The sequence below is a fragment of the Diadema antillarum genome, unplaced genomic scaffold (assembly GCF_040938485.1).
Source record: "Diadema antillarum isolate AM-2024a unplaced genomic scaffold, OU_Dant_1.0 seq00000637_RagTag, whole genome shotgun sequence".
In the NCBI taxonomy this organism is placed as follows: domain Eukaryota; kingdom Metazoa; phylum Echinodermata; class Echinoidea; order Diadematoida; family Diadematidae; genus Diadema; species Diadema antillarum.
In genome coordinates this window covers 1,397,618-1,462,556 of record NW_027271554.1, presented here as the reverse complement: position 1 = coordinate 1,462,556, position 64,939 = coordinate 1,397,618, and the positions used below count along the sequence as shown (strand labels likewise).

The 64,939-nt window shown below is 39.2% G+C and overlaps 1 protein-coding gene across 1 annotated transcript; it reads right to left on the bottom strand.

The window, feature by feature from the left end:
* Positions 1–7,405: 7,405 nt before the first annotated feature.
* LOC139736357 (uncharacterized) lies at positions 7,406–26,271 on the bottom strand. The gene is made up of 2 exons (XM_071647113.1): positions 26,115–26,271; positions 7,406–10,254 (listed from the first exon to the last, which is right to left on the bottom strand). The coding sequence occupies exon 2, from the start codon at positions 10,239–10,241 to the stop codon at positions 7,545–7,547; it is 2,697 nt and encodes an 898-aa protein (XP_071503214.1). The 5' UTR covers positions 10,242–10,254; positions 26,115–26,271; the 3' UTR covers positions 7,406–7,544.
* Positions 26,272–64,939: the final 38,668 nt, after the last annotated feature.

The window sequence follows — 64,939 nt, the reverse complement described above, 5'->3', positions numbered from 1 at the left end:
TCTGGGAAGAATTCAGCGGACTGTGATTAATAATCAGACACATGCATACGCAGCGAGTGGCACTTAACTTCACATGCAGGACGTTTATAATGATCATGACAAAATATAATAATCTTTTGCATGATTAGCATGTCCTCGGGGAAACCAGATTAAAAAAGGGTCACGAAACGTCACCACTAGGTACAGTTCACCAAGGACGCAAACTGCCACTATGCATGTGCAATTGTAAATGACCACACAGTGTATATGCAATTTGCACTGGACAATCCCCTTTCAACTGACTACTGTAGTATGCTACAATTGTACCCATAATGCAGTGCACGTGATACCAATATACACTAACACATAATATATATATTCACATGTCATTGTTATATGAAAAGGCTGCTGAACTCTTATTACATAATGTGCATCTTTGAACACTTTATAATCTGATATTGCTTTACATTACTTTACCAAAGAGGATACCTCGGTGCACTCCACACAGTGACAAAAAGAGACTAACAAAAGTCTTATACTTGAACAGTAATGCAGAGTTCCAGATGTTCAAAATATATAATATTCGCTTACAGCATTACAACAATAGGACAAAATCTGAATATCAATCCAAGATATCTTCTGTCATATAGAAGAACCATGCATTAGAACAACACCTCCACAGCATTAAACTTTTAAGTCTTCATTTTTTTTTTCAAAAAAGGCAATACTTCAAAACTGGCAATTTAACATTAATTAGTAATATTGATTAAATGATCTCAAATGCAAAACTTCAATGAAAGTCCAATCATAATACAAGAACGAGCTAGCGAAGCTATTCACACGACTTCAACCAGCCTTAAGGTTACACCAGACTGTAATGTTAATATCATACGACAAAGTCAGATACCATTCAGTGCTTGGATAAACATGACAGGTGGAACATCCTATTACATGGGGGCAGAACCGTTTGTTTTGTTCCCCCCTGTATAAACATTTTCACGTCAAACGAATGACATAAAAAGGAGTGTCCCCTCTAGGTACTGGGACCAACACATATACAGCAATGCGAAAATGTGATAATATTTGTACTTAGGAATATATAGAACATCTTATTTTAATCTAAGGGCTTTGACTTGCTTATCTAGGGAGAAATTCTTGTGTTCCCTGTTTCAAGGAATTGGTATATGACCTCATTCAATAGCACCAACAACCCTTTGAAGGAAAAATTCTGTATGTTCTCTCCATACTCAAGTTATGTGTGCTACATTTCTTTGTGAAACAAACTTTAAAGCTGGCACTATGCTAATTTCTCTTTTCTTAGGGACACAAAATAATTTCTTGGTTACGACGCATCAACACAATCACAATCATTTTCTTTCTAAAATCATTTACAAGTCTTCAAAATGTACACCAGTCATCCAATACGACTGTTTGCACAATTTCGAGGGGGAGTAACATGTGTGATAATGTGGTATAGCATACGTCAGGTACAATGCAATGTTGCTCCGTCAATAAAGAGCATCATGCGGTGAAAAACGAACAGCTGGCGATTATTTGACATCGATGATATTTGCTTCTCTGTCTCCTAGAGTTGATGACGTTTTCAAATTCACGCTTACTCTCAATGAAATGACCGACATCACTCATGATTATGTACAACGAATGAGGAGAAGAATGCAGCTTTTTGCATGATAACCATTCAATGTTAATCACTGCTTCCATACTGTGTGTGTTTTTACTTGGTGAGTTCACACCTCAAGTTGCAAAAGAACACATGAAGGGCAACAGGATGCAATGAAATGGCATTTCATAATAGTCTGAATGAGCTTCCATTCTCCAAACATTCACAGGTTACAGGCAAACCTTCACACAGTAAATATCTTCTTTGCAATGGCTGTACTGTACCTAACCTATTTCAAACAGAATTGTAATATTTCATGATTGCACTGAAGTAAACAAGAAATGACAACTATTTCTTTTTCCAAAAAGAAAAGAATATATATATATATATATATGTATAAACAAGACATTATTTGAATGTCTGACCAACCCCGATCACAGAAAAAGTTCAAAAGTTGCATACACGCCATAAGCATGAAATTCCACATAATTTGGGTTATGTCAAATATGTGCGCTTGTGTCAGCCAGCATACAAACAAAATACATACATGCACACACTTATAAAAAGAACAAAAAAATGTTCATACATATTAAACGTGATACGAAAGCTGCCATTATGGTTGCATTCCTCCCTCTTGGTGTGCACTAAAAATGATCGAACCGAGTGCACTTGAAACTGAAATGAGATCTGGCTTTTGGCACGAAGACCACTGTTGGCGGTTGGACAACATACGTGGCAGCAGCAACACTTTGAACACAGAAGTAAAGAGATTATCCAATCATTCCCCCCCCCCCCCCCCCCATTGAGCAGCGGCGACATCTCACAAAATAACGAAGATTGTCAAAGTTAAGTCATACATAACTGCAACACCAGGAGCACAAGACAAAAAAAAAATAATAGTAATTCATACACCATTTTTTTTTTCTTTACTGTCAGCTCCTTACTTCACAATGCATACAATAAGAAAAGATGGCAGGTTGTTTGTGGTGGTGGTGGTGTGTGTGTGTGTGTGTGTGTGTGTGTAGTACACACTGCCATTCTGCATCTATGCAGTTCTCAATACCATCCCACTGTGATCACTGGCATGCACATGCATACATGAGTGATAAGTCAAAATGAAACCGAAACTGGAACAAGCTCGTAAGATTGTTATCATTTCTTCTTCTTTTCTTCATTCTTCACAGCACTTACATCATGTTCTTTGTCTTTAATATGATTATACACTCATTTATGCATATCACACACTCTTTGCCCTGATTATATTGTGTAGTGGAAAAGTCTCTAGTGTGGTGACAATATCGATAAGACAGAGTACATCCGAATTGATGTACCTGATAAACCAAGAAGAGTCAGCCTAAAACTTTTCTAGTAACAGCAAAATATGTCTCCCCCCCCCCCCCCCCCCCAAGATAAGGCATCCACTAGCAAAAAAAAAAAGCCCAGCCCGATTAGGGTTAAACCTTTAGTCTACTGTGGGAGATAATTCCCGGTAATCACAGCATTTCTATCGCAACTGAGTTGCAAAGCAGTGATTACCGACGACCCTTGTGGAAAGCGAGCGTTTTCCGTTGTCTCCATCACAACAATGACGAGCCATCAGGCTTCCACCTGTGGTTGCCATGGCAACTGCAAAGCATTGGGCTTCTTCCCAGCCTGTGAGAGAGCATGTCTATTCATCATTGATATCTCTCACTTCTTCCCCCTCACACAATTTGATATCACATAGGACACTACTATGGAGGAGAAAAGGAAGCAAATGCATCATTTGCACACCCCTGTGAAAATCCTACTGGATTTCGATGCAGAATTCTCCCTATCGCATATAGCTCTCCAAATCTGAACGTGTGTGGCGCTCTAATTTTTTTACCTTTATTTCTTGGTATATGAACTTCCGATTATGAACGTGCGATGTGTAAGTGTACGCTTTTATGCACATTGAATGCCGAAGTACTAGCTAGTATTCATAGATTGTATCAAATTCTATTTTATAATCTCACGAATAATAGAGTTATTTTCTAATCTGTAACTTTGCATATTATATGAAAAATGGGATTCTTCTGCAAAGCAGTCCAATGCTGGGTCAATGATGCCAAATGACAAAATTATGGAAAATATCCATAGATGAAGGATGTGACGTGGGTGAAGTTCCCAACAGACAAAGTTTAGCGGGGAGCGTGAAAAAATCTGTTTTGCAGAAAAGACCACTTTGACCTGAAGTCAAACTCATGTATTTGTTCAAGACATTTCCAGAAAGGAATGCACGATCAAAGATCCTACACTACGTAGGATATTTGGCACGATTTTCCAGAACCGCAAAACCGGAAGTATACGTCCCAAAAGCGATCGATCAGATATCGGTATCGAGAGGTGATATCGCTTGATATCGGTTATATGCGATAGGGAGAATTGTGATATTTTATATGCAAGGAGAACACCATGTCCAACTACACATTCCATTTTGGTCTAAATACAACTACATCAATATCTGAGGTGAAGGGGCATTGGAACAACAAAAACTTTAAAAAGCTTAGGTGTAATCTGGACCAATACTTGTACACCTACACTCTTACAATCTTCCCTTTGTATACTATATAATCATATTGAAAATATCTCTGACTGTAATCACTGTTAACGATGGTACAAAAATAAATATTTACAGTCCAAAGGTTAATGATACACTGAAAAAAATTCTCACTACAACTTGAAATTAAACTATTGGAATCACCCTAAAAATGATAGCCCATCCTGAAAATAATGTCATCTTGTTCTGCACATTGCATTTTACAGTAATATGTCGAGTTACATAAAGCTTTGATGACAAGTATTATGCTCCTACATGACAGCATGGATGCCTGTAGCTAAATAAATATCTTTACGGTTAAGGAACAATGCTACATCTCAAAAAAAAAGAAAGAAACAGAAATTCTTGTTACTATGACTGCAAATTATTTCAGCAGAGGAAAAAATATGGAATCTAATGTTCATTGTGACCCATCTGAATTGAGCTGGAAGGGATATTTTCATAGATTATTGTAATTGACAAATCATTGTCAAGCTTCAAGCTACAAAGAAAAAAAAAGACCTTAAATGTAGATTTGATTATTTAAATTGTGCCTTCCAGGCAAAAATTCAACATACACACAAAAAAAAAATTAGCAGAAAATAAAGTTGAAGCATAAATATATAGGAATTTTAATCTTAAAAAAAAATTCTGTACAAGTTAAATATGGCAAGAAATTGAACACAATATTATATTTATGGGGCTGGAGTGGGGGTAAGAGTGAACATTTACTGGCATTTTAGTCCCCAAGGCAATCCACAGAGCTGCGTACTGCATGCAAATCAATACTGAAGGAGGAATGGGGATTGATTGTCAGTTAATGAAGCCGACTTTACAGAAGATATGCTGGCATCTATATACAAATGATATACTTGGGACTCATCCTCAATGGGTTAACATCTCCGCAGGAGTTACATTTGCCCAAAGAGGTTATATTTTCCCCTAAAGCACACAGCACTGAGGGAAAATATTCTCTTGTGGGGGAATATAACCCTCACGGGACTGTCTAGTGTTGTATTACAATGACAGATAAGGCAATTGTGTTATGTACTGTATGATCTACATAAATACTGGTGCACATCATTTCAGTCTAGCCCCATCAGGAACAGGTCAAATTCTGGAGTTATCATATTTACTGACACATAATCACTGCAGGCAATATTACGATTTTGATTCTCACTGCATTAGTCAGGTGATTGTGCTATGACCAATTACTATTAACGGTATTTATGTAGACCGCTTTAGATAAATCTTTGCAGATGGCAGATGGAGTTCCTCAGGTTTTTTTTTTTTTAACCATCTACTCATCAAATACAAGTAACTGCCACCTGCCTGACGCTACAAACTAGAATCTGCATGCAAATGACTGGGCCGTAATTGAAATGGTGCACTTCCCACTTTCATTTTCTCAATTGCACTTGACATTGTGAAGTGTCACGACTTGGGATTCTGTCTTTTTTTTTTCCTTGGCTGTTTTCAATCAACCCACCAAATTAGCCTCTTTAGGTGTGAGCACGATTCTCTCGTATACATACAGCTCTGTCCTAACCCCGGAAATATGGCAACAGGTCAGGCCTGGTGCGCCATGCGACCAAAAGTGTGTGCACGTCGTACCGCACTAGTCCAGATTCTGGACTCTTTTTATGATAGCTTTATTGGAACTGCTAAACTTGTACATGTTAAGTCCAGTGATAGCACGATCCCGAAAACCGGAGAAAAAAGAAAAGAATTCAGACTAATGGCTCTCCACTCTATCACTTTCCTTTCAGAATTTTGAGGGAGTGTACGCTTGAATTAGAAGTGTGTGAACTTTTGACCTCTACTGTCAGCTGACAGCAATAACTGAATATGCCGAATATTTTGTGAAGTTTTTATTTTCGCAAATTTCGTGAGTCAGGTGCTATTCCTGAAATTAATAACATGCGAAAATAATGACTCTGATCCCGATATGAATGTGATGCACACATATACATTTCTCCGCTCAGTACAGTACTCCACGATCGCAAATTTAACCACTCATGAAATCATCAGGAAGTTCCGATTTGCTAAATACAGTAATGGCGTATACAGTAGTCTGGACTCTTTTTTTTGTGTGTGTGTGGTTCTCGGGACCATGTCATTACTCAACTTGACGTGAACAGGTTTAGCAACCCCAATACAGATATCATTGAAGGAGTCCAAACTTTCGACTAGTACAGGTTTAGCAACCCCAATACAGATATCATTGGAGGAGTCCAAACTTTAGACTAGTACAGGGATCAGACCAGAACACACCCCAACATACATATACACACCACTGGTATTCATAATCTTTCTAGCATGCAAAAAGCAACAATGCTGTGATTAGTTGGCTCAGTGCCAAGACAGTTATTAAGGACTTAAAGGGATCGTATAGTTTTGGTTGAGAGCTAATTTCAGGTTTCTAACATTTTTTGGTGAGATAATGCAAAACCTCTTGGAATATGAAAGAGCATGTAATTTTTTGAGGAACTCACTGTTTATTTGGTGAAATTTGGTATTGAAATGGCTGAGATGTCCAAAAAAAGAGCGATTCCAATAAATAAGTGTTTTCTTGGTATCTCGCAAAAAGTTAAAAGCCCAATTCTCATCTCCACCAATACTGTACCATCCCTTTAACTATACACATTTCTGTTTGTTTGTCTGTTCTGTGCTTACTCTGAGGAGGTTGAGGCTCGCACCCTACTGCTTAAGGATTGGTGTCAAATTAATAATTTTGGTGAAAGCTGAAGTATGAGTGCAAAAAAAAAAGACCAACTGCAGTAATGTGCATGTGCGCTCGTCATCTGAAACCAATCACCCCTGACCATGCACACAATGTATGTAAAGATGAATGGGTCTACATAGGTCTACCGTACACGCAGTATATTTCTTTTCCTGCTGCGGCTCACAACACTGTGTCATCTCAGAAAAGTTATTGCATCAAACCAAGAAACCATCATTGCTCTTCATTTCTCTCAGCATTCAAAGAGCACATACAGTTACTTGCAAAATTTACAAAACAAAACCACAAATCAAGTTTTCATACAACATCAACTTTGAATCACAATGATGGAATCATGCATACTAAACATCACTTAAACTTGGAGTGATAAATACAAACTACTATACATGATTACGAGAAGTAAACCAAACTATCTCAAAATAATGCAACATCATTTTACCAAATTACACAAGAAAATTATCAGGTATTCCACATATATGTGATTGACCTTTTGCTGGTAGACTCGACTGCTATAAGGGTCTCTGGGCTCTTTTTTCCATGACATGTAAGTTTAAAATATCACAGCATTACAGACTTATCTTCTGTCAAATTGTTCGGCAGGAAGTCACTGCCTTAACACAAAACAGGCAGAAACTCCCCCTCTACTTCTTGGTTTTCATGCTCCCTATAAGGCTACCCATTTTACTGGGGTTGGACACCTCCTGCGGATGCTTAATCATCAAGTGCTGCTTGAACCAGGTGTAGTTTCGGGACAGGTAGCCGCAGTACATGCACTTGAAGGTGCTGTAGCCCAGGTGGCGCGCTACATGCCGCTTGAGGGAACTCACGCTCTCGAAGCGCTTCTTGCACTTGAGACACTTGAGGAGGCTGGTGTTGATGAGCGCCTCGATGGCCTGCTGCTTCGCAGAGGCGTCGGCCACATCCTTCGATGGCGATGGCCGCATGTCAGTCTCGCCACGGAGCAGGTGGACGCGAACATGGCGCTGCAGAGAGCTTAGGTACTGGTATCTCTTGTTGCAGTTCAGGCAGCGGACAAGCCTCTTGTCCATCATCAACTCCAACACGTTCTTATCCTCCTCGTCGATCTCCGTCTTGATGGAGCGAGGCTTTTCTGTTGAGGTCTTGCCCAGGTCCCGTCGCACCTGCTGTGTTTTGTCGAGCTGCGGCCGCTCGCCCTGCACCTTCTCCGGCTGGCTGCGAGGAGACACACTCTGGTGGTTGAGGCGTGCCTGGCGAACTGGCATATCGCGGCTGGGCGTCGGCTCAGGGCTCTTCCTGGCACCGTTGCTGCTGGGCGGAGTCAGGAGAATATCCTTGGTGGAGTTAGTGTTCTGATGCTGCTTCGTGGGCGTTTTGGGCACGACTTTGTTTTCCTTGTTTGATTGAGACCGAGCAACCTTGATCTCAATCTTGCTCTGATCCTTCTTGTTTTCTGCTGCTGCTCCGGCTTCTGCAGCATCTCCTTCTTCTTCTTCTTCTTCCTCCTCCTCCTCTTCTTCTTCCTCTTCCCCCTCCTCTTCAGCATCATTATCTCCTTCACTCTCCTCTTCTTCCTTTGCTTTATGCTCTTCTTCATCCATCAAGATATCATCCTCATGATCCCCACTGTCTCCATTGACATCTGGTGTACTCCCATTCTCCCTCATCTTTGGTGCTACAGCTGCATCATGTTTGGTTTTGAGGCTGATGAATTTGGTTTCGCTATTCTCCTTTGGTTTTCCCACACTGGAGTTTGCATTCTCGTCGGCACTTGCGCCGTTGTTGTTCTGCACAAGATTGACCCAGATACCGACCTTCATGTTGCGGATGGCTTCAGAAATTTGGTGGATTGTGCGGAACTGCCTGCCATGTTTGCCCATCATGTGCCTCCTCATCTGCGTGTAGTCATTGTTCTCATACGGACACAATTTGCATCGATAGCGGTTGAAGCCAAAGTGGTTGCAGCAGTGTTGCTGAAGACGTCGCATGGTTGACAGCTGCTTCTGACAGCGCCGACACTTGAGGTTTTTCTCGTCCATGATTTGCATTACTTTGTTCTGGGCAATCTCCTCTCGGGACGGCGTCACTGTCCCTCCTCGGTTGAGGTCAGAGGTAAGGCGCTCGCGCCGGTGGATCTCCTTGTGTCGCAGGACATTGCGACGATTGGCAAAAGTTTTGAAGCAAATGTCGCAAGTGGGAACTGAGCTACTCTCCCCTTCCTTGGCACCCTCCTTCTCCCGTCCCCCGTGGGAGACCTTCTGCTGCTCCACCTTCCTGCTGAGCAGCTCGTCAACCCTCCTAGTTGGCAGGTGGTGCATCGTCTGCATATGTCGCCTCAGATTGTACACCGACGCCGAGCTGTATCGACACAGGGAACACTTGAATATTGGCCTCTTGTGAATGCGCATGTGCCAGGCCAGTGCTGTCCAGTTCTTGCACTTCTTCTTGCAGATCTGGCACTCAGTTGGCTGGCATGCTGCCGTCCCCTGTGCATTCATCTCTTTTGGTTCTTGCTGAGGACTAGTCTTGCGTGCCATTACAGCATCCACTTTGTTCGGACTTGTTGCCTTTCCTCCTACCTCTGCTCCTCTACCTGGGGGACTTGATGGTCCCTCAGGGCTGGCTGCATTGCTCGACAGTTCACTGCTGTCCATAACTGTTTTGCCGCTGACATTTTTGAGAATAGTGTGAAGAGCTGCACGCTTCTCTATCCTCGTTGTCTTGGCACCTTTTGTTGCCTGGCGTATTGCAATCTCCCCCACTATCTTTGAGGTGTCCTCACCTTCGGGCGTGTGGGTGAAGATGCTGAGTTTTTCAAGTTCATCATGGTTCACTATGTGGTCGGACCGGACCACCTGCTGCTCGATCGCCTCTGTGGTGGAAGGGATGGGCCGCAGGACCACAAATGCATCGGAGTTGCCGACCCCCGAGGACATGTCGTTCACAAACACTGGCTGCCCGGACGACCTCTCTGGGAGGACGCGTTCGGTGGCTGGGGAACCAGTTGGTGGCTGCGGTTCCACTTGCGGCGCTGCTGCATCCTCACTGGGGTACAGGTCTCTCATGTTGAGGCTCATCACCTTTGTGGAGCAGTGCTGGTCCAGCCCTGCCCGCATCTTGCAGTAGGACTTCTTGTGCTCGATGAAGTTGACGAGGCCCCTGAAGAGGCCCTTGCAGACGCGGCATTCGTAGATGATGTCGGCCTCGTGCAGGAGCAGCTGCTTGAGACTGGGCGTGGCATTGTGGAAGAGGTCCAGCACCTGTTGCAGGCCCCGCCGGGAGGTGTGCATCGGTTGCAGCAGCTGGCTGCTGTCAAGTCCCTTCTCACTGGCAACCGGGGTTGCCACGGGCTGAGCCATCACGGTAGCCGCTCTGTATGCAGACACAAGAACAAAACCACATTTTCAATTAGAACTTTAAAAGTGTATTCAAAGACAAAATAGCAAAATCTGACAAAAAGAAATCTGGTGTTCATTGGTTTTAATTTATTTAATGTGGCCACTACGGAAGTACTATATGCTCAGGAGTGACCACTACAAGATTAGCAGTTTTAAGTTCCTTCCAAAGGACTAATCTATGAGGATTACAATTGGTAAGTGCTTTGCCTAGGCCAAATAGGGCAGAAAAAAAAAACCTGCTGCTAGCAGACTTGAATCAGGGAATCCAGATCACCAGGACAGAGAGCCACACCGGCTTCCTTTCAAGCTGATACAGTGCACTCCCGTTACAACGAACACGGTTATAACGAAATTTCGTTATAACGAAGTAAATCTTGTGGTCCCCAAATTATCACCATTAAAGTCTATGGTACAAAATTCGCTTATAACGAACACGGTTATAGCGAAATTTCCGTTATAACAAAGTCTTTTCCGAGCGCCACAGACAAAGAAAAACAAAAGAAATGTGCTCCGTTATAACGAAATGCGAATTGCTTTCGAACATATGTAGCGGAACAAGCATTTATAGCGTTTCTGCATGGGTGAACGCTTCACACCACTGTGTGTTCGCTCCTTGTGTCACGCACAGTTTCTGAGGGGAACTTGCGTTTATTATTGTAATACAGTTATCCCATCACATTTCACATAGCTTTCCAGTGTATGATGAGTATTCAGCAAAGAGAATATGATATATATACGTGGTTTCCTTGTTTTTGTTATATATTGTATTTGTTCGGTTATAACGAAATTTCGTTATAATGAAAGAAAACTGCCGGTCCCGAGCATTTCGTTATAACGGGAGTGCACTGTATTTGCAACCTCAAAGCAACAAAGAAGTCTAACAAACTCTGAAACCCTTCTAAATCTAAATTCGATTGTTTAACTTCAAAGAGTACAATTCGAAGTCCATATCTGCCGGAAGTGAAATGTGGCTGCAGGACAAGATATTAGGTCAGGTATACATACTTTGCCATGCAGTATTTTACCCAAGACTTCACATGCTTGATCATTCAGTTATGACTTTTCCACCAGTTGAACACAATGAAGTACAAGTACTCATGATCTTGACAATGGAGCTTCAGTTGCTTTAGGTCAGTGTTGCTTGCAAGTCAACACTTACTTGGGTCACCTCTGCCCATGGGCCCATGAGTCTTTTTTTCCAAGCACCCAAGATATTATGCAAACAATCCTACACTCCATCATAGTTAAAGCTACTGCCATTACAAACAGCACAACTGCTGAGAAACTCTGAAGAACTCACACCCATGGAAACCAGGAACAACATTCTGGCTACAAGGGTAACTTTGATTCGGAAGGCAGTGGGCTTTATAGTAAATAAGTCTGGCAAAGTCTGTTGGAGTCTGCTGTGTGCTTTGCCATTACCACCAGCCATTGACCTTTGGTCTAACTGCTGGGTGAGCTGCCTTGACCACTAGCCACTGACCTTTGAGACTGTCAGATAGATAGATAACTTGAAATCTAATCAGTATCATTTATCTGTCATTTATCGGTCACACTATGTCCTCTTCCCTGGAATGAAAAAGTTTTGACAGGGATACCTTTCTAGTAGTATCTCATGGACAATCCGTAATGACCATAACCTTTGACCCTTGATCTTTGAAACAGCTTGCTAGGAAATCAATCACTTTCTGTGTCATCAATCTACACACAATGATGCAGCATGTTCATGTTGTGATCGAAGAAAACAAGTCTGTACCCAATTCTGTGACACCGAAATACTACATGTACTTTTGCTCTTCCTGTAACATGCACACATTATCTCTCTTTCTTATACTTTTCCCATCTTCTTGACATGTAATGCTACTACATATATTTGATATATAATTTATATTAACATTACAATCTAAAACCTGATTTCAAAGCTCTAGCCTAAGCTTGGCTTTTGAACATTCCAGCATTTTTATTTTTTTTTTCTTTTTATCTTTTTTGCTGGTCCAATGACATACATATTGCCTTCTGCTTGTGTGGAGGGTCAATCAATATGCAAATACGATTTATTGCACTCACAAATAAACTGAGAGAGTTTGCATGGGTTACAAATTTATACAAGCAGCTCACTGTGCTATCATGGAACATTGCAACATACACTGTACATAGATAACGACAGCCCAATTATACCCATTTCGATAAGAAATTCAGGAATCTTGCTACATCCATTCTTGACTGAGCTCAAGCAGAATCCGTTCATACATGTATGTATGGTTTCACAAATTGCAAAAATGTGACAGTAGCATGCCGCCGCAATTAACTTAACGGACTGGAGAGCAAACTGAGCGAAAAGATCATAAACTATGATCGTTAAAACTATGATCATCTGCTCAGAGGATTGTTAGCCACTGTTTCACTAGCTCACTGCCTGAGCAGTATATTTCCCCCCAATCAGCAATAAACCTTACAACGCCCTCTGTTGCTCAATGATAGAAAGGGCTCATAGAGATGTTCTCATTTATACTTTTGTGAGGTAGCGATTTGTGGGGTGAGAGCAACATCCCTTTTGCCAGCAAAGTTGTACACAATACCGTGCAATGTGATAGGCTTTTGCGGTCACTGATCACAAGAGGGCGACATAAAAAGGTAAATGGAGACACATAAAAAGGTAAATGGAGACACATAAAAAAGGCAAAGAGCCTTGGTCTACTGTTTGACTGGCTTCTGATGTTAGTCCCTTTGCATCACATAATAGTTGTGCTTCTCTTCCTCATATTGGCTACAAGGACACTGTTAATGATTGAGCATCTCTGTTTCATGGCAGGCTGCTCCGGCTATGAAAACAGGTCTAGAAATTGGAAAGCCTTCTTGCATCAGACACAACTCCCACACCATACATTGTACATTACCTCCCGAGGACAATTACTTATCATGTATGTACGGAGAATTTAAATATCAACAGTCTCAGAGGTGGGACCTCGCATGCGCACGAGTAAGAAGCCCTTTTTTTTTTTTTGCTTGTTAGCTGATGAAACCCATAAGTGGAACAAGAAATATAAACGCATCCCCCGCCCTTGAAAAAAAGCTGGTGACGCCCCTGAGTGGACAGTAATACAAGTAATTATATAAGTCATACTCAATTCAGAGCATCTATTGGGGAACACTGTAAATGAACACACATTTAATGAGACTGAGAGCTATCCAGTGCTAGTAACTGATGATCTCACACAGGTATCAGTAAGGAAACAAAAACTGTGCCACTTCACACCAGTTGACAGTGGTGATGTCATTCATCTCACAACTTTGACCAACACATATTAAAAAAACAAGAAGGAAAGACGTCCTGCAGTTACACATACACACAGCATCCAATACTTTTGTGTTGTGCTACTACACAATTACTTTAAACATAACAGAATTACTTCCCTTTGAGGACAGACTGATTTCCCATAGATGCCCGAGTATACTAGGGACTTGTCATCAACAGGTTAATGGCTTACAGACATATATATATAATGACACTTGCACGCACAAAGAAATGATATACAAATAAACTAGAAATGTCGCCATGCCTCCACCATAATGTATGATTCTCCTGATAGGTCTATACAGTATTATGTCTTGACAATGTATGACAGTTTCATCTAAATGGCAAAATATCAAGTTGACATGTTATAATGTGTTGAATGTTCACTTTCCTTGAACTAGGCTTAATTGGACGAATGGCTACATTTTCTAAGAGAGCATGTACATGTATTTGGGGGATTCAGGGACTTTTACTTGACTTTTGACCCTTTTATAAGTCTCTATGCATTGAGTTATTTTCAAGGTACAGAGAAAAAGTGTAATTTGTGTATTAAACAATAAATTGTTAGCATCTTGACCTGGCCTTTGACCCTTGACCTTTGAACCTTGACCTTTGACCTTAAAATTCCCAAGAGAATCACTGTCAGGCACAACATGCATACAAGTAGTTTCATGACACCTTGAGCAACTTCCGAGCTATGGAGGAAGAAGTGAAATCTAGCACTTTCACTTGACCTTTGACCTTTTGACCTTCGACTTTTTGGCAAAAAACTTTCCAGAGAATCTCTATTGGGTAATGAACCAAGTTTCAAGAAAAATCTGGCAGGCATTGCATAAATATGATGGAAAAAGTGAAATTTAATGAGTTGACCTTGACCTTTGATCCCTGATCTTGGACCTCATGACCCCCAAATTCCCTAGATAATCACTGCCAGTCAGTAGATGCATATGTACTCTGTTCCATGAAGATACCTTGAACCATTTCCAAGATATGAAGAAAAAAGTGAAATTTCAACATTTTTGCTTGACCTTTGAACTTTGACCTCATGACTCCAAACTCTCACTAGAGAATCTTTATTGGGTAATAGATGTATACACTAAGTGCCATCAGGCATTGCATAGATATGGGCGAAATAGTGAAATTTTGAGCATTTGACCTCGACCTTTGACCTTTGACCTTGAGCATCTGCACCCAAAAGTTGATAGGCACAACTTCACCCCCTCATACATATACCTGCCAAGTTTCATTAGGATACCTCAAACGGTTTTTTAGTTATGCTGTCCACAAAGTTGATTGCGGATGGACAGAAGGACAGAAGGACAGACAACCTGAAAACATAATGCCTCCGGCGACACTTCGTGGCGGAGGCATAAAAAATTATCCACAAGTCAGTAGGGCCTACTTTTGTTTTACATCAGTCGCCAATTATTATTAATGTAAATTGGACTGGTTCATAACCTAAAGCTATGTACAGTGCTTCCATGATCAACTGCTGACTGATTGTATCATGTGCACCAAACAATGTTCTGGAGTTGGTTCGACTTGCTTCAGTTCAGTCAAGCCCGCCCCCTGGTGGCAGAGTGATTAGATGAGAAATCACAAAACTAGAGACTGTCCTCTCCCACCGTCCAGAGTACTCTCTGCTAAAAAGGAAGTGGTCTCGAGGTCATATAACTAATTACACACAGATTTAAATTACATCACACTAGAGGCAAGACTAACATATCATGTTTCATTGAAAGATTCAAGCATATTTTCATGGGGTTACAACCATCCAAATGGAAACCACTGAATGGTCTGCTACATTCTCAAGTCTTGGATAGGGCTCTTCTGATACCCCGGGGCTGCAACTCTCACAATCAGAGCACAGTTCATCCACTTCTACCTGTCTCACTCTGATAAACAAAATCTCATGCTGAACCCCCAATACATAAGCACAAAAAAAAAGGTGTCCAAAAATCCCTGATATTTTGACAAAGTCAATGTTCATTTCATTCATGTTTTATTTTCATTTCCAAACAATATAGATGGGTAATACAAACATCAACATGATGGTATACTCTTCCCATGCCTAAGGTTTCAAGATTGTCCAGCAGGCACACCAGGGCCCAGTTCTATCAAAAGATAAAATTGATTGTAAATTCTCTTTCCAGACAGGCTCGACTACCGGGTATATTATATTCAATTAATAACTCTTCATAAAACAGGGCCTAGCTCTATGTACAGGTATAATGTTGAAATCATGACTAAAGCAGGGCTCAACATTAGTGGTGGCCCAGGGACACTAATAATTCATGTCGGGCCATCAAATTCCAAAAAGACTATCTTTTGGTGGCCCGATCAGGCACTTGCATTGTATGACTCACAACAGATTGTTATATTTCAGACCACTATACAGTGATTTCTTTTTTGGACTACCAAAATCTCAGATCTTTAATAGATTTTAGTGGCCCTAATGGGTCATTGGGTAAAAAATATAGTGTCAAGCCCTGACAAAAGTTTGCACCAAATTTCACAACAGTCAAGCTTGCTAAAGTCAACCTCGGATTGGAAGTCCAATAATCACCTGTGTCGAAGGTCTTTTCAAGTCCTCTTCTCTTTACATTCTATTGATTTTAATCCCTCACAATTCGATTTGGAAGTTGAAGCTATTTCTTCAGTCCAAACAGATTCAACTTAGGCAAGGTCAGCAAAATGTTCCCAGGTTAGCATGCCTGTACAGTGACGGGGCGATCCGTTAATGCTCGCCCCGTCACTGTACAGGCATGCTAACCTGGAAACACTGAACTGCACATTACTTGAATATGAGACCATTCTGAAGCAAATAATTTTCACACAACAAATGTACTCTTAAATGAATCTCACAAGGATTGGAACAATCATCCCCCGGAATTCCCACTGATTCCCACTGATCAGTTACTAGCCATCCCCTTTAAGCCCCTCAAAACTGAAAGGGTTTCATTGCCCCCATCATGGGTGTGCTAATGCAGTGGCTATGAATATAGCACCCCTGTGCTACAACATCATACCTTTGAGATACACCAGCTCGGCATGGTATCTGACCTGCAATACAGGATAAAGACCAGTAACACTACAAATATCCATTGGCATGCAATGAAAGTGCATCCCCAGGTTATTAACCCTAAAAAGGCCGGGGGGTTGAATCAACCCCCCCTCGACATTTTTCGCGACTACTCCGCCGCGCGAAATTTTTTGACCGCGCCGTTCGCTGACTTTTTACTTTCAAGTCTCGCGGATCTTTTGACACCATTTGACACCAAAAATGGCTCAAAAACGTGATTTTGTGTATAAAGTCTATGCAAATGGAGTTTTCTCTTCTTATTCATAAAGATATGATTATTTTCACTTTCATAGGCTGAAACTAATTAATTTTAGCATAATTATGCTTGAAATAGGTTCTGTCATAAATTTTGCGGAAAAAAAATGATAAAACAAAAGGTCGAAAAAACAAGGAAATACATAAGAAATTCATAAAACAATAAAATACATAAGAAATTGATTTTGATACCAAATTTTTTTTTCAAGTACGTTGTTAGGAATGCTACAAAGAATGTTTTCACCAAAAATTAGGATTCTAGGAGATTTAATTTCTGATTTAGAGCAAAATGTATGATTTTATGCATACACAGTTGTATTAGCATAATTAATTATTATGACGAAAATTTCCATTTCTTTTTGTATAGCATGGTAGCATACGCCACAGGCAATGCACGTGCCAAATTTCATGGCGATTGCGCAATCGATGGCCGAGATCTCCGGGGGGGGGGGGGGGGGGGGGGGGGGTTGAATCAACCCCTCCCCAGCCACAGAACACCAAAAAAAAGCCCGGCCTGGTTAGGGTTAAACTACAACTAAGATAAGGGTAGGCCTATACCATTCGATGGACCTGCATAATATAGCCATTAAGTATGGCCAGTGGAGTGCATGTAACACATACAAGTCAGAAACCTAAATATATGAATTTTGATCCTATAAAAGATGGAACACTGAGGGCAGCATTACCAAAAATAACAAGAGTATAGATTTGTTCATTATACAACCTAATAAAAAATTTGTGTATATCCATCACAAAATGCCACCTATATTCTGTACACAAGACACCCATCAAAATATGACCTTTGACCCTATGAAAGGCTGAACACTGGGAGCAGCATTAAGGGAAACAATAAGGTCTAGATTTACCACGATGCAAATCTATGTATTTTTTATGCGTTTTGAAAAAAATATCCAAGATGCAAAGATGTAGATGGTTAAGCATACAGGGAATGTGTGTGTATAACATGGTGGCAGCCTTTGACCCAATTAAATGTGGAACACTGAGGGCAGAATAACCAAAACTAGTACAAACCATCTACAAGGTCAAGATTTTACTATGATAAACCTCTGTGCAAGCCTTCCATAATTAGAATTTGAATGAAATCTGCCAAGAAATGCAGTCTACAGGCCATACACAAGATACAGACCAAACAGTATGACCTACATGTATGACCCTGTAAAAGCTAGAACACAGAGGGCAGCATCACCATAAACAATAAAGGGTTTCAGTTTCATAATGATACACCTCCATACCAGTTTGGAAGAAAATCAATCTGGAAATGTGCACAGAAGAAATACACTGTATAAGGGTGGCTACCTTTGATCCTGTAAAAGGCAGAACACTGGGGGCAGCAGCATCAAAATTACAGGGGTTCAAATTTGACTACAAGCACAGCAGATGATAAACCTCAGTACAAAATCTGACCAAAATCTGTCAAGAAATGTGGCTTGCAGGGCACACACAAGCAGACCGTAAAACATCAACCTTTTTGTATACGAAAAAAGAACAAGTGAGGGTGCCACCACAAACACTATCTATCAGGCAGCTCTACTTTTCGACCCATTGGCCAAAATTCATGACGGTGGAACAATTGAAACCATGGTTTAAACCATGGACAAAGACCGTAGTTTTTTATGGGGCGCCAAGTGTCACATGGCCTATTTCGTTACGAAATCAGTCATTTCGTTACGAAATATTGACCTTTCATTGACGAAATGACCATTTCGAAACGAAATAGGCCATGGTTTCAATTGTACCACCTTTGCCATCTAGGCACCTGCCCGAGTATATGTGGGACTAGTCTATAACGGGTTAGTGACATACCTCCATACTGTAGGGCCTATTTGAATAACATCCCAACCCACCCACCTCCCCCCCCCCCCCATAAAAAGGGGGGGGGGGGGAGAGGCAAACTGACAGACCTCCAATATGGTGAATAGCATGGAATGAAATAGTACAAAAGAATTTATACAAAATTAATACATGTATGTGACTTTTTTATGCCAACCCTGTAAATAGCACTGGGGAGTATTCTGAGGGCTGACTATTAAGCATAATCTTGGTGAAGAACAGTATTTTTACCTTTCCTGCAAAGACCTGTGCAGTAGTACAATTTGGAACAAAAAAAAATTACTTTCCATAAACCCTGCAATTTTTTTTTTTGCAAGAGGACAAAATACTGCAAAAAGGTGACATCTACATGACTCATCACTATATCCAAATCCAGTTTGACACGCTCACATGAAGAAATGCACATGGGCACAAGAATTCAACCACAGACCAGCATATCACACCAACGAGGGGAATCCCAGGTTAAAGTATGTTGTAAGTAATTCTGTCTGGCCTACCATCTTATATAAAATGTCAAAGCCCGGTCACACAGCGCTTTACGGCTTAATCACGGCCAAAACCCATCAAAAAGTGGTCTCCCGTGAAGCAGACGATGTTGTTCGCGTTGATGTCGAGCTTAAGACAAGCTATGGTCGATTTATAGATGTGGCAGGATGCGGGGAAAAATCGGAACGGCGTCGGACGCGGCAAAAAGTTTTGAACTGCTCAAAATTTTAGCCCGCGGACAACCACAGGCGGCACACGTGGTAAAGACGTGCAACACACGTGAAACACACGTGATAATCCGTGTTCCGGCAGTGATTAAAACTTGGGGAGACGCGGTAAGACGCGAAAGTTTAGCGGTCTGTCACGGGCAGAGCACGGTCATCAGACGCGTGTTACGCGTTGGTATCACGGGAAATAGCGTGTGTTTAGCGGCTTATCACTGACAAATGGATTTTTCCGCATACATACACGTGGCTGGACGTGGTTAGCCGTGCTTAGGCAGTGCTTCAGCAGTGGAACAGCCGCCGACGGCCATACCCCATACAAAGCACGGCCAAACCAAAATTGACCAAAAATTACCACTTACGACCACGTCCACCAGATTTTCATAACTTTTTGTACGTGATTTAGACGTGGAGTGCTGTGTGACCGGGGCTTTACATTGACCTCCTGATAGGACTGAAGATGTAAACATTGAACAATACAAACATATTGTTCATGTCATCAAGCTAATCTTTACCAAAATCGCATTGAATCTACACAAATGGTAAATTATGAGGCGACAAACATGTGGAAGTGGTAATACACAAGATTTACCGCTGGTATCTCATTCATCTCATAAATGTTTTAAAAGCAGTATAAAAGATAACTAGTGTGGTAATTAACTGGTATGTACACTGTATCTTCAGAAAATTAACCTGCACTGTAGCATTTGACTTCTATAAGTACAGTTGGTCCATGGCACCAACATGTTGAATGAAATCTTACAGCACCAATTGGGGTATAAACAAGAATTGATACTGTCAACTGTTCCATGCTCCTTCCAAAAAAACAAACAAAAAAACAAACAAATTCACGTCACTTGCCGATTACAAATTCACAATATTTTAAGGGAATTTCCATCATGACTTTATGCTGCTTTCTATTGAAACAGAAAAATCAGACAATCAGTAAATCAGTGAAAATTTGGGGGAGAATTGAGGGGGGGGGAATTTGGATACTGGTATAGCATAATGTATTAATATTGTAAAGATTTAAAGACAGACAAATTGACAACTCTGTGTGATGCATGTGTTGAGCAGAGCTCTATTTGTTTGGTAAAATATGAAATTTCACTTATTTTTGCATTTCTCAAAAAGAGCACATGCAGAACTCATTGATCACTCTTAATACATACCAGGAACAGGTCTGCAGAAAATTTTTCCTGGGAGAAAAATGAAAATAGTTGGTTTTCATGTACAAACTAAATGAAAAGCTGCTCTACATCTACAATGCCATACAGAGTTGCCAATTTAGCACACTCTAAATTTTCAGTCATAACTTTGTGTTCCATTTTTTTCCTCAAAATTTTCACTGATTTACTCTCAATTTTTCTGTTTTCACACTAAGTAAAATGTAACATCAGGATGGAATTTCTTTTATGTATGACAGTACTTGAGGTGATACTTCTGCATGTGACATGACCTACACACATTGTGCATTTATTTAAATAAAAAGTGATATGGACAATATAATTACTTCATATGACTGTGCACATGTAATGCTAGTATACAAAGGCATTTAAATTAAGGCAGTGCCAGGCAGTACATGGCAATGGCACAAGTTGGCAAGTCACTAGGCCAATATTACACCTCCCCCCCTTTTGCTGTTTTTTTTTATTCTGTGTTCTTTCAAGTGTGCATGATCACATTTCTTGTCTCAAAAAAATGCCTGCTTTGTTGATGACATAATGGAAAAAATTCTTACATGCACGATACTTCCCTACAGAAACACAGGTGATGACCATGAAATGAGCGAGCATCCTTGTACCAAGGAGCAACATGCTGTACCACACCTTCTTGTTACATGCTTCTTTAACACTCTAATCCGTTAATGTTCTCATATTCTCCGGGGGTGTTTCCATGACAACCTCTGTGATGCAGGTCTGCATCACAGAGGGGAGCCCCACAATCTCTGCCCAAGCTTTGCCAGCTTTATCGTTTCCAACACATCAACGTCAAGAGTGAGTGCACGCACGGCAGCAAGGAAACTCCACGAAATGGATGTACGGTCCGCTGGGCAAGATTTGAACCGAGAACCTGCCATTTTGGATGTCCACAGCCTTGCCCACTTTACCGCAATGATGTCACACAACCACGGCACTTCCACTGCTCCTTGTCATGAAGATACCAGGGTGGTGGTTGGTGGAAGAATGCACCCAAAAGCAAAACTTCATAAGTGAGTAAAATGTCAATACCCAAACCTGGCACTGTTAGGGACAAATTGAATCCTCATCACATGATGTACAAAGCTTAGCTACTCTCACTTTCATAACTAATTTATATACGAATGGGACGTTTAATTGCACAGTAGGGCATGGACATGACATGTATGTGTGACGCTACACACTCACACGCAAGAACCATGAAGATGTACTCTGAGAACAAATCAAACTTTTTACTGCACAATAAAATTGATGAGAACAAGGCCAAAGAGAGACTCTGCAACTCTTAGGTCATCGGTTGAGACTACAGAGGGAGCCAGGCATCCCTGCGGCTCAACAATTAATCTCTCGCACATGCAGCAGCCACACATGTAAAGAGCCCACAGTGACAAGTGGTTGCAGCCATATTCCAATCCCATAGTTCCTCACTCGAGCTGAATGATCAGCGGATGTTGTTACACTTTTGTGATTCTCTACTAGGGATGGGGTAACATCTTTACCTCCACACTTGTTCTACTTGCGTAAAATCTAGAAGTTTGAAAGAAAATTTCCTACATGCAACATTTTTGTGGGATTAACTCATTTTCTTGAGTCAGAGATGCAATTTTCATGTTTGTTTGACTGTTTGTTTGTTTCTTGAAGTTCCTTGACTACTGCCAGATGACAAGCTGTATGGGTTTAGATATTTTGGTGACAATGTACAAGAAGAACAGAATATCTACGGTACATTTTGTTAATATTGTTTTTTGCTGCTGGTATTGCAGTGCACAAAATTTCCACAAGGGCAAAGAATGGTGCCTATCCCTGCTGTTGATACTTCCTATTACATGCATTCCAGACAGTTACCATGGCAACCATATACCCTGCAGCCTCCTACACGAGCTAGGCAAGGCTCCAGTGGACATGAAACGCGCAAGGTCAAGTCCTTGCAAGCTCAACCTTTCAATCACTTTAAAACTGAGAGATAGTACTGCCCACTTTGTTCGTTTCTGCCATCCAGCTGATGACCATATACCAAATCCCCACCCCTGAACAGGGTGTTACACACCCAAATGCCTGGCTGCCCAGGGCAACAAAAACTTGATGTTGGGCATGTAATATGATTTGGCACCTGGTTGTATCATAGAATCTAATAGGGGATGTGCCAAAATCCTGTTTAGGGCAAGTGGGAGTAGATATGGGGGATTTTCTGTCATGCCCTGTGTAAACAGAGCATGGAAACGCCTTTAGAAATGTCAAAACTTGAAAGGACTTTTTTTTTTTTGGTCACTCTACGCTTTTACTACAGTGCCATGGGCACCCATCCATGCTCCCGTGCCTACTGAACTATTTTGACATCAACCTCAGCTGATGCTCATGATCGATCGAGGGCGACCACGCAGTCGCCGAAGAGTGAAGTGCAGATGAAGAGGACGGGGCTACCAAATCAACACCAGTCTTGTCCACGTGCGGAACCAAAGCAGAGTCCTACACAAATTTTATCACTGGCCACTGGGCAGGAACGGACGGCGGCTCGCCCCATCGCCAAACAACACGGGCCTGGGCAGACAGCACAATGGACCTAGCGGCATTGTGGAACCTCGACGCCAATCTGACAAGCTAGCTGTGTGCACACAGCAGAAATTCAGAACACGGAAGAGCCTGGCATGTTCTTTGCTAACTCCCCAGCAGCAACTGGTAACAAAGATCCATGGATGCAATCATACAAAGTCCTGTCCAGTTGGTTAATACAGTTGTACAACACATGCTACATGGGTACACATGCAGCAGAAAACTCCACTAGTCAAACCTGTAGAGCTATTTTCTTTTTTTCTGACTTAACAGCATATTTTTCTTTGAGCGCTTGTTTTGTCTGAATTCTCACCCACTTGTATATAATACCGGTAGTATGTAAATGCATTGCTACATAGGAAGTGACCAACTGAATACAAAATCATCTCGATGACCTGATGAAAGTAGCTGTTTTTGGTTTTTATTTTCATTTTCTTAAAGTGGGGGTGGGTAAGAACAACCACTGTACATCAAGAAGAAACAAACAGTAATTACAGTGAAACGATGCTACACATCACAAATAACACTGTCACAAAGAGCACACTACACAGCAGTAAATGGTCGTCAGTCTTGCTCAGTCATCCTTTTTGTTTAAGCAAAGGATGGATTCCACCATCCATCACTTCATGACTGCCCTCTAGAGTTCAAACACAGTGCAGCTGTCATCCAAAGCCATGCCAGATTGAAAAAAACAACAACTAAAAAGCACCTGTCAAGTCATCTTCCCCGTTGATGTTGGATGCAGTGCCGTGCAATGAAAATAAGGCCATAGGTTGGGAGATTTTGTTTAAACATTGCAAGCTCGTTTCTACGGACATCAGGTGCATCAGATATTTGACAGATGGTCTCCACTATGGTACCGAAGGTCCAGTTATTTGGTGGACATGAGAAATCTTGTGGAGTTGTGCCCATGCATCCCTACTCTGAAACTTTCTGTACCGTACTGGTCACATATCATACTCCGTCACATGGTAGGAACAAAAGATCTGAGATTACTATAAACGAGAGGACTGTTCGCGCGCATTTTGATTTCACGAATTTCGCGAGAGCCAAGAATCGCGAAATTAAAATGTACTCAAAAGTTCTCACCTACACTATATGCATTGAATGTCAGTGACAATTCGTGAAAATTTCATGTCGCAAAAAAGGCTGTCGGCTCCGATTAGCGAAAATTTCATGCCGCGAATATATCATGTTTTGTAGTATAATATTCCTGCCCACCATCCTCTAGTGCAGAACAACATTTTCGATTTGACAGCAGAACATGATCCTGGTGCCGAGATTAATTCAAGAGAATCTCACTACTGTCAACATTATAGCATGTAGTTCCCACAGCCTTGCTTCCTCATGCAATATACCAACATAAATTAGGTCATCACACAATTTATCATCACATAGTTTTGAGGCACATTCACACACACACCATCATGCAGGCACCCACAATTGTGCACATTAGGAGGGAAAAAAAGTAAACAAAACCACAAAAGTTAGCAGTTACCTTGGCAACTTCATTACATATAATTTTGTCGTCAAGGCCAAGATACAATGCTCAAGAACCAGGATGTAAGCTATTATTGTATCTCTGCTCCGTTTTGTGGATTTGGAAATTAATAACTTTAAACTTAAAAAAAACCCCAAAACAATGCACATGGACTGATATTAGATAAGACGCAGGCTTACAGACCAGGCTAGGCTACATACCTTGAGTCAGGTGAGTAAATTTTCATTGCTAAATTGTCTCCATGAAATAATTATCACTTCAAATCAACGACCACGATGTCCCAAGCATGTCTGACAGATGTGTAGCTGGATAACTGCCTTTATCAGCTTTAACAAGCTCAACAGTCAAGCTCTCACTGAACTACCAGTGATCCTGGATCAATTCTATTCTAAGTCATGTGTTCCCAGCACCCAGACAACTAACTGTTAAGGTGTATGGAACTAGCCCAAGCCAAGTGTACTGGGCCTGGCTGGGAACCAAGCTATGGTAATTTAAGAGGAGCAGTACAGTTTAGCTTTGGAGAAACAAACACGTGTAGTACAAGCTGCTGCTCACATCATGATGTTGTACATCGCTGGGGAAAGAAAGCCCCTGGCAAAGACAAAAATGAGTTCGGGGAGGAAAAAACAGGAGGGTCGTAGACACACGCAAGGCAGGGTACCCGAGGTTACAGGCATGCAGCAGCTACAACGACAGAGCCAGACATATCAGACGACATACGACAATTTGCGTAAATGACTGCCGGGTGGCCACGTCCCGTCAGCACCCACTCACCACTGGCGCTAGAGTCACCACCGACATCTGCCCAGCGCAAATTTCAACATCACCAAACACACAGCGGCTCTAAGCTCGAGAAACTGCAAGCTCCTAATACCTCCCCACGCTACCAATAAAGCATTTCGACAAGAAAGTGAGGCCAGCCATGTTCATGCCGTTGGAGTCTTATTGTCGGGGAATTACTGCCGAAACCGACAGCAGACAACACACGCCCATTGCACAGCCGGTTTATGACTTCGGGCACACAGACAACATGGACGCTACGCTCGCTCGCTCGCACTGCGAGTATTGTTTGCATGTCTAAAACTCGGCGGAAGCCATCGACAATCCAAACAAAATTCGTGAATCTGGTCTAATGTGGATATTTACGACGGCTTGGGGATAACAAGGATTAAGGCAAATACATTCCTGATAGCATGCTTGCCTGGCGATATTAATAATTCACGAACTCTTATGCAAATTTGGAGGCAACATCTGTCATGTTCGCGAGCGATTTGACAACATTCGACGCACAATTTCGCTACGTGCCATGACGCAGTGCGTCAATGGCCAGCCGCCTCGAAATAAGTCGACAACCCCAACAAAAAACCTCGCAAATATTTCGCATGACTTACCCTAAGACTCTAAACTTGTCAACACACTACGCTCCTTGTAATTACGCTCGTTCTGGTGCGAAAATGTTCGTTGAAAAACGTCTGAGATTCGAAATTTTGCGAGGAAATCTGCGATCGAGACACGCCGGTTTGACGAAGGTCGCACACTCGCAGCCAAGTATGGCGCTCGTCTCCTTTCTTCTACACTGCGTTGCCGTTTGAACGTACGGCTTTGTTAGAGGGATGCGTGTACGGTGCAGTGTGAGCGCGTGGCCAGCGCACTCCATCAATGTGAGTTCGGCGCTTTGCAGACCCAGCCATTGTGGACGAAGCGTCGTGGCTTGTCGAATTTCAAATTTTCGCTCAGGTCCGAGCCGATTTATTTTCTCAAGCTAAGGCCGTGCCCCTGATGAACAACTAGACACTTGACTCGCTTTCCTTTCCAAATTTGAGGTCGCTTTCATCACACCACCGGCTCTAGATGTCGATAAGTGTAGGAGCCCAAAAAGACATCAATCAACATCAAAAAAAAAAAAAAAAATCATTCTCAACAGACGTGACTATTTTAAAAGGGAGGTTGGCTTGGGAATCATTTATCAAATTGTTACCTCTGACATCATTATGCCGTTGAATCACATTCAAAGAATAAGTCGTCAGTGTCTTATCTATGTTGTGCGTCCGAAATGTTTCCAGTGGTCATTAATGTTTACGCCAGTCTAGTCTGGAAACGAGAATCACAAGTTGATAGTCTTCAATTTCGACAGTTTGCCCTCATGCTTTCTCGGCATACTTCATAATGCTTTGTTACAACGCTGCGATATGGTTATGAATTAACAATCCTCTATCCCCTTTCACGCACATACACACAATTGCCACTCAAATGCACACACTTAAACACGCAGACACAACAATCTATTGGACCACTTCGTGCGCGAAGAAACCACCACAAGCCCAAACTTTGATAAGAACAAAGTACTAGTAGTACTCGCTGACCCTAGCTAACTTTTCCAACCTGCACACATGCTGCTGAGAAAGAAGAACATATGGCAGCGTTTTCTGAAAGAGCAAAACGACATCGCTTGACTTAATTCGTCTGTTTCTCCACCTCCTCCTCCCATTCGCTTTTTCTTCTTTTCTCCTTCTGCGTCCTCCTCATCCTTCTCTTCCTCCTTTTTCCGTTTTCATCTTCTCATTGAAAATTTTGCTTTGATGCCTTTCGTCACTTGCCACCTAAAAACTCTACAGATTGAATGATGGCTTACCGTGACTTCCTTGACCAAGAATAGCAATTTAGCATAGGGAACTGTACCCTAACCACTGCGTTTAAAAGTAGCTGCTCTGAAATTCATTGAGTTATCCTGACAATCGCGAAGAGGTAAATGCATTTTCTTCTTTTTCTTTTTTTAACTGAAAAAAAAAATCCCCCTCAAACTGAGTTCTGAAAAACACGAGAATGTCAATCATCCATGGTGGCCCCCATTTGATGTAGAAGAAGATGGATGGTTTACTGAGCAGAACTACATACGTAATTTGTAAATCAAAATGGCAGCCCCTTTATGATTTTTTTTACGTTCTTTCGAACGTTTGTGGGTTCCTTTTGCTAAAGAAAAGAAGCAGGTAAAACGCAGAGGACTCGATGAAATCTTCAAGGAAACCAAGGAATGTGGATTGAGTGAAAACAGAAATATTGATAGAACACATCAGGAGGAAAAACAGACAATTGTTTCAACAGTTGTGAATTTTCAAAGTTTCAGTTTCGTCATCGCTGGATTAGGTGACTGATACACTTCGTGACGTCATTATGGACAACACTATAAAGAAAATATAAAGAAAATCCAACATACTTATCTTCCCTTTTTTAGCATAATGAAAGAACACTTGACTTACCTCTTTCAGAAAACAAGGAGAATTGTATTACGCTTATATGTCAATGAAATGTGTAATTTTCATGAAGAATGAAATTTTGTGAAATTCTTTTATTTTCCAAAAAAAAAAAACAACTTTCACTGATTTGTTCTGCCAACATTGACGCTTCCAGTCAATCCCCATTTATATTTGGGATTTGCTTTCTTTTAACTCCTCAACTTTCTTATAAAATTTGTTAAGTGTTTATCTACACCCGGGACAACTTACTCCCTGATTCCCCTCTTTTGCCAACCCTGTTTCCAATTTTACTATCCCAACACCAACAGACGTAATGTTTTAGCGGGAGTTAGATACAAATTAGATTCAAATACACGCTCTAATGCCGCGATGCTCCGAATATTGCGCACTTTCGCAAATATCCTAGAAGCTGCAACCATGGCAACATAATCTGCTGATGATTAGAAACTACAAAGTTTCACATCTATCATAATATACTTTGATAGTTGTTTGAGACACAAGAAGTAACAGAAAACATGAATCCATAAGGATAACAATATCATGCCAGACACTTTGCATGAATTCGATTATGGCATAGTATCATGATAAGTATTTCTATTTCACCCAAACTATGAAAGGTAGAAATAAGGTTCCCTCGGGGGGAAAGCGAGAACTGAGACGGTCAATGAAAACATCTCTTGACATGACGCCCTTATGGCAAATGATGCCCTCAAAGACATCGGCCATCTTTCAAAGAAATCTTAGTCAACACTAATTCTATCCTATTTCGTCCACTATTATTGGTACTAACACCTGTCGTCGACTTGGAGCTTACACTTCCAATGGGCGTGGCCGTGAGAGATACAGAGATTCCGTGGATTTTATTGAAGTCGAATAGCTTAACTCTTACTCTGCTGACGAGTCACATGTGCAAAAATCATGCACACAAAGCTATTGATAGGAGATTGATGTGACATATACAAAAGGGTAATATACCGACACTGTTTAACATTGTCGGACAGTTTCAGAAGTTGTTGGCTGAGCTGTACATGGTGATGTTTAAATGCATAAAAGTAAAAGTCATCCAAGCAAACAAAATTTATGTCCTATGAAAATGATGCTGTCACTATTACGCTAAATGTGAGCAAATGCCAGTGAATCTTTTATTGAATGGTATGGTCCGCAAAACTATTGTCTACAGAAAATATTGAATACATTAACTGGAGATACGGTCACTCACATGGTCGTCTCACTTTTTTTGACGCATTTAGCTATCGGCTTCAACGTTGTTTTTATAGCCTCATGTTTAAACAAAATCAGGGACTCAGGGCAGAATGCAAGGTCATACAGCGCAGATTTTTCAAACTGAAAATATGGTATTAGTGCTTTAAGGCGTCGTCCAGTTGCCCTTTATAAATGAAAAACCCACTTGCCAAAATGAATTTCATTTCATTTCAAGCATGTATGGCACAATGTGCCTGATTGATACCATTTGCTGACTATTGCTATATTCACCTAGGGCGAACCACGAGGGTTCGATAGGCCTACATGCAAGTATTCAATGTCCTGTGAAGACCGTCGTTTTCACTTCCTCTTTACGATTGGACATTCCTGACTTATCATTAGTCCTGTATTCGATTCTTTGTTGCGAGATAAATCGTAAGACAAGAGATAGACCCATTGACGAGAAGCAGTATATGTTTCTGTCGGCATCTAAAGTTTGGTCCTATCGGGACATTGTTATCTTCCACTCCGTCATTAGCAGACGACTCTATCATAATTATGTTCAAATTTACTCGGATACGCCCTGAGTAAAACAATATCATTATAGTAAGGAAGTGGCATTAAGGTGTCACTTAAAGAGTTAGGGAAAGTTCTGAAACTGTAACCCTTTGTGGGTTCTGAGTGCCGATTGGCACAAAACCCCCTGAGATACAAAAAGAAAGGGTTAAGATTTAACATGCTTTCGCCAAACACGAAGGAAAAGTAGCTGAGATGATGATGAAACCACTTCCCAGCTCTCCAACTATAGTTTTGTAGTTTGTATATAAATGACTGAATATCACACAAGTCATTTTCAAACTACGAATCTTTATCACTGAAGATTTTACCAGGTCATTATAAAACACAACCAAACGTCTGTCACAAAGGATGCAAGTGTCTTGTCTGACTTCATACTCCAAGAAAATTAATTTAGCGACGATTTGTGAGAAGGCCAATGGAAAATTTCTGGGGCCATGACGTCATCATCTTATCAAATTTACAATGTGCTTGCCACTAAAGTATCATTATTTCATTCACATTTCATACAAAAGCACATATTACGGAGGAGAGGAAAAGATGGTAACTCAACATGTCACACATCATCACGGACACCAAACAAATCACCACAATACCAGACTTTTGTAAAGTGAACAACAAAACTTTATTCCTCCCCTCGAGCGCCAGTCCCACGTGTCTCGAATCTTCCTCTGCCCCACGTGATGGGCTAAACAGGCTGTACTTAATTTACATAAATGAATATTCATGACACACATCAAACTTTGAAATTCCAAATTAACTCTCCTGTCCGATAAGGTCAAAAGATTTTAAGAAAAATCTGCCATTCTGGGTCTTTAATTTTGGTCAATTAATTGAAACGGAAAATATTAGTGATGAGGATTTTGCTACTGGTACTTCTATTACTCCTACGGATAAAATGTTTTTCTTTCATTCATCCAAAACTTACGAAAATATGTGCCAATATCCATCTGCAAACGCATTTTATTTTGTAATAGTCAAATATGGCAGTTTTGAAATGTAATGATATTGATTGTAAACTAAAATGAATGATTATATTTTATGGGATTATATAGGGCCTATTTTGTTCTTTGATTTAAGAGTGTACATTTTGCTCATGTGAACACATTCTTTTCACGTGGCTTCGCAGGTACTAACCTAGGTATGAAGTGCACACATATGAAGAGTTTGTTCGCAAAAACCGATAAGTCCATTTTTGAAGGTTTTGAACTAAGGTCTCTGTCTTAAAGTACAAAATAATACCTTTTAAATGATATATTGGTCAGTACATATAAAGCTACATTTTTGAAGTTATGGTCAAAAGAAGCGAAAATGTTCTTATTATTCTCTTTATTTTTCTTGACCTTTAATCGCAAATTTCTCCATTTGGCAAATATGGACTTATCGGTTTTTGCGAACAAACTCTTCATATATTGTTTCGTAATGGTAACACTATGTAAACAAACATACACACACAAAAAAAAAAAGTCCATTAGGTTTTGTCTACACTGATACCTGAATACCGCACGATATACGTGTGGTGCTGAGCATTGGATTTACCACTAACCATGCTAACGAAGCCACGATGCCCGGTTTAGTTTCATTTCCTATACCAGGTTTCGTGGAAAATGTAATAATCTCATTCCCTGGTCGTTTGTAAAGCGATACGTGAGGGCCAAATAAAGCATCTTGATATCCGTTTAACATCCGAGTGTAATAGCTTAAACGTATAACGCACTCTTCAATCATATCGAATATTATTTCCCAATTCTCTTCTAACTTCGATGCACATTATACGTAATTATCATACTTGCTTGGTATTTGTTTGTATCTTTTTCAATTCAATTCTTTTGCTCCCTACATGTAATGCATTTTGTGTTACAACAAAGTATTGCTTTTTTTTAAAGAAAAAATTAGCTAAGCTGAAACTGAAACTACCTGTCATTTGTAAGAAAGTATTGTGTATATAAGGGGCGTCATTGCAGAGCAGTTATGAAACTTAATGACCTCACCCTGTGATTTTCAGATTATAGGTAAACAAGTAATAGATAGATATAAACACGTGATCATAATGATAATATGTGTTACCATTGATGTGTGTCTTGGACACAGTTCAGTCATTAGCTCGAGCTTGTGTTTTTTGCTGGGTATGTAGTATGCTATGGTACGCATGAATCTGAAGTGACAACATGAGGATAGATTCTATTAACGATTTCATTGAATAACTTCCAAGTATTCGGGATATTATTGTAAATAAATGCCAGCAAAAAATATGGAAAAAACTAGATATAATTCTTGAGAAAATTAGTAAATCTATATCGACAGCAATGATAAAGATAACAATATTGATGATGATGATAATGATGATGATGATAGTGATGATGGTGATACTGATAATAGTCCAGAATATAATAGGGATATCCTCGTTATTAAGTTAACGATAAAGATCGTAATGATAGTAATGAATGGAACAACGATAATAATACAGTAATAAGTGGTAAACCACTGATAGAAATTATGATAAATGTAACAGCAAAAATCTACTTTAGTATACTCCCAAACGGATGATGACTATATTCCGACTTGATTTTACTCGCGTTGATCATTGCAAACTTTTTGATATCAATCAAGCAATAAAACGTTAGGCTCTAATCATTAATTTTGCTTTCTCGTCATAAATGTCTCATATAGAAATTTGTCTAATTTCAACGGGCATGTATTTTTTCTTCCCCTCCTTCTTCCTGTCATTATCGACACTGTTGTAATTCCTAGTATTGTTTGATTGTTGCCATCACAATTATTATCATCAATATCAATCATTATGTGTAATTTAGCCAGGGGCGGATCCAGGAATTCCGAAGGGGGGGGGGGGGGCGCCAAAAATATTTCTGGTGCCACTTCCGGGTTTCATCGGCTGACAAGCTGAGAGGTTATAAAACAAAACGAAACAATACAGATCAAATTATTTAAAAGAAATGACAAAAAAAAAAATCTAACCCTGAACAGTGGGAAGGGAAACCGGTAGGTACTGTAGATGAAGTGTAAAGAAATTTCGTAAGAATTGGGGTTAAACGCTCCATGGTATGAATTGATGTGAAAAAATCACCATGGCACGCCACTGCAAGGAACAGTACATTCATTCGTTCATTTATTCATTCATTCATTCATTCATTCATTCATTCATTCATTCATACATTCATTCATTCATTCATTCATTCATTCATTCATTCATTCATTCATTCATTCATTCATTCATTCATTCATACATTCATTTATTCATTCATTCATTCATTCATTCATTCATTCATTCATTCATTCATTCATTCATTCATTCATTTTTTTTCATTCATTCATTCATTCATTTTTCCGTTCCCAACAGAAACATATACATATTTTACAGAAATATAAGACATGAATTACACCACAATGAATAATAAAAGATAAGTTTACAGAATACTTTAAGTACACGGAAATGCTGGAAATGGGGAGGAATACTAAAAAGCAGTGCTTGTATATAGTGCATTCCCCCCATACTTGGTGCCTAGTAAAGCTTAGTTTATCCTCTTGGCTCTGTCAATAACTCAAGGTGTGTGATAACAATTCAATTCAATTCAATTCAATTCGATTTTATTGTCCGTTCCTGGAAATTTGTTTTGTTTGCATGCTTACAAGTTACATCGATACATGCAAATACAGAGCACACGTATAACATGGATACATAGACATGATAGACACACAAGAGATATACCGCAATACAATGTTAATGTTATTGTCAAAAATACATAGCATTAAAAGAAATATTAATCTGTATGAGTCAACATTGTGTTGGATGTGGTGTACATATAACATGCACGGGTGTGTAAATATGTATCAAATTAATAATAACTATATAAGAGTTTTAAACAATACAAATGAATGCATTTTTATGACTGGATAAATGATTATATAAAAATCTTGACGGTTATTTACGTGCGTGTGTGCGCGTGTATGTGTGTATGTGTGTGAACGTACAAAAATGTGGGTCTATGTATTTTTGACAAAAATGTCGCAGAATTTCTCTCAGGCTAAAGTAATTACCACGACAGCGACTGTACAACCCGATGACTCCTTGACGACCCTTTTGTGGGGCGAAATGATTATATAACATTTATATCAGCTTTTGTCTACTTAAAAAAAAAGAAGACACCATTACACATTCTATTACATTACTGGCTAACAGGATGTCACGTGATATGCGTCTCCTGCATAGTCGACTAAATTAGGGTCTCATCCTTCCGGTCTATAGTCGTTGGCACATTAAGGAGTGCTTTTACTGCAAGAGAAGCTCTAAGTTCACTTCCGGTTCAAAGTTGACGGACTTACGGTGTAGTAACGACGAAATCATCAAGGCATGACTGTATAACCAGAATTCTTGCTGCCGTGTGTCCCGTAAATAGTGTTCATTGACTATTTTATATGTATGTATGTATGTTTATTTGTTTGATTCTTTTTTTGTTTGTTTCTTCTTCTCAGTTTGTACAGGCAAATTCCAGTATAATTTTGATAAAATGTGTATAGGTGCCATAAAATCTGCATACAGCAGCATTTTGTCTGCTCACTTCACTCCCCCCCCCCTCCCAGCATGTTTTACCAGATTGTCTTCTATTGCTCAACGTCCTTTTTCTGTAACAACAACAACAAACAACAACAACAACAGCAGCAACAACAACAACAACAACAACCAAGAGAAACGACGACATTAACAACTAAATGTTTTATGGTATGCCGGGCTGGGTTCAATGTAAGATTTAAATTGATGATTATAATCCGATGTCATTTGTGTTCGGGTTCTCTCACTATTAAAGTACTTTCCTCCATCTGCCTTGAGTCAGTGAAACCAAATACTAGTAGGACAAACTGTTTATTTGGATCATTCATTAGAGATCTTTCAGAATATCTGTACTTGTAGAGGCCTACCAGAGAGTATGACCACAATAACTTGCAAATTGTGTCAATATGTGAGCGCTATACAGTTAACACACCTATTATTATATTTATGAATGAGAATGACCTCTCCAAGATCGAACTCTGTTGGTTGCCAATTATGTGTAAATAGCAGGAGCTACAGAAGGTTTGTAATGTGTGGGCGCATGTGTGTGAGGGAGTGGGAGGGGTTTGGTTGGGAGGGGGTGGGGATGTGCCTGGAATAGGCCCTTGTTCGTCACAATGGTCGTGGTTGGGCCAAAAACAAAATGCTCCCACCTTCATCTCAACCTCCAGTGGAGGAAAATCTCGGGGCTAAACCATTTGATCGTCATGGGTTTCCTTTTTTCTTTTAACTATTTTTTTTTTTCGGTTCTGCCGTTCCTGAGGAATGCCAGCCTAATGAGAACATTACTGTAAACGTTGATATTTTTGGGTGATTATTTTTTCGCACTGAGTGGCTTCAAAATAATTTCGCGGGTTCCTGAAGTCGCGCTGCACAATAGATTATCAACCCATTCAGAATGTGCAGAGAGTTAGGACATTTTCGCAGGTTTTAGATTTCGCGCTAGCTAAATGTAGCGTGAAATACGCGAAAATCAATGCACCGCGAAAATGTCCGCTTTTACAGTACACTGGTAATGCAGCGGTCGATGAAGGGGAATTCCCGATCCGAAGAGTCCGTATCGGGAGTGTTGATAAGCTATCCTGCAAATTTTTATATCTTTTCCGGCATAGATTTTTCTTTTTGATTCCATACAATTCAGTCAAACTTTATAGGGCTTATCCTTCAAACAAAACCAAAAGCAATCCATATTACAAAGTACACACTTTACAGATTTACTACATGTACGATGTACGTCACTTCTGAATGACGAAACTGTATTTTCCGTTAAAGGACAACTATGAAGAGGTTAAGCCGACTTTGCTTCCCCCCCCCCCCCAAAAAAAAAAAATGTCAAGATTGGACTAAAGAAAGTTGGTTTAGGAGCGTATACATCAAACACGAAACACCTAAATCAGTCCTGCATTTAGCAAAGTTCTTTTTTTCTTTTCTTTCTGCTTTTGAGCCATTCTATCAACACAGGGCTACATTATTTATGGGTGTGAGAACTGTATTTTTAGCTGAGAACCGGAAGTCCTTCGTTCGTCCCGACCCGAAAATGAAACCTCCCTTGCACCAGGGAGGTCACCTCCTTGCTTGCACATTGCCCTTCCCGGCACGCGCGCGGGAAGATATTTAGCCATGCAATAGTGCATGTCGAATCCCAACTCATCTGATGGGCTGGTGACGCGCGTTGACATCGTGACGGGCAGTATACACTAGGCACGCCAATGGTGCGACTCTATACAACCCGTGGGCTCTGATGGATTCGCCGCCACGGTCACCCGAGACTACACGAATAAGCCTCCTATACCATGATTACAGCAAAGAGAAGTGCGAATAATCTCTCGCACGATGACTGTCCTTTTCAAGGTGCGCCGAGATTCTGCGGATGTGATAGTTATCACAACCGTATCCAGTCATCACAACAGTCTCACCATCAAGGCTGTGTCCATTGTATTATACGATATACTTCGTATAAGTCCCTTAGCGATAGAATTGAAGTCAGCAACGCGCGGACATCCAACGAGAGTGTTCTGTAGACCTGCGCAAGAGAGCCAGTGGCGTTATCCGGAGTTACAGAATTAAAGAGTGACCGTATACGTATACTAGCACAACCTACGAACGCGGAACTTGGACGTAAAAATACAAGTCGCATATTATACATGTGTGCAGTATGACACAATTTCCTTTACCGTATACCGCAGGTGTGTAACTCTTAAAATAATCTATACAAAAACGCCACAAGGGAAGTCATTAATGTATGCATAATACAACGCGGTAATAAATCTCGCATTATGAACGTCATTTATGATCTTGATAATAGATATGTTAGTAGAGTGCGATATCTCTTTTATCCTTAGTATATAAAAATGGTTTAGTTGCGATATGTCAATACTGAAGACTTTAAAGGGGAGGGCTATCTGCATTTAAGCCCTGAATCAAGTCTTATACTATGCCAAAGTGTAGTCTATTACCTCTGATAGGGATACATGCAGACATACCGATTAATGATGAGTCTGCATGGCACAGAAATAATCAAAAACACCTCAAACTCATCAGCATTTTCATTGAAATATGTAAAACAGTTGTAGGAATCCTTGAGATATACAGCTTTTGAGGACACATACGTATGCAAAATGTAATTAACTTTCAAAACCTCAATGGATCATATCAATTTTGTTCATAAGCATTGTACTAACAATATGCCCACTCTTAACAGCAGTTAGTAGGTGATTAAATGGAAAGTAGATGGATATGGAGGTAGATGGTGAAAATATACTTTCATGATTATGTTATGTAATAATAATGTATGGATATATATCTAATATGTATATAATACATATGCATTATATATATATATATATATTCATGTATATATATATATATATATATACATGTATATGTAAAGATATATATATATATATATATATATATATATATATGTATATATAGACAGGTGGTATACATAGAGGGAGAAAGAGACATAAACAGAAGATATGTCAGATTGATAATGATATCGTGGTGATGATGGCAATAAAATGAAAGTTTCGACAAGATGTCATCAATAGAAAAATTTGGTTGTGACGTTTGAATGGAATATGAACTGATGTTCATGTTCAATTTTCAATGACTTTTTGCCTTTGGCATTTCTACTCCTGATATTTTTACGATACAGATATCTTTTCCTGTGACATCTTATCTATATAGCATTAAACGTTACAAGTACTAACTTTTATCAGTATCATTAATGTTAACATCTACATTATTTACCATTTTCATAAACCATTTGATATGAACTGGCATTGTTATAGTTGCGTGTTTATTAACTTGCATTCCCAAAGCTGTAACGTTTTCTTCAATGGTTTAACTGGCGGCTTAAAAACTGATGTATTCAATTTAACGCAAAAGTACATTAAATTATACATTTAGTTGTATACATTCCTTTCATTCCATGTGCTCCCCCCCCCCCCACACACACGCACCTGTATGTGTAATAATCCCTAGTTAACTCTCTCTCTCTCTCTACATCTTTGGCAACCAACTGTACGTATTATCAATGACATTTTTGATATCTTGGTTCCAAAAGGGTTAACATTCCTTTCAACGATAAATATATGTTAAGAGGCGCAATATGTCGCCTGGTCACGGTCATAACACCAAATCTTTACTATATTTTAATCTTTTGGTTGCCTGCACACGACCGGACACGGTATGTGATACATGTACCGGTATAATGGTAAAACACCCGCAATGACGCTGAAATCAACAAGCAACGCAATAAAATAATTCCTTTTTAGAGCACAATCAAGGGAAGACATCAGTCATGGCAGCTGTGTAGCGTTTCTCACTGGAATGTTTGTAAACAGAGAACATCTCTCCCCCCGTTTGATTCATCCCTCTCATCCGTAAGTCATCTTCCTATCGACAAATACGTCAGCCAGACAGTGTTCCACAACCGCTGGCTATGGATAGAATCACGAAGGGGATTTTGACGAACAAAGATTTAGAGAAAGGCGACCATGCAAAAACAATTACGTTATACCTCATAAAATAGACAGATTACAGGGGCAGAGAACAGAAAAGTTGTCTCGCGAGATACTGAATAAAAAATAAGATGTCATCATTAATTGGAGTGAATAAATCAACACTGTGATGTTATTCAGTAATTAACATGTACAGAATGAAAACAATGACGCCTTCGCGCGCAATGATGTATCTCGCAAGCGCAAGACCATGTGTAAGTTGTTGCAAACAGCAACAATACGTGTTTTTTTAGTTTTTATTTGTTTGTTTGTTTGTGTTTTAACTGTCAGAACACATGCGTTTGGGCCGCAAGTCGTTTTTCGTAACATTTGTAAACCTGCAGCTGCCAATACTGTCGCTGTAAGCTTTATCTATTTTTAGTTCTAAAGAGAAAAAAAAAAGTAATAACCGTAACCTGATGAACAACTGCTGATATGATTTAAAATTATTTGACATGTCTATAAATTATATATATATATATATATATATATATATATATATATATATTTATATACCGCTGATATGATAAAAAAAAGAAATTTACATTTTTAATGAATGATGTCATTCTCAGTGACATGACTTACAGAAGTTATTTTAATCCCCGGATATTTTGAACTAAGCAGATTTCTTTTGCCTTCTGGCCATGAATTTCAACTTCCGACACCCTATAGCACTGGCATTGTCACTCACCCTCTCCCGCTCTTGCTTCGTCAAAACTGGGTAGCAGCTGATTACATCGGTCAATATAAATGTTCATTGACCGAGGCAATGCAACAATATAACATGAAAGATTAGGTTTCACTCGTTTTTGTTAGCGTTTACATCAGTACCCAGTGGACATCATTCGAAAGTATATAGTAATGATATAATTATGTAAACAATGACCAGCATGACACTGCATTCTTTGATAAAAACGTACTGTCTGTATAAAGTGTTGGGGTTTTAGAAAAACAAAACAAAACAAAACAAAGCAAAAACACATGAGAATGTCATTATCAAACCATCTTCATTACAGTTTATACCTATTTGTATATATCTGGGCCAGGAGTGACGTCATTTGCAAAACAGACCTTGTCAAAGAAAGTTTGCATTGCTTGAGACTCGCACCGATGATCTTCTTTTTCAGGTTCCGTATAGCCCCATTCGCTTTACCAAAGTGCTCACAGGCATTAAAACACACACACACACACACACACACACACACACACACACACACATACACACACAAATACACACAAGTACACACGCACACACACGGACACACAAATACGCACACACATACACACACATACACACCCACCCTTCGATTTCTACTGATGTCGCAGGTAAAAAATGCAACATTGCGCCCTTGATTCAGATGCTGCATATGTTTTACGTGAGACAAAGGCTACCCACGGAGCGCACCCGGTGCCCTTATTGAATAAGGTATGCTACCTTGAAATTGGCAAAACGATTGGCCGTCTGCCATGCGACGGGTCATTGTCATTATTCTGGAATCAACGGCACGGAGACAATGATAATGACATAAAACAAATATTGACTGTTCTTTGTTACGGAGTCATCAAGAGAGAGAGAGAGAGAGAGAGAGAGAGATAGAGAGAGAGAAAAAAAACCCCCAATGACAACAACGAAAGAAAAAAGCTCCATGACTATCGCACCAGGATCAGGCGGTGAATGACATGAAGGCGAGCTACTTGGATCGAAAGACACATTTTTTTTTTTTTCAGTAGAGATACTACATGCATACACTACACACACATAATATTTTTTGTTTGTTTTTCCTTGGTATTCATTGATTTTATTCAAATCAATCGTGAATTAACCCACTCTGGGTGTAACATGAACAAAACAATACTAACACAATTCAAGACACACACAAAAAAAAAAACCACACAAATCTGTTTTTCAATTTATACCGCCAAAAATCTCTCTTCAACATAAATAACTCGCTTATTAATCAATCCCACTGATAATTTCTTCACGAGAGAATAGACATATACCAAACATAATATCCCTTGAAGATATTGGTACTTGGTACTTGGTACTTGGTACTTGGTAGAGGTCCTCCTGAATACTCCTACTGGAGTTTTGACTGGAGGTGCCGGAGGGTGGACATTTAAACAATTATTCCATTTAATAACATCTCCTTAAATTTAGCAGAATCCGTTTGTGTGATTACGGAAGAAGGAAGTTCATTCCATGCTTTAATTGTGCGGGGAAAAAATGAGTTTCTGTGGACTTCCAGTCTGGAGGATGGTACTTCAAACTGATGAGAATGTCCGCGTCTACTTCGAATAAGCTTGGGTTTAGTGTGTGATAAATAATCAATATCCAATCTATTATTCAACATTTTGTGAAAACAAGTCAGGCGATGTGCTTCTCGTCTTGTTTGGAGTGACTTCCATCCAAGGGAGTTCAGGAGTTGAGTGACGCTAGATTCCTTGCTGTAGGTGTTGGTGACAAAACGTGCAGCTTGTCTCTGGATTCTCTCGATGGATGAAATATTTTTGTCAGTGTAAGGATCCCATGCGGCAACAGCGTATTCCAAGTGTGGTCTTACTAAGGTAGAATATAGTTTTTGCTTGACAGTGTATGAACAATGATGAAAATTACGCCGGAGGAAGTTCAATACACTCGCAGCTTTAGAGGTTGAGTAGTGAGTATGGCAATTCCAGCGTAGGTCGTTTTGGATTTTGATGCCTAAGTACTTGATCTCCTTAGTTCCTTGGAGGGTAACACCACTGATGTTGTAGGATGCTTTACCTGGAGACCTCTGTCTAGTGACTCGCATAAATTCACATTTGGTAGGATTAAACTGCATGCCCCATCTGTGAGACCATTTGACCATTACGTCGAGGTCCTTTTGGAGATCACTCATGTCATTCGGTGATTTAATTGGGCGATATAATAAACAATCATCGGCAAGGAGCCTAGTGGTACTGGAGACTTCTTTCTGGATGTCATTAATATACAGTAAAAACAGATGAGGGCCAAGCACTGTACCTTGTGGCGTACCACTCAAGACTGGATACCATTCAGAGCTCTTCCCATTTACACATACACGTTGAACACGCTTGGTAAGGAAATTTGTAATCCATCGCAAAATGTTAGAGCGAACTCCGTAAAAATTCAACTTCTGGATTAATTTTTTGTGTGGGATGACATCAAAAGCTTTTGAGAGATCCAGTGCAAGAACATCTGTTGGGATGTTACTATCCAAGTTCTTTGCGAGGTCATTCACAGTGAGTACAAGCTGTGACTCGCAGGATATGTGCTTCCGAAATGCATGTTGGTTGTCGGAGAGAATGTTTTGTTCACTTAAATGATTCATTAATTGACTATCGATTATATGTTCTAACAGTTTGCAGCATGTGCAGGTGAGAGAAATTGGACGATAATTTGCAGGGTCAGTGGTAGAGCCCTTTTTGAAAAGGGGGGCAACATTAGCACTTTTCCAGTCAAGCGGGAGTTCCCCTGAGTCAAGGGACTGTTGAAAGATGAACTGTAAAACAGGAGCCAATTCATCAGCAGCTATCTTAAGGGCTTGGTTCTGAATTTGATCAGGACCGATGGCTTTTGATGTATTAAAGGACAAGTTCACCTTCATATACATGTGGATTGAGTGAAAGCAACAATATTAGTAGAACACATCAGTGGAAGTTTGGGGAAAATCCGACAATCCGTTCAAAAGTTATGAATCTTTAAAATATCTGTGCAATCACTGCTGGAGGAGAAGACTACTACAGTGTATGATGTCACATGCGTACAACGATATAAGGAAAATAAAAAGAGAATTTCACAAAACTTGACTTTTTGAATAAAGTGCACATTTCTTCGACTTGTTACTGGCATATGATAGGGGTAATATTATTCCCCCGGACTTCTGAAAGAGAGAAGTCGAGCGTTCTTTTATTATGTGAGAAAAGTGAGAATATCTTGAATTTTCTTTATACTTTCTTTATATAGTTGTACTCATATGACATCACAAGCTATAGTAGTCTTCTCATCCAGCTGTGACTGAGCAGAAACTTCAAAAATTCATAACTTTTGAACGGATTGTCCGATTTTCCTCAAACTCTCATTGGGGTGTTCTAATAATATTGCTGCATTCACTCAACCCTCATGTCTATGAAGGTGAACTTGTCCTTTAATATTAAGCAGCAGTTTACGTACACCGTCAACACTGATCTTAATAGGTGGCATTTCGGGAAAAAAACTAGTTTGTAACTCAGGCAAAGGAGAACAGTCATCTTCAGCTTCAGTAGAGAAGACGCTCTGGAAATGAGCGGCAAAAGTTTCTGCTTTCTTCTGATCAGTTGTAATCAAAACATCATTAACTTTAAGTGTCTGGATACCTGAATCATATATAACTCACTCTCACTTACAAAAGCATATACATAAAATACATTATACAACAAATCTAGAATGAAATCATTCATAAAAACCCAACCAGCCCTTCCCCTCCCAACCAAAACAAATCTTCATCTATCCTAAATATTTAATCCTAACAATATCTTTCGTACAAATCATAACTATCCTTCAAAAAACCAAATACTCCCCACCCCATTCGTGCACATCCCTGACCAAGCAGTGAACATGTGCTCAACATGTGCTCAGCCTGTATAATACACACACACACGGACACACGCACGCACCCACATACATTCACACACGCACACACACACACGCACACACACACACATGTACGCGCGCGCGCGCGCACGGGCGCTCGCCTGCACATAATATTGTAAGTCAGTCCGTTACAATTTTTTCTCAGGGCGTCGATATGGATTTTGATGTTAAATTATTCTATCATCATCAGCGACCTGGTTTTGTACAGTGTCACTGATGGCGTTTTGCGGTCACGGCGCTCGTGAGAAAGTTAACCAAAACCATCCGCTATCTCTAATTATGAACTTAATTTTTCTAAAGAAAACGTGAGGATGCTCGTGTAAAGTGGGGTCAAAGAATTCAAAGTCATATCGTTGACCCTGTTTTTCCAGTGTTTTCGGATCGTAAATTGTACTTGACACAAAGGAATGCTGAAATAGCCGCCACCGCAACAATGTTCAACTATCAAAAACTACATAATGTATGATGGGGCGTGACCAGAGAACAATAGGAGGGGATTGACCCCAATTTGGCGCGATTCGTTTGCTCTGAGTGATGATTCTAATCAATACGTTTGTTTTCCAGAGGATTGGTGCGGGGGAAGGGTGGGAACATGAGAAAGTTACCGCTTTTCATGGACACACGGTATTAAGCGATATTATTGTAAATGTGCTTATCTCTCCCTCTCCCCCTCCTTCTCTCAGCTGTGTCTCTATCTATCTATCTATCTGTCTATCTATCTGTCTATCTATCTATCTCCCTCTCTATCTATCTATCTATCTACATACCTACCTATCTATCTATCTATCTATCCGTCTGTCTATCTCTTTCTCTATCTATCTATCTACCTACCTATCTATCTATCTATCTATCTGTCTGTCTATCTATTTATCTATCTATCTATCTATCTGTCTGTCTGTCTATCTATCTATCTGTCTGTCTATTTATCTATTTATCTTTCTATCTATCTATCTATCTATCTATCTGTCTAACTATCTATCTCTCTATTTATTTATCTATCTATCTATCTGTCTATCTATCTATCTATCTATCTATCTGTCTATCTATCTATCTATCTATCTGTCTATCTATCTGTCTATCTATCTATCTATCTAACTATCTATCTGCCTATCTATCTATCTATCTATCTATCTGTCTACCTATCTGTCTATCAACCTATCTATATATCTATCTATCTATCTATATGTCTATCTATCTATCTATCTCTCTCTCTCTCTCTCCATCTCTTTCTCTCTTTCGTCACTCTTTGTTTATGTTTTTTTTGAAGAAAATTTTGTAAAATGTGTTCGGAATTGGAAATGTGCATTTTACCCCTCTCTCTCTCCCCCCCCCCCCCCCCCCCCCCCCCCCTCTGCATGTCTCTGTGTGTGTGTGTGTCTGTCTGTCTGTCTGTCTGTCTGACTGCCTGTCTGTCTGTCTTTCGTTACACTCTGTGGCTCTCCCCCTCTCTGCATGTCCCTGTCTGTCTGTCTGTCTGTCTGTCTGCCTGTCTGTCTCTCTTTCGTTACACTCTGTTTAGCTCTTTTTTTTCAAGTAAATGCGTAAATGTGCTTAAAATTGTAATGCGCTTACGTCTCTCTTCATACTATCACTCTCTTTATGTCTCTGTCTGTCTGTCGTATCCCTCTTTACATCTCTCCTTATCTCTCGTTTCTCTGTCAATCTTTTTTTAAGTAAGTGTGTTTTGAATAGTAAATGTGTTTACCTCTTTCTCCATATCTTTCTATTTGTCTATCTATTTCTCTCTGTATTTCTCTCTCTTTACGTTTTTCAAGTAATTAGCAAGCAAATAATCAACGTTGGTGAAGGTGATGGGACAAACTATCACTTCCGAGGCTATCTGGATGTAGCTATCTTTCCGAAGAGCAGCTGAAGAAAGATAGCGTACACATTCAGATCGCCGAGGAAGTGATAGTTTGTCACATTGCCTGAAACTAAAAGTTGATTATTTGCTTTATATTCCACATCTAGGGTCCTAGATATTCCCATATCATTCCACATCTGAAACCGTTTTAGTTGTCTTAGGGTGCTAGTATCCTCAGGGCTTAGGCTACGTACGTGTAGTTTACTCTAGACGTATGCGCGTAGATGACAAAACAACGAATTTGCTCCGCGCCCCGCGCGTGGCACCGAAATAAAAGTGCGTTGCACTGTGGCAAAGATAGAGATAATTAGTTAAGCGTCTTTGACTGTGGTCTATGTGGGTCTATCACTTGACCCAGGTTAAATGATAGACCACAGTGCAACGCACTTTTATTTCGCGCGTAAATTGTAAGTTATATCACGCGTTAGGACTGTGTGGACTAAGAGATCAGCGAAACAAAATGACTATCATCATAGAGCGTAACGAACTTTTATTCTCAGGTGATGTGATGGGCAAAACTTCGCTTTATCACGTGATCAGCTCTTGACCAATCCTATAGCAAGATTTTTAGTATGTGGAATATAATGCTAAATATCGGTCGCTTCCCTGGCCTGATAGCACGCAGGTCTTATGAGTAAGAAACGTCATACCACAAATTGTCAACCGACTAATTGTCAATGACTATCATCAAATTGTCAATGACTATCATCATAGAGCGTAACGAACTTTTATTCTCAGGTGATGTGATGGGCAAAACTTCGCTTTATCACGTGATCAGCTCTTGACCAATCCTATAGCAAGATTTTTAGTATGTGGAATATAATGCTAAATATCGGTCGCTTCCCTGGCCTGATAGCACGCAGGTCTTATGAGTAAGAAACGTCATACCACAAATTGTCAACCGAGTTACGCCACTTGTTGTACGAAGCAGCAGCACACACTAAGTCATGCACACACATCCACACCCACACCTACGCAAAAAAACTCTCTCTCACACAAACACATACACACACACACACACACACACACACACACACACACACACACACACACCTAACTATGCATTCGCACTCCATATGTCTCACGCCATCACACAATGATATTACTATGATGATGGACGACTAACCATGCATGTTTGTTTGTCAGCACCGCGCACCGCGGGTTTCGTCAAATCTGGTGACGACATTTCACGCGCAGTATGACGCGTTATAGCTGAATTGTTTTTCTTCGGGTATGAAAAACTATTGTTATCGATACGCTATCATTTCCAGTCGAGTCAGCAAAGTGTTTATGCAAAATATCTATAACATTTTAAAGGGATGGTATGATTTTGGTTGAGATGGGGCTTCAGGTTTCATTTTGTGTGTGTGTGTGTGTCAAATAATAAGAAAACGCTTCTGAAATATGAAAGAGCATACAATTCTGAGAGGAATTAAAAGTTTCCTTGCTTTGAAATCTAAAGAAAAGATATCAAAAGAAAATGTCTCAATGAAAAAGTGGTTCCCACCTTTTATTAGAACCACTTCATTTCACTTTATTTTTGGATATCTCAGCCATTTCAAAGTCGATTTCCATCAAATAAACTTTGAATTCCTCTAAGAATTGTATGCTCTTTCATACATGATAAGTGTTTGCTATTTATCTCGCAAAAAGTTAACGTGTGATCCCCATTTCAACCAAAAGTATACCTTCCCGTAGTCCTCAGTAGGTTAAAACAGAGAGGTGTGTGTCCCCTGTGACTGACACGTAAGATTTATGGGTTTTTTTTGTGTGTGATGTATATGGGACACATGAACATTGAGGCTACGTGGAGAGAAATCTGTGAATGAGAAGGATGCCCGTAGGGAAGGAGAAAAAAGGAAAACAATAATCATGTCATCATAGAACAATACCAACGGTAATAACAAAACAACGCGTGAGAGATCGAAATATTATAACGCGCACGCACGCGACGCAGAAACGGTCGAAAGACTTCATGGTAGAAGAGGCGATGGCCGGGGAGGGGCGGTGAAAAACAAAAAGGGGGGGGGGAGGGAGGTGCAGTCGTCGCTTTTAGCTTTCAGAAACTCAGAACTCAGCGATCTGATTGGTTAACAACGTTCATCATTTGCTGGGTGACAAGAGGACGTAATGGGGCGTGGCGATAGGGTAATGGTAAATTTTCAGCTACGCGATGACTCCGGTATCTTATTGGTTAATGTTCCACATTGTCGTTGTTTTCTTTTTTAATTGGCTTCGTGTTCGCCACGAAGGTGTTAGCTCCAAGGATGGCATCGAGTGTCGAGGTAAAAGAAAATATTTTTAGACAAATTCTTTCTGCCATATTGGTGAGCTATAACTCCTGTGAAATACATATGACTAATGTACTTCATTCTTGCATCTTAATTAGTGCATGATATATTGAAGTTTCGTGCGTTGAAGAGCCACTTGAGCCACACATACGTCAAAGATAAAACGAAAAACAGCAAAAATACACATGCATCTTTTTCTATGAATTTTATCGGTTGTGGTATAGTTTTGTTTTGAGTAATTAAAAAGTGCGTATATAATATTTCCATCTCTTGGAAGACATTACGCAATCAGAAAACAAATCCTAAAATGTGTTAGCCACACCAAAGCATTCCTTGAAGCAGAGTTTCCTTCTAAACAACAACAACAACAACAACAACAACAACAACAACAACAACAATAATAATAATAATAATAATAATAATAATAATAATAATAATAATAATAATAAACCGAAACAAAACAGAGTTTGAATAGAGGGGTCACGATTTTTTCCTTATTTATGTATTTCTTTGTTTACTCATCTGTCTGTAGGTACGTTTATTAATTATCAATCTGTGTTTTATATAGAATTGTTTATATACACATACATGGATATATATATATGTAAGTATATATATATATATATATATATATATATACATAAACATACAATATTTTAACTTGTATTGTTATGTTTCTAAGCAGCTGCAAACGGTATATTCATGTGGACTAATATTCCTGATATCAAACGTGGATTATCAATCTCGAACAAGACGGAGATATTGTGCTATTACGGAAAAAGGATATTTTGTTCAAGAAGAACACCCCAAAACAGAGTAGGCCTATATTGAATCGGCATTTTGTCATTATATTTTCATCATTAGAGACCAACTTAATACAAATTTCGTGTATTCGGCTTGCAGATTTTCTGGTTACTACCAATATACAGTTTAACTCGTTTTCGATAAGCTGGCTATCAAACGTTGTTGAATCATGTTCTTTATCCAGTGGCGGATCCAGAGGGGGGCGCAACCGGCGCACGCCCCTCCCCCTTTATTTTTCGTAAAAAACAAAAGAAATAAAAAGAAAAACAATGAAATGAAACCCGGAAGTGGTACCAGAAATATCAGTCACGCCCCCCTTTACAGAATTCCTGGATCCGCCCCTGTTATCGAAAAACAAAACAAGCAGGCAAACAAACAAACAAACAAACAAAATATCTGTAAATACGAGTTGTTATTATCTTTCCGCACTTTTCGAAGATCCAATATGTTATGGATAATTTGCATGAAGGCGCGTCGGATATCGTCTGGGAATTAGCGAATCTCTTCACTCCTGGAATCGTCATCGTGCAGTCGTGTCCATATAGATGGGTATATAATAGCTGCGTGAGTTCGTGCGTGCACGCACGTACGTTAGGCTTTCTCTTTTTTCCTCTCGCTCTCTCCCTCTATTTGTCATTTTTTCTTCTTTCTTCAAACGTCGCTCCATCGATGACAGCTATTCAGTACATCTCGATGACATGTCAAAGTTTGGTGCAGGGAACACTCTTTTGCTCTTCAGTTATTCCTATATATATTTTTTTTCTTGTTAACCAGCTTTCCCGGCATTGTTCGGCTGTGGGCCATTATCTGGAACAACAAAGAGTCTCTTTCCGCACACGCTATTTTTTTTCTGTCAGCTTTGTTTCCCAACTGTCTAGATGGACAGAGAATTGAACAAACAAGAAAATAAAACTCGTTGTTAATGTGGCTATGACGATGGGGGCTGATTGTCACATGCTATGTTCATCTGTCGATCCGGATGTATTACGCGAATCGTGCAATATCGTGCAGATATCGCCTTTTTAGAGGTTTAGTTTCGTTTGGTTTTGGTTTTATTCCTGTACTTTTTCCGAGTACAGTGACAAATCAATACAAATCGATGCAATCTATTAAAAAAAACCAAAAGAGTAAAACATAGTAATCGATACTGGACTTGTCAATTTCATAACAACAGGGTTCCCGACAACATGAAAAAATAGCGACATTGTAGTACATACTATAATCGTACGTAAACAAGAGAGAGAAAAATACAGGGAACCGTCATCATAAGCACAGCTTGACGTGGAAGAGGCCTTATCATATTATATACATAAAACTAGACACCCTATCCCCCTTGAATTACATTTTCCCGGGAGATTATATTTTCCCGAAGCGCGAGGGAAAATCGAGGGAAATTTTGTCTCGAGGGGAAAACACAACTCCCAAGGGACTGTCAAATGTTAGGTATATAGCATTACGATAGACAAAGCAATATTTGTTTTATCATAATGCCAATTCATAGATACACGTCATTTCATCCTCGCCCCTCTCAAATTCTGGAGCCATGTCACGTGACGCGACGTCACTACCTGCAATATAACGATTTCGATCCTCGCTGCATTAGTCATGTGACTGCATGCATCATGACCAATCACCAAACAGTTTGTATTTATGTTGACCACTTATTCTTTATATTCCACAGTGTGTGGATCTCGTCGCGAAAAGATATATTAACTGCCATTTGTGTAACAAGTCTCTGCCTCTATCATTATACAACCTTTCCTTTCCTCTGTTTTTTTTCCTTTCTGGGACCCTGGCCAATAATGTGTCTGTGTCTGTAGATCACACATGACTATAGGATTGGTTTTTTTTTTTCAGCCTATTCACTCACAGGCACTTCGCGCGGAAAAAAAATCTGTACTTCTGTCTCCGTCGATCATTGTACGATGAGTTACATGCAATATAGACAAACTGAAATGAGTCTTTTGGTTATTTTGCAAGAATGGGATATATATATATATATATATATATATACATGTATATCTTATGTGTATATATGCATATCATATAGTATACAAACATACTCAAACACACAGAACATGTGCTTGTCGGATATTGCTTCTTCACAGAACGTTGTCCTCTAAATAAGAACGACAATGTAGACACTTGATTCTTCGACATCCGATAATAATAATACTAATAATAATAATAATAATAACTATTTCTTATTGAGCGCTTTTACAGGACCTGATCAAAGCGCTGTACAGACATCAACAGACAACATTCACAAAGCATAGGAACATACTTAGTAGTTACAATTGAAATAGTTCAGTCTTGAGTTTCCTTCTAAACATTTCCTCTGAATCACATAGACGGAGTTGTTTTGGTAGAGTGTTCCAGACAACAGATCCAGCATGTGAAAATGTACGTTCGAAAGCTTTGGTTTTTGCTTGTGGGATTTGTAGGACAGTCTTATCATTTTGTGACCGGAGTTGATATCTGGTGGCTGTAGGGGTGGTTAGTAGGTTGGATAGGTATTGAGGAGCGGTATTGAGGAGCGATGGCACATAAGATATGCATTGTCAGTCCCTGACGTCCTGAAGATTTTTTTTATTCCAGTAATCTCCCGCATTCAAATGATTGAGCAATCGTGATCCACGCACCGAGTCATCAATCTGCAATAATCTCGAGTAGTGTGAGTTTTAACGACGGCATCCGCCGCGCCGTAACGAACATCGATGAATATGGAGTCAATCGCATACAATGTGATATTACCAAAACTGCAGCTATGTATTCCCAGGGTCCGCTTGGTTGGACCGATCTCGTCCGTATCGACAGATCGGGCAATTAAACACGTTCGCCATGACAGTTATCATTATGAGCTCCTTATATGCATTCACCCAAACCACTAGAGATAAAGGGCGACGAAAATTGAGAGGTGCCACTTTCCTGGACGTGGGTGACATGATTGTGTGAGGGACCGTACTTGTCTCTGACCGCAAAATAAAGAAGCGCAAAACGCGGTCCGCTTCCCCAAGACGTGGAAGTACTTTACGGACACCACTTATACCCTCCCCCTGCAGCTCAGCGACGTTTTGGCGGCCTCCCGACTAGACGATGCACTTTACCGAAGTAGGTACGCCGTTCCCTACTCCAATGAATGGAACAATCTTTAACACCCTGGCCGCGGAAAGCACGCTTCGGACACTGCGCCGGTGACGAGAGTTGGTAAACACGGCTGTCCACTCGCGGGGTGGAGCCGTCGGCGTCGCGTGTGGAAACTTAATTGACCGATTGGAAACACATCCTAGAAGCTCGCAAAGGGAGAAAGAAAAAGGCAGGGTATCATGACGGTTGTTATACGTAAAAAAAAAAAAAAAATGAGGAGGGGGGAGACACTTATAGTGACCCGGGACTTGTAGTATGTTCGTCCATTCCCTTTCCAGTTAGCTTTTCCATCCGAGTCATACATACATGATATGTACACACTAAACATCACAAACATAAGCCGTTGTCCTTTTCAACATTCTATGCTTCTTCACTTACCTACATGGAGTGCAAAGATGATTTGTTTGATGAAGTTACACTTCATAAATCTTACTATTTCTCGCCGAGCTGCTTAATAATCATTCTTGCTTCGTTGGCTTCTACGAGAACCTCATTTTTATTTCCCATTGAAAATGTCCTTAAAAACAAAATAAAACATAAGTTAGGCATGCGTGCCTGGAGCAAGAGAGATGCTTATGTCACTGTGCTACTTTCAAGAGATTCTTGGTGCCGAAGTCTGGATTAAGGTTAAAGGTCATACTTTCTGATGCCGCTTGTCTTTTGCTGACGATAACAATGACGATGGAGATGACGTCATCAATGCTATAATCATCTCAATTATCATAAATTACCGTAATCAGGTCAAATTCACGATGTTCTTCAAGATGGTCCTACCACTATCGTTGTTACTCGAGCATATCCAGCTACCAACCTTACGCGCCTGGGTCAAGCTGTGGGTAAAAAGTCTTGTCAAAGAACGTACCCACTCTGGAGGGGATTCGAACCCAGGGCCCCGTGATTAAGAACCTAGAGTCTGCCCACTACGACCCGCTGCTTGGTGAACAAGCGAGCAGCTCACTAATGGTATTTTAGAAACCATCAGATCAATGAAACGAGATGCAAAACGTTACGGTGTGGGGATGGGGAGATTGTAAGAAAAAAGTATACATATAATCATATGACAGACTGTTAAACGTAGGAAGCTATATGTGAAACCAGCTGCTGTTTAGAAATAGAAAATCTGTTTGTACAAGGGAGCTGATTTTGAAGGCATACTGCTCTGTAAGGGAAAAAAAATGTATCCCTGCTCTGGATTAGTTGTTCAAAGCAGGCACCCGTAACAGCTGTCTGTCCTCTTAGCATGCTGGTCTTTGAGCGGGGAGGTGTCGGTGTAGGGGCCGTTGTCCCCGGGCCGCGAGCGGGTGCTCCTCCCTCATGCTATCGTTGCGGCCATCGTCCGTCACACACACGCACACACATACGCACATACATACAGACACACGAAGCGCTTCTTTGTTGTGGAGCCGGGCGGCTTGCTGACGAAGGCCACTGGTAATCACACAATCATGAAAAAAAAAAACCTCCCCCAAAATCGGGAGACGATTCGCTTCGGCGACGAACAATGGGGTCAGGTTCAACCGTCAGGACAGGTAATGCTCGACACGATGCTTATAATAAATTATATCTAAATCAGTTAATAATTCGATATTCGATAAATACTTGTGACAATTACGTCTCCTTCTCACAGCTGGTGGGTAAACAAGTCCCACTGACCACAAACCGACAATGACGGTTCTCGGGATATCCCAATCCTTCGTCGTGCAAACATTTATTCACCATTATTCCTTTTTTTTTTCGTACACGCTCCGCTCATTTTATGAATACCTCAATTATAGATGACCATAGATTGTTTTTGTAACGGCCTCTTTCTCAATTTATCCGCAAAACCGCCATTTCTCGTTACCCGGGGAAAAAAATGAAAAAAAAAAAACACTTTCAGTTTGTGTCGAAATCAGTTGATTTGTGAGCAATGGTCGGCACAACGCTTGTTCTTGATCAAATTTGACGACGATGAAAAATTGGATCGGCCATTGTCGCCTGAAACCCCACTGTTTCTCTCCAGTCTAGCTTAAAATCGAGCGGAAATATCTTTCTTTCACTCTCACCGTTTGCCGTCTGTATTGCTCTGAAGATGTTGCTCGAGCAAGGCGCAATTTTTAGGCGCCTCATTCAAACAACGAAATGATAATGGTTCACTCGTCAGTCAGTAACACCAACCTATAGATTCTGCCATTTTCTCGCCTCCAGATGTGCATAACTGCATTCTGATTAACATAGACCTGGTAGTCATGGTGATTCTTGAGAGGAGGAAATCATCGTGATGATTATGACGAAAATCATGCTGTTTTCTTTGGTTTTATGTTTTACCGTCGACTGCGCTTTGGATTTTGCCTCTGTCATGCCCTGACAATCATCGTAAATTCAGACTCGAAGTGAGAGCTAGTGATGCAGCCAGTTGTTCGTAATTACGTTGATTCTGATGATGGCGAGCACTTTGTGCCCTTTTCTTTTGTCACGGCAAAACGATGTGGCAATTTCTTACTAATGAATGACATATATATGTTGTCTTAAATCTATGTATGTTGTATTCGTGAAGAAAATGTAGACATTAACAATGAACGAATTTGCAATGATAGTTGTGATAACTGATGTAATCAATGAGGCCATTATCAAGACGTCATGATAAAACAGCAATATATGAAAGTATATAGTTATTTATAACAATAAGTGTCATACAGCCAAGGATTGAATAAATCGCAATTTTACAGTAAACGAAAATCATGCAACCTGCTGGCTATTTTAAGTTAACAATAAGGCCAAGAGATTACAAGCATTAGGCCTATTGTTTTGAAAGATGAACATGACAAGAATACATTATATACGTTCACAAGTATGTCAAGTATCACAAACCATTTCAAAATTCAAATATATATCTATCATTATGGATGACTATTCAATTCAATTCAATTCAATTCAATCATAGTTTATTTCCAATCAACGAAAATCAAAAACATAGTACAATGTATACATGTCATTAAATGATATTGTTCAAACGCTTGCAAAAGATTCATGTAATATACGAGACAAATTATAGAACAACATATATGTATAATAATAAAGAGGAAAACTGTACAAATACTACGTGGGCGAGCGGAAAATAAATTCGATCATGGAAAATAGTGATCCACTAAAAAGCAAAGCTTGTCGGACGTGGATCGCTAGATAAATAATGAGTGAATGATATACTATTCTATAACAATATACATGTAGTTATTTTGAGATACACAGGTCGGGAAAAAAATATAGAATACCAATGCTATAGTGCCCGGACACTGTTCATTGAACCACGTGTACCGGGAAAATATGACAAGGACAATACATTCGTACACACATTCAATTACCCACACGCATATACACTGTTGGACGCGAGACAGTACCGAGAGGAGAGAAGACGGTAACAATACAAGTCTACGAAGAACAATAGACAGGAAAGGAAAAGGAGAGAAGAAAGAAGAGAGGTCTGCACACAGAACACGCCAAGTGCTGCGACATCAGGACAGGTGAAAGCTCAAGCATAAATTATAACAATTTAGATTATCTAAGATTATAAGTAGAAAGTAAATGTTTTCTGAGTTTATATTTAAATGTGACAAATTTGGGGGAATCTTTTAAACTATTATCTAATTTATTCCAAAGTCTGGGTCCGGTATAAAGAAATGTATTTTGGGCATGTGCGGTTCTCATTAACGGAAGATGGAATTCGTCGGATTGTCGCGTGGGATAGTTATGAACATGACTGTTTCGATGAAATATATCGTGGAATATTTTAGGTAAAAAGGTACTGTTGTAATTAAACATAAACTGACCAAGTTGAAACACATACAAATCATTTACTTTTAATATTTTATGGTCAGAAAACAAAGCATCTGTATGTTCTCAGGTATGTAAATTAAAAACAATTCTAAGCGCTTTCTTTTGCAATAAAAGAAGTTTATCAAGTAACATCTGATATGTATTACCCCAAGCAAGAATCCCGTAGTTTAAATAAGGGAGTATCAAACTAGAATAAAGAGTTAATAATGCAGATGAAGGAAGATAATATTTTAATCTATTCATTACGCCAATGTTACGTGAAATAATTTTACATATGTTATCAATATGATTCCTCCATGAAAGCTTGTTATCAACGCAAACACCAAGAAATTTAAAAGAAGAAACTTCTTCTAAGGGAGTAGTATTAAATGTTATATTGCCTGGGAGGCTATCTAAAGAATTACTAAAGAGCATAACTTTTGTTTTTTGAATATTTAATGACAATTTGTTTGCGTATATCCATTGTATGACCTTTATCAATTCTTCATTAACTGTTCTTATTAAGATATTTGGGTCAGGGTGGGAAAAAAAAAGATTAGAGTCATCCGCGAATAATATGAATGATAGTTTCTCCGAAGATCTATGAAAATCATTAATATAAATAATGAATAACAATGGGCCTAATAAACTCCCTTGTGGAACACCACATGCAATTGTTTTACTTTGAGAGTCAAAGCCGTTGACATGTACAAATTGGGATCTTTCTGATAGGTAACTCGTGAACCACTCCAAGGCCTTTCCACGTATTCCATAATGAGACAGTTTGGCGAGAAGTATTCCGTGGTTAATCGTGTCAAAGGCCTTGGAGAAGTCCAAGAAGATACCTATTGTGTGTGAAAGTGTGTCGAGTGCGTGTGTGACTTTGTCGATGAGGGCAAGTAGTGCGTGTGTTGTGCTGTGATTTTCCCTGAATCCAAATTGAAAGTTTGAAAATATGTCGCAGGTTTTAAGAAAACGTACTGTCCTGATGTAGACTATTCTTTCAAGAATCTTAGAAATAGAAGATAATAAAGATATGGGTCTATAGTTATTGACATCATCCTTCTCCCCTTTCTTATAAATAGGAATTACTTTCGCAATTTTCATGCTATTTGGTACATGGCCAGTTGCAAGCGATGAGTTGATAATATGTACTAAGGGATCCACTATTTGAGGAATTATGTTTTTTATCAAATAGTTGTCAATTCCGTCGTGGCCAGGACTTTTACCTTCTTTCAAATTGGCAACAATCTTTATTATTTCTTCTTTATATGTTGGGTCAAAAAATATAGTTTTAGAGTTAGGTGTATCTAAAAAATCACTAAAAGATTTACTAGAAAGAGGAATATTTTGAGAAAGATTTTTTCCAATTGAAGAAAAGAAATCATTAAAAATTTCAGCCATGCCAGCGGGAGTGTTGCTGGAGGCATTGCCCCACCGAACTTCAGAAATATTAGATGAATTGTTAGGTGTATTCATAGCATTCTTTAATGTTTTCCATGTGTTTTTAATGTCATTTTTATATTTGCTTATCTGATTAACATAAAAAATTTCTTCTGCGTACGCAATAATTTGGTGAGTGTGTTTTTGTATGAAACATATTTTTTCTTATTTTTTCAGTGGGATTACATCTATATTTATAAAACAAATTATTTTTCCTATTTATAGATCGTAATATAGACTGGGTTATCCACGGGAGTCTTGGAATTTGCTTATATCTATTTTTTATGTTACGCAGGGGAATATGGTTATCGATTTCGGAGGTAAGAGTAGATATGAAATAATCATAAGACAAATTGACATCGGTAGTGTTGTATACAGAAGACCAATCGAGTTCTTTTAAACTGTTTTGGAGACTTGTAAGATTATCTACAGTAATCTTACGACGCTTATAATAATTATTTTGTTTATTCAGTTTAATTGGAACCTGAGCAAATATAGGAAAATGGTCAGTGATGTCTGAGAGGACGATACCAGACTCAGGAAGTGGAAGAACATTACAAAAAATGTTGTCTATGAGGGTAGCCGATTGGCTGGTGACACGGGTAGGCTTGGAAATTAATGGTAAAAGCGAAGCAGACATTAATGTTTCTATAAATTCTTTTGAACTGTTTTGGGAGTTACATTTCATGAGATCGATATTAAAATCGCCCATCAGAAATGTATCTTTAATAGATATCATGGGATTTTGTACTAAATCCTGCAAAACTGTCAAAAAATCATTCAAATTCGACCGAGGGGGCCTGTAAATTACACCAATCATAATGTTTTTTCCATGTGGATTTATCAATTCAATAAAAAGGGATTCGAGTACATCGCTCATAACACTAATCTCCTCATGTATAATATATTTAAATTTTTTCGAGATGTACAAACCAACTCCTCCACCAACTCTCTCATTTCTATTTCTAAATACAAATTCGAATCCGGGTAAAGAAAATAAATGACTGATATTAGAGTTCAGCCATGTTTCTGTTAGCCCTATGATGGAGCAAGATTTATGATCTGGGTTTTCTAAGAGTAAGCGCAACTTATCAAAATTTTTATTGATACTGCGTATGTTAAAGTGAGCTAACAAAAATGTTTCATCAACTGTATTCGTGATCCGATTTTTATACTGATTTTCGGTCAAATAAACACACGATGGACTCTGGACTGAATCATTTGAGTCAAAGTTATATTCAAATTCTTGTGCTGAGGTATTGTATTTATCGGATATGTAATCTTCATATAAACTGGAGATCATATTTGCATGATCAGATTCAGAGTCAGACTATAGATACGAACATAATATCATGTTTCGGGAATAGAACAGACAAGATAAGTGAAACTAAAACTTGCATATATTTGTATATCTTTGCAAACTATATGTAGGAAATTGTGGTTAGTTGTCAGGATCGAGAATTCTGTCAAAAACGATTTATTTCTTCTTGTAGTTTCCCATTCGTCATCTTTGACTTAGGATATGATTGAAGGAATTATTATAGTTGCTTGCCGCTTGCTTGATCTTTGAATTGTTTGAGTGATTTATATATATATATATATATATATATATATATATATATATATATATTTCATACTGTCTAAAGTATTTCTTTGGAAGGAACTTTGAGTATTCTTGAAGATTTCAATTTTGTGAGTAATTACATATTTAGGCTGACGCATAATTATTTAGTTTGGGTGACGTTAGGGGTTATTATCATTCGCAATCCTTGTAAATGATAATAATTAACAAAAAAAAAATGGAAGCGTTTTAGTCTTCCATACTGGCTCATATCGTGTGAAAATCTGTTTTGGAAGTCCATACACGTCCATTTGTCAATACCAGTTGAATTCCCTCTTGCCAGATTAACAAGTTTTTGGAAAATTTCTGTATTTTCTCTATTTCTGTGCGCGTGTGTTTTTGAATAAAAACGTGTGGATGTCAATACGTTTAAAGAACTATGGCCCATATACAATTGAACTCGCCTGTAACAATAATGATATGCGATACATATGGTAGATTTTAAGGTAACATCAAGTTTTACTGAATATACGTACATACCAGAGTTAAAAATTAAAAAAAAGGAATTTCAAACATACAAATTTTATTTTCATATTGAATCTCTTTATCGGATATTATGAAAATTGTATAAAGTACAGCTGCATGATTTTTGTGAATCTAAAACCACACACATTTATGCCCAGCCAGTCTCAGAAGTTAAAAATGTTATAGACAGACGCTTTTTAGAATATGATTTCTGTAATTACTCAAATAAGAGAAAATAGCTTAGAACATCTACTGTTGATGATTGCAGTTTCGACTTTATATATATATATATATATATATATATACACTGTAAAAAATGCGACATGCGACATGTTTATGAACTAAACACAGTGTTAAAAATCTAAACACTTTGTTTAACATCTAAACACCCGGTGTGTATAGCACGTGTAAAGTATTGAGAGTTAAAGTGTTTAGCTTGGAGTGTTTAGTTGGAGTGTTTATTCTGGTCACGCTATGTTAACCTCAATATGTCCATATATATATGGAGAAGTGTTGGAAATGGTGTGTAAATTGCAATTTCTAGTTTCCTTTTATCACGAGAAAGTGGAAACTGTTACGACATCAAGATGCACTATGAAATAATTCACGTTTCAGGCCTTTCATGGAAATGCCCAATCAATAAGGAAAAAGGATTACCTAAAAATATGTAATACAACTGTAATGAATTTATATTTTGGTTTCGTATGTACAGTCCTATATTTTAACTGCTAGAAAAAAATGGGAGTTGCCTTTGTTAATGATTTCGTTCATGGTTTAGGGCATTACCCAAATGTTTGTTGGTTAGGCCTAAACACTTCTACTGTCAGGGTAAACAGACGCGTTTACATTTAGAACGCCTCGTAAACACGTTCTAAACATCGCACATGTTTAACATAAACACTGTGAAATATACTCGTACTCTACAAGTCAGCAGCGCATGTGACATGACGGCCGCGGCCACAACGCACGCAGTGGTGCGCTGTGCGTGCGTTTCTAGCGCACACTCGTGCTATGCATAATTATGACCATAATCAATGCACAATTGGCGGGAAAGGAGATGTGCGCGTACGTACCTTTACGGATGGATCTGTCTGATTGGCTGGCTGGTGCTGCCCTAGCTAGCAACGTGATGTGCGTATAGGCCTACAGTACGTGCGCATTCGTTCTAGGCTTGTCAATGTATCGTCCACTACACTGTACTTACGACTCGATCGATCGACTGCACTGACTGTTACTGCATACAGCACATCACAGACTGCATTAAGCTATAAAAGGAGCGGATCTAGCTAAGATGGCGTCGAAGCGATAAAGTTCTAGCCTGGCCGGCCTGCATGAAAGCGGTAAGTCTGCTAAGTCTGCTAAGTCGGTGAATAACAAGATTTATTGCAAAATTGCCCTCGTTTCATGTAAAACTGTAGTAGGCGTAGAAATAGGCTACGCCCTTAAAGATTTTGCTCGTTGGTTTTAGTTTTCTATTTCTATATCTAACGTTAGAACGGGGAACGCTCTAACACCAGTTAACTGTAACGTGTTACTGTTGTTAACGTTACAATAGGCCTACACTCTACAGATTACCGGTACGGTACCGTAGTTATGGGTAAACTCGGTCTAGCGGGTAAACTCACTGTGTATCTTTAATTTTACGAAGTTATGAAGTATCTTTCATGTGAATGACGATGGGTTACTGACTATATTTTGAGTGAAATTCAGTTTTATTCCCTGTAAATTCTTTATAACTCAACAGGTGGTGAAAATTGAATGTAAAGCCCGTGGCATTAGGATGTCTTGGAAAGGGATGCCGATGGCACCAAAGTGGGTGACGATGATGTCCTGACGACTGCAAAAATTCTACAAGACATTACCTCTGCTGGCAGAGAACGAGGCATGGTGCAGTCAGCAGAGTAAATCAACTGGGGATAATGCATCACTGTATACTACCCGTGTGGAAAGTGGAAATCAAGTAAGTACTCAAAATTGCAGAGCCAAATCAATGAATATTATGTGCTTAAAGGGCATGTAAATGAGTTCTATAAAATGCAGATTTTAGATGCTTTAAGTTCTTCTGTTTGTTTGTTTGTTTTTTGTTTGTTTGTTTGTTTGTTTGGTTTTTTTTTTTTTTGGGGGGGGGGATTACCTACTCCCGACTCCCGAATCCAATCCATTAGCTAAAATAAATATGGAAAATTGATTTATTGCAAATATTGTTGAAAGTGTAAATTACAGATGTGAAAATCTTCACCCAAGAGACAAAGGATACAGTACGGTAATGGTCGTAACTCTCCTTGATAATGATGATGAATAAGAGAGAAGCAACAACAACAACAAAAAGACTTGAATTATTTCCAGAAAATGCAGCAAAGTAAGTAAAAACTGATGCAAGACACTAAGTGCTCATGTGATGAATCGATTCTGTCATTCCTTTTAATTTGAACTTGCTTATGGATTCAGTCAACTTCTTTGCTATCCATTCATTTTCAGAATCTATGGGATCAGTTAAGTCCATTGTATTGCAAAGCCAACTGATTTGTTTTCCTTGTGTAATCATTTCTTTTTACCAGCACCAGTACGTCATGGAAGAATTGATCAGGGATCACGCCAAACCTGTCTGGATTAGAATGAAAGATGCATGCGCTTACTTCTATACAACCCGTCTAAATGTGCAAACATCTGAGGATTACAAGGACATCGCAAGATATACTGATATACAGTATATCTATAGGCCTACATGCCATATGAAGGAAATGAACCGTGGATAATAATTTTGAATGTTAATAATCTTTTTCCCGCTAGCCGTGTGATGGCTCACATCGTCACGATGCACTACAGACCTATTAGGAGGCATCCCACCTGTTAGAGCAACCTTTCTATTGTTTTTTTTTTCTTCACTGACAGTGTGCATCTAAACCTGTATACTAGAATAAAGTAAATCACATGGGGGATGATAGGGTTTTGTATGCGATGGGGCTTCAGGTCTCCGTGTGTGTGAATGCATGTGTGTATTACATAATGACGAACCTCTAAAGAAATATGAAGGTAGGGGGCCTATATAATTCGAAGAGGAATTCCAATGCTTATTTGATGAAAATTGGTTTCGAAATGGCAGGGATATCCAAAACGAAGCGATTCTATTGTCCTCTGTGCTTACGATAATGGTCACCTGCATTCTTATTGCTCATAGTTATGTGTAATTGTTTTTTTTTTAACAGCTGGTACGTAAAATTGTAATTTTATCTAATACATGTATGTAAAGACACTTGCTCGAAATCGTTTTGCACTATTAAGAAAAACAGTTTTATTCACTTCATTTTATTCATCAACCAATGTCCTTGTAATTCACTGTTAAGATATTACTAAAGAACTTTGTTCGATTGGCTTTCTGTTATATTCTTGTGCAAAAAGGAATATAGAAATCAAAACAAATTAAATGAAAATATCAGCCATTTCATTTTTTCCCCCTCAGGTGCTTCCAATACAATCAGCAGATATTGGACGCAAATAAGAGGCCAGTAGTTGCATCTGTTTGGAATTCTTTGCAAATTTCTTGTAGACCTGATAGGAAATGCAGTATTCGGTAGTTAATATTTTCTGAGATATTCTTGAAATCGGTCACATGGGGAGAGGTATTAGAAATGTAGTACAACATGTATGGAGAATAGGGAGGAGTCTTGCAACTGACTGACAAATTGACAAGGGAGGAGTCTTGCAACTGACTGACAAATTGACAAGGGAGGAGTCTTGCTTATCACATCGCGTGTTCATGACAGCCTTGCATACCCTCCCGCCTCCAGTTGCAATGCATTATTTTTCTTTGTTCATATCCTCTTGTCTTTACCAAAAATTCTGCTGTGTCGAGATTGAAAGTAGCCCTTCATACCATGATTATGTGGAGTATGATGAGACTGATTAGACTTTAATAGACTATTCATGTATACCCATTGAGTTTGACTTCTTTCTCCAAGGTTCTAGCAAGGAAGAAGTTTTTTCTCACTCACCTCTTGAAATCCACTAACATTCTAATATTTCTCTCAAAATAGCAAAAGTGAAAAATCCATACAGTACTGTTAGCCTATGTACTTTCAGTGATCATCGCAGTGAAAAGAAACATGTATGTATTTAAGTTCCATTATTGGTACTGATCAGGGAGTGCAGATGTTTACCACAGGCTAAATACAGTGAAAACATTTTTTTTTTTGGTCTCTTTATGATGGAGTGCATCATCTACACTCCCTGATCAGTACCAATAAGACCATAGTGTTGTTCATGGTATAATAGGGTTCGGGTACACCCCAAAGCACTTTGCCAATAATTGATGCAATCTTCAAGGTCGGCATGGATTTGTTCACAGACTGCAGTTATGTTCCTGGAGGTGTTTCTGTTACATACATTGTGTCAAGCTTCCGAAGCGTTGAGTTGCAATTCACAATCAACAAGTTTATTAGTTTGTTTTACAATACTAAGAATTATTTCTGAATACAGTAGAAAGACGGCAATTCTTGAAAGTAGGCCAAGAATTACATGTGACTGAAAATTAATTGTTGAATGCAATTTTTTTTTTCTGCAAAATGAGTTGTGTGCCATTTCCTGCATATACAAACTTTACTGTGTGTATAGGAGAGAATTTCATTTACGTCTTCGTGTACAGGCCAGTGACTCCCAGGTATCTTGCATTTAACTCAGTATGGTGTCGTATAGCAAAACATGGCAATATTTAAAGGGGAAATCCAATCCAAATACAAGTTAGTCTGATAAGAAAGAGTAAAATATTAAGAGTTCGTCGGTAAAATTTTGATCGAAATCGGATGTAAAATAAGGAAGTTATGACATTTTGAAGTTTCGCTAATTTTTGAGGAAACAGTTCTTGAATGGTTGATATGAATATGCAAATGATAATGTGGGCATGTCATTCCCTCACAACTGACTTAATTTCAAGTTTTTGATTCAAACGCAATTATTCCCGAGGCTCAAGTCCTGATATATCTAACTGATCACTTTTCTGAAGTTATTCGACCAGCAATACCATGTTTCACATTTCATTAACATAAACATTTGAATTTCATCATTTTTTTGTACACGATCAATAGAAAATTGTGAGGTTATGGCGTGGTCAACTCACTTATTTGCATATTCATATCCACTTTTAACTGCTTTGCAGAAATTAGCAAAACTTCAAAATTTTATAACTTCCTTATTTTTCATCCGATTTCAGTCAAATTTTTACCGTTAAACTTGTAAGATTTTACTCTTTTTTATCAGACTATCGTATTTATAGGACTCTACTTTCCCTTTAAAGGATTTTAACTTATTATTCATCAGATATTGCCCAAGCTTTGACTGATGTTTTGATAACTTGCATTCAGAGAATTGCCTTTGACTCTAGTAGCCATGCAAAATGTTTGTGAAAGCCAATCCAGGTCTTCCCTGGTATTATGCGATGTAAGTGTGCTGATGATTTGGTACATACTGGGAAAATTCTTATAATGTTATGCGTTTATCTCATTCCATGCAAAAAAAAAAAAGTGGAAACAATCCACTTTACATTAGTAAATACATGGGAATTAACATGCATGATGATATGTCTCATTTAAACACGTAGAAATTAGCATGTATGAATGTATGATGTGTAAACATGTCTCATATAAACACGTGGAAATTACCATGTATGATGTGTAAACATGTCTCATATAAACACTCAGCATGTATAAGGTGTAAACATGTCTTATATAAACACTGAGAAATTGCGATGTTTAATATGTAAACATGTCACATGTTTAGTGTATGCAATTTTGTGATCGATCTAAAAATCAGACATGTGTTCTGAGAATAAACACTAAAATGGCAAATAAACATGTCGCAGTGTTTTTAATCTGTCACAGCGAATAAACATGTCGCAGTGTTTACATCGTAAACAGTGCGTCATGTTTATTTTGTTTTTCAGTGTTTAGATCTTAAACATTGTGGGTGATTATGTGACTGTGCGGTGTTTAGTATTTAAACACTGTGAGTGATTATGGTGTAAACGTTTGGTGTTTAGGCTGTAAACAGAGCGGGTGTTTAGTTTTTAAACATCAGAACCGTTTAAAACATAAACATGTGTGTGTGATAAACACCTAGGGTGTGCTGAAAATAAACACAGCATGTGTTTAGTTCCTAAACATGTTTAATATATAAACGCGTCGCAGTGTTTTTAAACTGTCACAGAAAAGTGTTTAGTTAGGTGTTTAGAAACTAAACAAATTTTTTACAGTGTATATATATATATATATATATTATCACTATTAAAGAGAATGTCCTGTCATGCCTGTGATTGCGTAGACCACTGGCTGAAGATGAAAATCTCTTCAGGTTGCAAACAAGAAACAGTATCCCTTGATCTGTATATGTTCACAATGACAATTAAATGTGCCAAAAGAAACTTATATCCAATATTTCATCTGCTTTTCATAGCCAATCTCCATCACTTTTATCTCTGACACATGGCACATTTATTTACCTTTGGACGTTATGTACCTCACATTTTGTTTTCATCCCTGGCAATCCACCTCAGACATTAAC

What these genes read in the sequence shown, in the direction of transcription:
- LOC139736357 (XM_071647113.1), bottom strand. Translation starts at nt 10,241, where the DNA reads ATGGCTCAGCCCGTGGCAACCCCGGTTGCCAGTGAGAAGGGACTTGAC.